Raw genomic sequence first — 72,089 nt, forward strand, 5'->3', positions numbered from 1 at the left:
AAATCCATATGAGCTGGCCCTGCATAAGCACAGACGGCAGAGGCCCGGAGCTTTGTCCGGGGTTAGTCCTCCGACGCTCAAGTTAGGGATTGGCCGCACAGTTTTTGTTATAGGACTAATGGTGTGGGTGCTTACCTCTCCCTTTCTTCCGGGCCTTCTTATATAGCTCTTAGGGTTTAGGGTTTCCCCTTTCCTAGGAGGAGTCTTCCTCGAGTCTACCTCCCTTTTAGAGTCCTACTCCGAAACGTCCTACCACTTCGTGGGGGATATTCTCCTCACGCGGTTGACGTGGTAGAGTCCTGGCAGACTCTATGAGGTGGGTGACATGTGTCCAAGTGGGCGACGCGTGTCCTTACCCTACTGGACAGTCAATTTGGCCGTATTAATGAGTTTGATTTGGGAAGGGGAGAGGAAGAAACTCAGAATGGCATGGATAAGATCGTTTATGATGATACCAATAGGAGGAGAAAAATCCAATACTAAAACCATCAAGCCTAGAGGCCTTGCTAGATTTATGGGAGAGGACAGCCACGAGGATCTCATCATCAGAGGGAATGGTAGTGAGAGAGGGGAGGAGGTGGGGAGGAATGAATTTGTTAATGAGGTTGGGGGGAGGGGGAGGGGTGGAAGAGGTTTGAGAAGTAGGAAGCAGCTTCCAATTTGATGTCCTCCAGCTGGAGGATGGGAGTCTCATTGGAGGAAATAAGCTTGGAGATGGAGTTGAGATTGGTACGGGCTTTGAGGAATCTGTAAAAGAAGGAAGAATTGGAGTCCCCTAGCTCGAGCCACTTGATTCTGTGAAAAGACCAGCTTAATTTGATTCAGAAAGATTAAGTGCACAAGAACAAACCATTGTGTAAGTAACTCTTTCTACAAGCCCATAGAATTATAAGAGGGTAAAATATAATAAAAAAATATGCACAAGGCAATCTGAACACATATCAAAAGGAAAAAGACGTACTTCATAACTTCTATGGTTTTCTTTCAGTTGGCGTCATAAACTTACTGCAATACGCTAGTTTTACCTGGAAGAAGATTCTTTAGAAAAGGAGTCATCTTTTTAATTTACATTGTGAAGGGAAATAAAAATTAGAACTCAGGATCAAACATGTCAATATTGCATAATTGAGAAGCATNCTCATTATATCATATTTTATGAAATACTATTTTAAATTAAAAAAAAAAATGATGCTTAACTCTATAGTTTCCAAAATTTTTAATATAAATTACTAAAATGGTGGAAAGGAAAATTTTCCTTGTGAAATATGATTTTCTATTATTTATTTTAAAATAATCACAAAATAAAGATATTGAAACATTGAAATTTTTTCTGATGAAACAAATAAGGCCTAAAAAACAGTAGAAAATCCTATTTTATTGGAAAATTCTCTTTTCCAATTATTTTCCATTCAACTTTCCTAACTCAACCCAAAGAGAATGATGTCCATGGTCTCATTGAATTTGTTAATGCGTCCAAATATTAAGACACCTTAGTGACATCATTGAACAAGAAATGACACTTCTAGGTAAAACGAAGGCCAAATGCTCATTTTAATTTTTTCTGTGCCGCAGGATATGGTAACAGAGGTGCTGTCACTTAGTTGCGAAGGAGTAGAGCTTAGAAATAAAGGAAGCTGTGTAAGGAGTATCATGACTAACACTGAACTGCCAACCGAGACAAATCAGTTGCAGCCAGCCTACTACATTGAGGAGGTCATCAGTACATGGCCTTGGTAGCTTCGGAATACTATTTTCCACTTGGACTTTATTTTTTAGTTTAATATTCTTGTTATTAAGTATGTAACTTGTAAACTAATATATTAGGACTACAGAGTTTTTTGGAAAGAAAAAAAAAAATGCTTTTCTCTTCACTAAAATGAGAAATCGGTCATCACCATCTCATAACCATAACCATGGTTTTGAAGAAGAAAGCCTAACCTGGATATAATTCTGTTAGTTTTGTTAGTCCCACATTGATTCTGAGTGGAAAAATCATTTCCTCATATACATGTGAACACCTTCTCTTATCAGATCAGTATTTTGAGATGAAAATTTACAAATTTTTCAGAGGGACCCCGTGGGGATTTTCATCCCTAAACTCAGCGTCTATCTTAGACCATATTTCCATCAACGGTAGTGCTCTACCTCTGGCCATCTGTTTCCACTGTCACCTTCTTTTTCCTGCAACTCTACTTCATTGGTATTCAACAAGGAATTGCAACCTTACCTTAGGTCATATGTCAGATTTCAAACCCAAAATCATCCATATAACCCTATACATTGGCATACCTTCTAACATAAGTCCAAGAAGCCCCATCCCAATGATGTATACACTTATTTGGTAGTCTCATAATTTCCAATGCTTTATTTTGCTATTTGAAAAGCTAAATGGTGTGGGCAAACCTTATAACCTCTTAGGTTTCACCAAAAAGAATAGAGCTTCTAATTACATATTTAATCATAAATGCTTTCCATTATGGAAATAGATGATAGTGCAACTTATAATGCTCATCTTCAATATCTTTATGCTAAACAAACTTTGGCGATCCATTTAAATTTTCCTCAATGGCTTCCATATCGTCTACTAATTTCTTACAAATAAATTTGACAAAAAGCTATGAGATAGCATTAAGCCTTGGCTAATCTATTCTTTTTGTAGGGTGGGTTGGGCTTGGGATAAGTTTCTTTAACCTAGATCTGAATGGCCTATTTCATGTAACGAGTACTAGAACAGAAGGTATTATACCATGAATTTGATCTTATCCATGAAACTAAACTTGATCGAGTCCTGACATGCTTATCAAGTGGCAATAAACTACTTTTCTAATTGTCATTTTTAGAGAAGGACATCAAAACAAACAGATTAGGCTAAATATGAAGAGTTGGGGTTCACAAGATCAGAATAAGTTGCAGAATAACGTTTATTTCCTGTAACCTCTAAGATTTGAAAAAAGATCTCTTATGTCACTCACTTTCGTAAATAAATTACACATAAAAGTCTATTATGTTAGTTGAAAATCGTTAAGTGATGATGTCACGAGGTTAATATTTACTAAATGACCAAACTACCCTTGAAGAAGCGTAAACTTACCGTTTTACCCTTGTTTGTTGCCCTAAATAGATTGATAAAAACCAGATTTGGGCTTAGTGCTTATCTTTTCTCCTTGCTTCTCAATGATGGCGCTCCATGGCTGCTCGACGATGACGATGCCAGCGTAACAGAAGCTACTCCAACTATCTTAGTGCCGGAGAGATCAAAATGAGTAATCAAAGAGATCGATGGATTGATTAGGGATGGAGGTAAGGAGACAGCTATTATCGAGAAGAGAACAGGGGGTTCGAGTTGAGGTTCGATGGGACTGAAGGAGAGATATAGAAGATCAATCTGTTGTTGCTTGTAGATGAAGAGACATTGAAAGATACGAGTAATTGCTGCTGTCACACCCCGCCTCCACTCACTTGAAGGTTGGTGACATGGACATGCACACGTGTCCACAATCCATCCAAGATCCACGATCTAGTACTTTAAGTGCATAAAATTATGAAATGATTCTACGATCACGAGATAATAATAATGGTAAAATATACATAACTGGTAAAGTCTAATAATATATACCATATTTACCAAAATGTTTTCGCAGCAGAATATAAATTACAGTTATGCCCCTAGGGATAAATCTGATATGTAAACAAAATAATCAAAAGGGAAGATGATACTTTCATCTTCAGCGTGCTCTGAAAGCACAATCATCACATACACAACCATCCTCATGCATGACCAGCTCCTCATCCCAAATGTCACCCCGTAGAAGGCGGGCTCCTCAGCCACAGTCCCTATATGGTTCCTGAATCCACATCTAAAAACGGGGCAACAACAGGAGTGAGCTTCCATGAAGCCCAGTGAGGGGTGCACTTAAACATCCACAACAAATCATGAAATAAAACAACGTAAATACCCAACCAAACCAATATGAATGCAATTAAAATATTCATGATTGTCCAGAGTTTGTGTCTTTGCTAGAGTGCATAAAATATCTCACGTCACTTCAAAGCATAGAGATTCAAATGTGTCAAAATCTCACTTTCTTACCAGATGGTCTTCGACAATTAACAACCCTCCAAACTCTTACAGTGGCAGGATGCCCCATCTTAGAGACACAATGTCAAGAAGGAGGAGAAGACTGGCACAAGATGTCCCACATTCCAGATGTCACCGTGGAGTTGAAGAGGAGCTGATGCACTCAAATAGGTACTTAGGTACCTACCTTGATAAGCCCAATTAAGAATATTTTTTCCCATAATTTGTCAAAGTACTTTTGTGTTTCTATTAATTGTTGATCTCATTTTAAATATGATAGTACTATCTATTATCACTGGATTTAAATTTAGGCTTATTTCGTTCAAAGTACAAATCACTTGCAAGAAATTTTTGTAAGAGATGTGTTGCTGCCGAAAATCCGTATAAGCTAATCCTGCACAAGCAAAGAAGGCAGAAGCCTGGAGCTTTGCCCGGGGTTAGTCCTCCGACCCTCAAGTTATGGATCGGCTGCACAGTTTTTGATATAGGAGTAATGGTGAGGGTGTGGATGCTTACCTCTCCCTTTCTTCCGAGCCTTCTTATATAGCTCTTAGGGTTTAGGTTTCCCCTTTCCTAGGAGGAGTCTTCCTTTTAGAGTCCTACTCCGATACGTCCTACCCCTTCTTGGGGGATAATCTCCTCAAGCGGTTGACATGGTAAAGTCCTGGCAGCCTCTATCAGGTGGGTGACACGTGTCCAAGTGGGCGACGCGTGTCCTTACCCTACTGGATGTTCAATTTGGCCGTATCAGGAGCCCCCTTACTCCCGTCAGGAGACTCTTCCTGTGGGAGTAATCAAATTTTTCATCTTTTCTCTTCTCCCCTTTTTTTTTGAGTCCCTTCGGCCTTATTCCTTCTGCTTCGGCTTTAGTTCCGCTTGCAACCGAGAGATTCAGTCAGCCAATGTGAAGACCTTTGATCAGTTTGGCTCGGCCGTGCCAGAGCCCCTGTCCGAGGTGGGGACCTTCGGTTAGGTTCGCTCGGCTTTGGCCTGAGCCCCCAGCCGAGGTGAGGACCTTGGGTCAGGTCCGTTCGGCCTTAACCTGAACTACCAACTGAGGTAGGGACCTTAGGTTAGTTCGGATCGACCTTAGCCAATACCCCAACCGAGGTGAGTGCTTTCGGTCAGGTCCGTTCGGCTTTGGCCGAACTCCCAACCGAGGTGAGGACTTTCGATCAGGTCCATTCGGCGTTGGCCGAACTCCCAACCGAGGCAGGGACCTTCGGTTAGGTCTGTTCGGCCTTGGCCGAGACCCCGACTGAGGTGAGGACCTTCAGTCAGGTCGGTTTGGCTTTGGCCGAACTCCCAACCGAGGTGAGGACCTTTGGTCAGGTCCGTTCGGCTTTGGCTGAACTCCCAACCGAGGTAAGGACCTTCGGTCAGGTCTGTTCGGCTTTGGCCGAACTCCCAACCGAGGTGAGGACTTTCGATCAGGTCCATTCGGCGTTGGCCGAACTCCCAACCGAGGCAGGGACCTTCGGTCAGGTCTGTTCGGCCTTGGCCGAGACCCCGACTGAGGTGAGGACCTTTAGTCAGGTCGGTTTGGCTTTGGCCGAACTCCCAACCGAGGTGAGGACCTTTGGTCAGGTCCGTTCGGCTTTGGCTGAACTCCCAACCTAGGTAAGGACCTTCGGTCAGGTCTGTTCGGCTTTGGTCGAACTCCCAACCGAGGTAAGGACCTTCGGTCAGGTCCGTTCGGCCTTGGCCGAGACCCCGACCGAGGTGAGGACCTTCGGTCAGGTCGGTTCAGCTTTGGCCGAGACCCCGACTAAGGTGAGGACCTTCGGTCAGGTCAGTTCGGCTTTGGTCAAGCTCCCAACCGAGGTGAAGACCTTCGGCCAGCTCGGCTCGGCCTTTGCCTGGGCCCCGACCGAGGTGAGGACCTTCTGCTAGCTCGGCCTTCTCCTGAGCCCCGACCGAGGTGAGGACCTTCGGCCAGTTGGGCTTGGCCTTTGCCTGAGCCCCCGACTGAGGTGAAGACCTTCGGCTGTATCCGTTTAGTAGAGTTAAGGTCACCAAACAGGAGAATTCCTCTCAATTGTCGTAAACCAGCTTTCGTATTTTCCATGAATAAGATCCTCCAGAGTTTAGGATGAGGAATTACAACTTAAAAGTGCACAAGAGAAAAAATTGCAAAAATTACAAAAAACAAGTGTGCTTGCTACTTCACTACCTATAGAATTCTACTTCACTACTGATAGAATTTTCTTAAGTTCTGAGAGTTCCACGATCGGGGTACCCTTTCTCCCCCCGTAGTCTCCAGGTGATAGGACCCTGGTCGTATTACCCTTGAGACTCTGTAGGGACCTTCCCAATTTGGATCTAGCTTCCCTTGATGTCTCGGGTCTGATACTTCAACCCTTCTGAGGACGAGGTCACCCATTCTGAACTCGTTCTTTTCGAACTTTGGTGTTGTAGTGCCTCGTAGCCCTCTGTCGGTAAGCGGCCATCCTTTCTTGCGAAGTGTCTCTGATTTCGGCCAAGAGGTCTAAATTCGCTCGGAGCCCTCCATCGTTTTCCTTTTCATTGTAGTACTGAATCCGACGGGTAATGGCCCCTATCTCTACTGGAAGTATAGCTTCAGTGCCGTATGTTAAAATGAAGGGTGTTTCTCCGGTAGTCGATCTCTCAGTAGTGCGGTAAGCCCAGAGGATGTGATGCAACTCGTCTGCCCATAATCCTTTGGCGTCATCCAGTCCCTTCTTTATTCCTTGAAGAAGTGTATGGTTGGTCACCTCTGTCTGCCCGTTGGTCGGTGGATAACCTACAGAGGTTTTCCTGTGGTCAATGCCGAGGGTATCACAGAACAAGCCGAAGGTCGGATTGGCAAACTGAGTTCCATTGTCCGTTACCACAACCCGAGGGATTCCAAATCTATAGACTACCACCCTTTGGAAGAAGTCCCTTATGTTCTTTTCGGTTATCGTCGCCAGTGCTTCGGCTTCTGCCCATTTCGTGAAGTAGTCTACCGCCACCACGACAAACTTCCTTTGTCTCATGGCCAAGGGGAATGGGCCTAGGATGTCAATTCCCCACATGGCGAATGGTACTTGGCTCGATAGAGATGAGAGCTCGGTAGAGTATAGGTTAGGAACGGGGGCGAACATCTGGCACTTGATGCACTTCTTGACTAATGATTCCGCGTCCTTCCTCATTGTCGGCCAGTACGGACCCTGCCTTAGCACCTTATGTGCCAAGGCCCGGGCTCCTAGGTGTTGGCCGCATATCCCTTCATGCACTTCCCGGAGTGCGTACTCGCCGTCGACGGGGTCCAGACACTTGAGGTACGGCATGGTGAACCCTATTTTGTACAGTGTCTCGTCATTCAGAAGGAAGCGTGTCGACCTCATTCTTACTTTCCTTGCCTCGTCCCTATTCTCTGGGAGCTTTCCTTCCTTGAGGTATTCGGTTATGGCATCCATCTAGATTTGGCCGTGTTCGCCTACAGGTAATACCTCTCGGGGTTTTTCGGTACTTGGCTGTGATTGCACTTCAAAATACACCGATAGACCAAGATCTATGAAGTCGGAGGTGGCCAGTTGTGACAGTGCATCTGCACTAGCATTCTCTTCTCGTGACACCTGCCTTACCTCGAATTCCTTGAAGGCCGTTATTCTTTCCTGCACCGTCTTCAAGTACTCAGCCATCCTTTGTTCTTTGGCTTCGTAGTCTCCATTCACCTGTCGTACCACGAGCTGTGAGTCACTATGCACCACCAGCTCTTTTACCATCAAAGCCCGAGCCAGATTAATTCTGGCTATTAACGCTTCGTATTCTGCTTCATTGTTGGAGGCGTCGAAGTCGAACCGTAGGGCGTATTCTATCTTGAAAGCCTCGGGGCTGACCAATATGATTCCTGCGCCGCTTCCTGCGCTGTTGGAAGCACCATCCACGTACAATGTCCAAGCCTTTTCTCCTCGGTTCTCGGCAAACTCCTGGGGTCGTCGGGGAGCGTCGTCTATGCAATGAAGTCTGCAAGGGCCTGTGCTTTAATTGTGGTTCTCAATTTGTACTGGATGTCAAATTCTCCCAACTCTATGGCCCAGTTTACTAGGTGACAGGACATATCCGGTAGCTGCAGTATCTTCTTCAGGGGCTGGTTCTGTGAGTACGCATACCATATGTGATTGAAAATATGGCCTCAGCTTTCTTGCCGCTGTCACTAGGGTATACGCCACTTTCTCTGCCTTTCTGTATCTTGTTTCGGCATCTAGAAGGGTTCGGCTGACATAGTATATTGGCCGTTGTTGCCTTCCTTCTTCCTTCGTCAGGACTGCGCTTACCGCCACTGCTGATACAACAAGTTATAGCTGCAAGGTATCCTCGGTGTTCGGCTTCGTCAGCAGCGGGGGTGCGGCAGGTACTCCTTTAATTGTTCAAAGGATTTTTTGCACTCCTCTGTCCATTCGAACTTTTTGGTCCCCTTCAGTGCTTTGAAGAAGGGGAGGCATCTTTCTGCTGACCGAGATATGAATAGCCCGAGGGCGGCGACCCGACCCGTTAGCTCCTGGACTTGCTTCACATTCTGGGGTGACCTCATATCCCGAATGGCTTGTATTTTCATCAAGTTGGCTTCAATTTCCCTCTCCGAGACAATGAAGCCGAGGAACTTTCCCAAGGCTACACTGAATACACACTTTGCCGGGTTCAGATTCATGTCGTACCGCCTCACCACCTGGAACGCCTCTTCTAAGTCTTGGATGTGTCGTTCTGCCTTCAGGCTTTTTACGAGCATATCGTCCACGTACACCTCCATGGTTTTTCCGATCATCCCCTTGAAGATTTTATTCACCAACCTTTGATAGGTGGCCCCTGCGTTTTTTAGCCCAAAAGGCATGACCTCATAGCAGTACAATCCTCCCTTGGTTATAAAGGATGTTTTTGGGACGTCGACCTCCGACATCTTGATCTGATTGTACCCCGAGTATGCATCCATAAAACTCAGTGCCTCGTATCCTGCCGTGGCATCAATGAGGAGGTCTATTTTCTGCAGGGGGTATGCGTCCTTCGGGTAGGCCTTGTTCAGGTCGGTGAAGTCGATGCAGATCCTCCACTTTCCATTTGCCTTCGAGACCATCACCACATTGTATATCCACTCCGGGAATTGGATCTCGCAGATGAACTGGGCCTTCAACATCTTCTTTACTTCCTCGTCTATTTTCTGCTGCCTTTCGGGGGCAAAAGTCCTCTTCTTCTGTTGCAACGGTTTCTTCGTCGGGTTAACATTTAGATGATGTTCTATTACTTCTCGATCTATTCCAGGCATATCTGAAGCCGACCAAGCAAAGACGTCAGCGTTGTTTCGGAGGAATGAGACGAGTTTTTCTCGCTGTTGCCTTGGCATGGTAGGCCCGATCTGAAATTGTCGAGCGTTATCCCCCTTCTCGGCCTCAACTTGCACCAAATCCTTAGCCGGCTCCCCCCGTTGATAACTGGCATCATCGCGCAGATCCTCTATTGGGAGCGCCTCGCCCGCCTTTTCTCTTCCCCACAAGGTAGTGGCGTAACACCTCCGGGATGCCTCCTGATCGCCTCGACATTCCCCGACACCGTTCTTGGTTGGGAATTTCATCTTGAGATGGGGTGTGGAGACAACAGCCTTTAGTAGGTTCAAACCAACCCTTCCTAGTATGGCATTGTATGCCGAGGTAATGCCTACTATCAGAAAGTTGATCATGACTGTTACTTGACAATCTCCAGTGCTGGCTCTTACCGGCAACTCAATCGATCCTTCGACCTTCACCGGGACACCAGAGAATCCCTGCAACGGGTGTTCGACTTTCGTTAACTTTCCCTCATCCAGGCCCATCTTTCGGAAAGCTTCAAGGAACAGGATATCAGCTGAACTGCCGTTATCCACTAAGATCCTTTTCACTTTACAATCCGCTATGGTCATGGTGACAACCAGGGCATCGTCGTGCAGAGTGTGTACCCCTTCCAGATCATCATCTGAGAAGGAAATAACCGTTCCCGTCCTTGCCTTCTTATTCGGTCATTCTGCCATATGTACGCTTCTCGCATAGGCTTTCGCTTTCCTGGTAGAGAATGAACTTTCTCCAGCGGCTAGGCCTTCATAGATGGTCGCTATAACTCTAGCTGGGCTCTTATTCTCATCTCGGAGGCGACGGTCAGCTTCCTCAGGTGTCTGGTCCCTTCGCCGTTCCTGATTGCCTCTACGGGCAGGCCCCCTCCTTTCATAGCGGGCTCTGCCATCACTCCGACGGTTATCCCTACGGTCATTACCGTCTTGGGCATCCTCCTTTTCACGGTCCACGAATATGCCTAGATATCCTCTTCGAATCATTCCTTCTATCTCCCCCTTGAGATGCCAACAGTCTTCGATGTCGTGGTCGTGGTCTCTGTGGAAGTGGCAATATCTATCCATATTGCATCTCTCGGGGTGTCGTCCCATCTTCCCTGGCCACTTCATGGCCCTGGCATCCGGGGAGTCTTTTATCTGCATCAGTACCTCCGTTCGTCTCCGATTCAGGGGTGCATAATTTTTGAACTTCCTTGGTGGACTGGGTGCCCGTCGGCGCTCAGACTTTCGTCTTTTACCTTCTTCGAAGGGTTTGTCGTCGGCCCTTGAGGTCCTCTTCCTTCCCGTCTTCCTTTCAGCTTCTTCATCATCTTGGAGGGTTTCTTCCATCTGAATGTACTTATCACACCGGGCTCTCAGCTCGGCCAGGTTCCTCGGTGTATGCTTCGCCAATGACCTTTTCAGCTCCTTATCTTTGACGCCTCCCAACAGGGCTGTGAACTCTTCTTTTAGGTTCAGACCTCTGATCGTGATCTTCTCTTGTTGGAAGTGCTTCATGTAGTTCTGCAGTGATTCTCCTTCATGTTGCTTGACGTTGGTCAAGTTTAACGTAGTCTTCTGAAGGGGTTGGCTACTGGAGAATCCCTTCATGAAGAAGTAGCTTAGATCGTTGAAGCTGTGGATCGACTTCGTTGGCAGACGGTTGTACCATAGCCTTGCCGCTCCTCTGAATGTTAATGGTAGGGCGTGACACATAATATTTTTTGAGACTCCATGGAATTGCATGGTGACTTGAAGCCTTCCAGATGATCGACGGGGTCCCCAGACCTGTTATAAGTGTTATACTTGGGCAGGCGAAAGCCGATCGGGAGCGGGATCCTCATGACCTCATCAGCTAGGGCTGTGTCATTAGTGAGGTCTGGCTCGTGAGCTCCCGTCTGATTTTTTGCCACCTTCTTGATCTCATCTTTCAAGTCCAGGATCATCTGCTTTAAACCCGAGTCCTCGTGCCTCTGTTCGTCTCCCTGGAGTGGTTCCCCATGTGGGTCTCTGGTGGCACGCCGCGTCCTTCCTTTAGGTGCGGGACTCTCCCTCATTGCTCGGTTTCGAAGGTTGTGACCAGACCTTATCGATCCTGTACTGCTCCGGTCCTCGTCTCGAGCCCTCTCAGGCTGGATGTGGGGGCCAGGCGATGCTCTGCCGGTCTTCTGAGAGACAGCTTTGGAGACCTCCTTCATTGCCTCGGCCATTCGGTCATATTTGTCCTGGAGGGCTTCGAATTGCTCTCTTGTCACATATTCCTACGCTTCAGGAGGGGGCGGAGGATCACTATCTCCTCGTACTGAATATCCGGCCGAACGCTAGTACCTTACGGATCCTTCCCGGTCATCGTTGCCCCTTTCTCGTCCCATCTCCATCGAGGGAGGGAGCCCCCCTGAAGGTTCTTCCCCCATGTTCATGTTTGACGCTGCTCTTGTCTTCTTACGGTTGTAGGTTCTCCCCACCATTACTGTCGTTCCCATAGACGGCGCCAATCTGTTGCTGTCGAAAATTCGTATGAGCTAATCCTACACAAGCACAGACGGCAGAGGCCCGAAGCTTTGCCCGGGGGTTAGTCCTCCGACGCTCAAGTTAGGGATCGGCCGCACAGTTTTTGATATAGGAGTAATGGTGAGGGTGTGGATGCTTACCTCTCCCTTTCTTCTGGGCCTTCTTATATAGCTCTTAGGGTTTAGGGTTTCCCCTTTCCTAGGAGGAGTCTTCCTCGAGTCTACCTCCTTTCCTTTTAGAGTCCTACTCCGATACGTCCTACCCCTTCTTGGGTGATAATCTCTTCACGCGGTTAATGTGGTAGAGTCCTGGCAGCCTCTATCAGGTGGGTGACACGTGTCCAAGTGGGTGACGCGTGTCATTACCCTACTGGATGTTCAATTTGGCCGTATCAAGATGTAAATCTTGTTTTACGGATTTTAACTATGAATTAGCTTTTACGTCAAATCAAATAGAGCATTAACATCAATTACATTTCTTTATTTTTATTTTTTTTAGGTTGCATCAAATATTGGGGATGACAATTGGATGAGTTGAGGGTCTACCCTACCTGCTTGCATATTTATGTCTGTGCCTTGGATTGGCTTCTCTTTCATCTTGTGTTTGGCATCTGATATGTGTCAATGTTGAAACTGCAGGTTTTACTAAATTTTGAGAATTTTATTGGCCTAATATAGGCTTCCATTTTATTGGGGATCAATTGCTGTCCTGAGGTTTAATCTAACATTTTTATTTATTTATTATTATTATTTATGTAAAGAAGGTCTTTTTGTTTGGGAACTTTTGATAAAAACATGAATAAATTCTTCTAAGAATGATTAAAGATGGTATACATGTTTGAATCCATATTGGCAAGGTTGTTTATTAAGCCTGGAGAATTAGGCTTTACCTCTCTTAAAGAATTTTTTTGATATGAAATCTTTGTGGGAGGATGAGACCCAATTTCAGGGGTTGAGCTCTATAAAGGCATTGATGATTCAACATTGTGACAGACTAGCATCTCTATCAGAGATGAGATATTTAACAGCTTTCTGAGTATTTGATGGTTGTCCAGAGTTTGAACTCTCCCAATTGGAGGATTTTCGGAACCTCACTTCCCTTCAAGAACTACATATTGTATCACCACCTAAGTTGATGATTTCTTTGCCAGAGAACTTAAAACATGTTACACTGCCGCAACATCTACAAATCTTTGGTTGGGGTCGTCTCTTGGAGTTGAAGAGGAGGTGATGCATTCAATAGGAAACAAGCATTTTTAAGGAAAAACCTATTGGTGTTTGGAAAACAGAGTATAATGATTCTACATCCTAATCCTCACTATATGTTGGATCCAGTTTTATAAGTTATGCTATATATGTCTTTACATGCACTTGAGCAAGACGGTGTTAATAGGGTTAAGTGTTTTGAATTGAATGTAAGGTTTATTTCATGTTTTGGGGAAGACCTTGGGTTTTATGTTCTTGGGGCTCAGTGCTCTGCTTCTTCAAGGTCTCCATGTTGGGCTGTTTAAGTTCTTGCCTTGGATGTGACATTGCCCAAAAAGCTATGCAAACCTTATGTACTTAATGTAGTATCTATGTAATGTTAAGCTAATGGGAACAATGCCTCATCACATCTTTGGCAAGATAAGCTTTATCTTAATGGTCCACAAAATTTTTCATTGTGACAGAAGGATGTAAAAATTAGAACTATTAGATAATGTAAACATTGATTTTTTATTTTTTTTTACTAACATTTTCTCTCCCCCAAGTCTTTCCCCCTATTGAAAATACCACTTTCTAGCCTAGAATCTGAGTTACAATCATCAGTCTACCCTTACATTTGAGGCAATGTTTTGGTTATTGATTCATATTTACTGAGGATTATAGAATTCAGAAGAAACTGTTAGTTCATCTCTGGATGGTTAATGTTTTTATTCCATCTAAAGGCAATATGGAACTGGAAGATGTTCGAGATGAAATTTTTAAAGAGTTGCTATGGAGGTCTTTCTACCAAGATAGAGAAAAATATGATGAAGGCAATGGGATAAAAGATTCCCATTGCTAGAATGCCTACACTTGCACAACATGCTAAATCTGGAAGAATTAGTGTTGTTGAATGTTCCATAAGGAAGAGAAGTACTCCCTTGCCTTGTGTGATGAAAATTTTGAGGGTTCTTAAAGATTTGGTGGAATACATAAGCACCGATATAAAGAAAATTTTAAAATTTTTCATCAACCTAAATATAATTAGGGACGTAAATAGATTGAATGCGAATTGGATTTGATCAGATTTGGATAGCCCTATACAGATATGGCTGTAATTCAAATTCAGATTTTTCACTATCCGTTTATATCTCTGACTGGTGTAACTCGACCTTGCTCCCCTAACATATATGATTCATTCTCAATCCATGTCTCTCTGTTGTCTCGACTATTTTCCCATTCTCTAAAATCTATTGAATCTTTAAGAACCCTCAAAATTATTTAATATTTGTTGACGCAATACCGTGGATGTTGGGGTCGACTCTTGGAGTTGAAGAGAAGGTGATGTATTCGAAAAAAAAACAAGTAGTTTCTAAGGTATGACTTCTCTGCAATTTGCCACAATTCAATTTATAATTATAATAATAATTTATTTACTTTGTAGCTTATGTCCTCTTCGGTTGGAATTTATTTTTATTTTTTTGTTCTTTCTAATGAAATATTATTTTCAATTAAAAATAAAACAAATTAATGATGAAACTTCATAGGAACCAAAAATTTTAATCTCAAATTGGCATACATGGTCCAATGGTATAGTACGAATGTTACGATATGGTGATCAAGCGGTCAAAACAACCGTTCGACTTTTTTAGGGTAAGGTTACGTAGTTCTCGCACCTCAGACCTCACATATGCAAGAGCCTCGTGCACCATGTAGATTGTAAAAATATATTTTCTTATTGTTTATTTTAACGTAAAATACACAAAAGAAAAAATGGCTCTACTTCAATGCAAAGTTGGAACTTATTATTTTTTATATAAATAAAAAATAAATAAAAAAATTGAGAACCGAACCTATCCGTTTTTGGAAAAAGGAAAAAGAATATTATGATTCTACATTCTAATTAACACACAAAAAAGGCAGCCAAATACTTGTCTGATCTAGTTTTAAGAACTATGCAAGAAACAGCTTTAGGAGAACTTGGGCAAAAATAGTGCTAATGGTGTTCCCTACTAAACTTTTGAAGCTCACCCAATCTAGACAACGTGAAGAGCATCCATGCTACAAGTTACATAAATAGCTGTCTAAGTGTGCCTAGCGATACATCTCTGTTTCTTATTAGACCAAGAAACTTTTGCGCCTCCAAACAAGAAGATATGTCTATAAGAGGATTTTCCGTCATCCCTATACACTTCGAAATCAGCATTGGAGTAACCATAAATTTCTAAATCACCTGTCTGGAAAGTCAACTTGAGGTGCACCGTTCCTTTAAGATATTTCAAGCTTCTTTTCACTATATACTAATGAGCAGGTTTATGATTATCTTTTTTTTTTTTTTTTTTCAGCTAATGAAGGGTATCCAGGCTGAGAATTGTCATTGACTAAAAGCGTAGGGTGAAGGAGAGGAGATGGTGAGTATGTTCGTTGAGACTAGAGAGGAGATCAGCCAGGGTCCGAAGGGCGGTTGGCCTCCAGATCGAGGCAGACAGGCATTGATCACTAACTTTCTGAAACCTCAGGTAAGGGAGAAGGAGGGTGAATCCCTGCCTGAGCTTCCTAGGAATGAACCATTCTCGGCTGAGCAGGATGTGGCTGAGGAGGGTCTCCCAAAGGTTCCTGCTGGAGACGAAGGGAGACGCTCTTATTCTTCTGTGGTGGGGAGAGCTTTGCCAGATGTGGATAGTCTGGCAGACCCCATTCATGCAGGCACTGATACCAAGATAATAGTTCCTCAAGATGCCTATGAGGAACGACTCCAGGGCTTCCGATTTGCCTTGATTGGCAGAGCAAATTTCAAATTCATATCTATGGATGACATCCGCAAGGAAGCGAGAGAAACCTGGAACCTCAAAGGCGGTGTGAAGATGGCTCCGATGGGGAAGGGTTACATCCTCTTCAAGTTTGAAAAGGAAGGTGACATGGCAGCACTGTGGCGAAGGAGCCTTACAAGAGTTGCTGGACACGTTCTCTGATTCCAGCGATGGAAGCCTTACTTTGATGTGCATGCGAAGAATATCACTACTAAGCTCGTGTGGATCAGATTCCCCGATTTGCCTCTTGAATATTGGCATGAGAAGATCCTACTCACTATGGCTAAGGCTGCTAGGAGACCTGTCGCGCTAGATAGATGTACTCGAGCGGCCTCCAAGGGATCTTTTGCTCGGGTCCAAGTGGAGATCGAAATGGGAGCAAGCAGGCAAGAGGAGATTCAAGTGGAGAGACGACAACCAGGAACGGGGGAAATTTTCTGGTTCAAACAGATTATTACCTATGAAGACGGCATGCTTAGGTGCGGACATTGTAAGAGGATGGGTTATAATGCGCAATCTTGCCGCCATCGGCAAGCACCAAATAGAGAGATGCAGCACCGTGAGGGACCCATAGATGGAGCGATGTTTGGTGAAGAAGAAGGTGGAAGACGGGATGAAGGCCGCTGGCAGGGAGGCGACGCAGTGGAGATGGTGAGTAATGCTGGAAGATTCTCCGCCCATCTAATGAACGGATCTCTTTCCTTATCAAGAGCGGCTATTCTAAGGAAGTCTACGCCTAATAGCATATATGGAAATCTTGAAATCGTCCTTCCCTTGGAAGACAATTCTGAGAAGGAAGGGAATTTGCCAAGTGGCAATGGGATCATTCCAAATCAACTTTTTGAAGGAAGTTCTAAGGAGCACTCGGTGGAAGATAACGGCTTTGAGGCTAGCTCACCACATGGGCAGTGCATTCCTCCACCTAGCGAGGTTGACCAGCAACTTGTTGACTGACTTATGGTGGACAATCCATTGGGCAGAACTAAATATGGATCCGACCCAGTGGACTCTGAATGCTCCTTGTCCGAACATGACTCTCTTTCTTTCAGGGAAGAGAGCAACCAGGAAGGCGCTGAGATTGAGGCTCCTAACACAGTGCAGTGAACATTGGCAGACGGGGAGGCCGCTGGAAGACTAGCACTGGCAGAAGAGGGCGCGACCATGAATGGGAGGGCCCTGATCATGTTGTTTCAGACTTGTCCTCATCACATATTGTGGGAGGAAGGGTGATAGTCCAACACCAAGAAGTGATAGCAATTGACAGTTTTCTTCGAGGTGTGGAAGATAACTCTAAGAGACCTGCACATGAAGGTGGAATGCTGGGGCAGACTTCAATGTATGGTCATCTGGATGCCACAAAGAAGTGATTTGATGAAGGTCCTCTTCTGGAATATTAGGGGCATCAAGAAGACGGTCGGAAGACGGGCCTTGAGAGAGTTGATTATTCAGAAGGATCCAGACCTTCTGTGTATCGCAGAACCGATTATAGGTACCTGTAACTTTCCCAATTTGTTTTTTTTAATAAACTGGGCTTTTACGGTGATTTTATTCATAACAATAGGCTCAGTAGAATTCCAAATCTATGGATCCTGTGGAGAAGAAATTTGAAGGTCCCTGTTTCTGTATCTGAGTCTGAGCAACATGTTACAATTGCTTTGGAATGGGGTCTGAGCCATATCCAGATTTCCTTTGTTCATGCAAGCAGCTTTAGGGCGGGGCGAAGACCTTTATGGCTGGATTTGGTGGCCGATACTCCTCAAACTCCGACTCCATGGACCGTTATTGGTGACTTCAATGCCTACCTTCAATCTCACGAGAAACGTGGCCCAGGAAATTTCAGTTTGGGGTCGGAAGCGGAATTTGGAGCCATGGTTGACGCATGTCTTTTGTCTCAGGTGCCCTCGATGGGCAGGAAATTCACCTGGACAAATAATCGCCGCCGAGGTAATGTCTGTGCTGTTCTGGATAGAGGAGTTTGTAACGAAGAGTGGATATCCTTTTTTCAGGACTATTCTCAACAGGTCCTTTCTCGGTTTGCCTTTGACCACTCCCCTCTGCTTATGGTCTCAAGTAGCAGCCAGCGCCCTCCAAATTGCCCCTTTCGATTTAATAATTTTTTGACAGATCATGAGGACTTCGACAGGGTTGTAGTTGAATCCTGGGCTGAGTGGGTTCCAGGTTCCCCTATTTTATCCCTAATGTCTAAGCTTAAGCGGCTCAAAGGGGCGTTAAAAGGCTGGGCAAATCTGACCTTTCCCCATTTTGAAAGGGATCTCGACGAGGCAAAGAAAAATCTCACCCACGTGCAGGAGGAGATTGACAGTAATGGGATGTTGGATCAACTGTTCCGAATGGAGGCTGATGCTAAAATGGCTCTACTCAAGGCGCAAGATAACCATGAAAAGCTTTGGGCAGAAAAGGCGAGAATCAGGTGGATGACTTATGGGGACAAAAATTCTAAGTTTTTCCATCTATCTGCTAAAATGCGAAGAAATAGAAATACTATCCGATCCCTCAAAAAACAGGATGGGTCGATTGTGGAAGGGCAAACTAATTTGGGTGATTATATTGTGGAATTCTATGAGGGATTTCACAAAAATGCTCCTACTGTCGATCATCTCGAGCTTTTGGACAACATTCCGAGGGTCCTCCAACAAGTAGACATATTTCACCTAGACTCACTTCCTGGTAATGCAAAGATCATGAAGGCGGTCTGGGCGCTTGATCCTGAAAGCTCGCCTGGCCCAGACGGCTTCTCTGGAAAATTTTTCAGGAAGTGTTGGAGCATTGTGGAAAGTGATGTTTGTAATGCGGTGAAAGCCTTCTTCAGGACTAGTCGTATGCCTAAAGGTGTTAACAACAATTTCCTGATCCTGACACCTAATGTGAACGGAGCCGAGGCCCTAGACAAGTATCGGCCATTGTGTATGAGCAACTTTTTCTGCAAAATAATTTCTAAGGTGTTGGCTATGCGCTTAGAGAGATTTCTCCCCAGACTCATTTCAGAAGAACAGGGAGCTTTTCAGAAAGGGAAGCTGATCCATGACAACATTAGTGTGGCATCCGAGTTGGCGAACTTGATGTACTCTGCCACAAGAGGGGGTGGCCTTGGTCTAAAATTAGACATCAGAAAGGCATAAGACACGATTCTTGGTCTTTCCTCTTTAAGGTGATGGAAAAGTTTGGATTCTCAGAAAATTGGATCACATGGCTACATCAATTATTGGCTTAAACTAAGATATCTGTTCTTGTCAATGGAGGACCGCAGGGCTTCTTTGGCGTGGAGCGAGGATTGAGACAGGGAGACCCTATATCCCCCTTGCTTTTTATCATGGCGGAAGAGGTTCTATCTCGAGGCCTGACGAGATTGATCCACCAGAAAGATATTATGCCCATTTGTGGCCCTAAAGGCGTTGTAACCCCTGGGCACATTTTATTTGCCGATGATATTTTTATCTTCTCAAATGCTTCATCCAGGTATGTGGCTAACCTTAAAAATTTTCTTATGAAATATCAGGAGTTCTCTGGTCAACACATCAGCTTCGAGAAAAGCAAGCTCTTCCTAGGAAAAATTGCTCCAGCTAGTAAGCAAGCCATCGTTGAGACTTTGGGCATCCCCATCTGCAGCTTTCCAACTTGATACCTCGGTGTTGAGATCTTCAAGGGAAGAATCACAAAGGAGGCATTGCTGCCTGTGTTGGATAAAGTAAAGGGGCGCCTTGCAGGATGGAAAGGTAAACTTCTGTCGATGGCGGGTAGGGTGGAGTTGGTTAGATCAGTCATCTCCGGCATTCCTAATCATAATTTTGCGATCTATTGGTGGCCCTCTGCTCTCCTTGTAACCATGGAAAGATGGATGAAGAACTTCATCTGGGTAGGGGAAGTGGATACCTCGAAACCAATTACAGTGAAGTGGGAGTCTGTTTGCAAACAGAAGAAAGAATGGGGTTTAGGTATTAGAAGACTCAGAGACACGAACATGGCAATGCTGTGTAAATTGGTATGGAGAATAAAGCATGAGAAATCTGCTGCCAATTCCTTTCTTAGAGCCAAATTTATGAAAAAATATGGGTCATTTAATAAAGGTTGTCGGTCGTCGTCTATTGCTCTGGGCATCAGCAAGGTGTGGAAGACTGTGGAGGCAAACGAACGTTGGATTATTGGGAGAGGCGATCTAGCAAACTTCTGGAAAGACAAATGGTGGGGCCCTAGGTCTATTCTTGAGGAGATTCAGACTCCTGACCTCCCTCCCCTCCCCTGCAACGCTAAGGTTAGCAATTTCATCAGGAATGGAGAATGGTCACTACCAGAGGTCCGCTCTAACTATCTCAGACAAATTTTCCTTGCAATTAAAGAGGTGAAGATTCCCAGTGTCCAATTTGAGGACTTATGTATATGGCAGCTAGCTCCTCTTTATTCTTTTACTACCTCATCAACGTGGGAGGATATTAGAAGAGTTTCATCGGCAGTGCATTGGAACTCTTTGGTTTGGCATAAAAACCTCCCTCCAAGAATTGCTACCTTTGGATGGCGACTAGCTCATGAGAGACTCTCAACGGACGAGCTTATAAGAAAAAAAGGAATTTTCCTAGCCTCTAGATGTAGCCTCTGTGAGCAGAACGAAGAAAGTATGGAGCATATTTTCCTTTATTGTTCTTTCTCCAGAGATATTTGGGAGAAGTTCACCTCTTGTTTCGCAATTCGATGGTCTGAACATGAGTCAGTTGATAGCTTATTTCACTGGTGGAAGAGGAAATCAAGATCTATCAATTTAAAAAACTCTTGGATGATAGGGTTTACCATCATTGCTAATCAAATCTGGAGGGAAAGAAATATTAGACGGTATGAAGGAAAAAAGAGGAATGGGATCTACTCATTTCAATACATCTGCCAGGATCTTGCTCTATATGCAGGGACTTCTAAGGGTGAAGTGAAATCGATTCCTGATATTATGTGTTGCAGAAAACTGGGGCAGAAGATTGATAACCCAAAGATTGTGCCGCCACTGGAAGTTCATTGGTGTAAGCCACCGGATCAGTGGATCAAAATTAATGTTGATGACAGTTCATTGGGAAACACGGGTCGTGTAGGAGCAGGGGGCATTGTCCGTGACAGTAATGGTCAGGTTTGTAAGGCTTTCAGTATTTTTTTGGGTGTTAAAAAAATATATGAAGCTGAATTTAGTGCTGTCAAGGAAGCAATATTGGTTGCTATGAATATGAATGCAAGGGGCTTGTGGATCGAGTCTGACTCCGCAGCTGCAGTGGCTGCCACTCAGAAGATGCATATCCCTTGGTTTGTTTTACAAAAATGGCGGTTTGCTCTCCCATTCCTTCAGCCCATTACATGGAAGATTACCCACTGCTTCCGTGAGGTGAACATTGTGGCAGATTTTTTGGCAAAGAAGGTAGCAAAATCGGGAGCCTCTGACTACTCCACCACTTTTCCCAGTCATGTATTAGATGATTTAGTAAATGACGCCTCGGGTAGGCATAGTTTTCGTTTCTGCTAGGCTCTCGCTTGTACACTCTGTTGATGGCCATGCCGAAGGTGGAGTTTGCAAGTGGCTGTAGTGGTTGCGAGCCTGCTTGAATTTCTTTTCTTCTTTGGATGTATTTTTCCCCTTAAATAAAATCATCCTTTAGCAAAAAAAAAAAAAAAAAAAAAAAGAGCAGGTTTATGGTTGTTTTGTTATCTACTAACAAGACCTACCAGGAATGCCAAATCCGATCTTGTACACAATATGGCATATATTAAGCTTCCTATTACCAAGCTTATGCGTTACAATCCTACATGCCAAACCTTTTGAGTATTGATGCAGGTACTTTTTTGGACTCGGTGATAACCTTTTATTTTTCTTGTCTCTAGCAATTTGAATATCAGGGATGTAGGCTACTTAGCCCATATTCTTCATCTCAAAGTTGGCACTTAAATCGGATTTAGTCTGAGTCATCATTTTCATGTCATTTCCCACGATAAGTATATCATCCACATATAGGGATAATATTGTAAACCCTACCCCTAATCTTTATGAAAAACACAATTATCTAATTTATTAGATATATACCCGAGTTTGAGACCAATGCTATGGAATTTCAAATACCATTGCTTAGAAGATTGTTTCAATCCGTTTAACATTTCTTCAATTTATATATTTCGTTCTACTATCCCAGTACCTCAAAACTTCTTAGGCTGTCGCATGTAGATCGTTTCCTTCAACTCACCATTTAAGATTGTTGTCTTTACATCTAACTATAATAACTCCATATCGCACGTGTTGTACCTGTGTTGAAGAGAAGTTGAATGTTGATATCTGATTGAATGACAACTTTTCCTTGATCTTCCTTAACATTTCCTTGTTCGTCTTGTATTCTTCAAAAACCTTGATCAACATTAGGTCCATGTGAAAGAGTAAAATAGAATGAGCTACCTTGTCATCATGCTCCCGCTTTTCTTTGGCTTTCTTTTCAACCTTAGCGGGTGTGGATTAATTCAGGCTTGTCACCATTCATGACGTGATTAAGTCGGTCACTAATGAGTGCAATCTCTATGTAGCAGTTCCACATATCATAGTTTGCGCCATGGAGCTTGTCAGTCTTAGTTATCTCTTGTGCAACAATTCTCCAGTCACGATGAACCTAATTTTGATAAAATTATTGTGGCTAAATTTCAAATTTATAACTTCCTTAGGTTCATACTCCTAAGAGAAACATGCTTTAGTTTTGAATATATCATCTAAATATATGAACAATTAAGTTATGAATCACATTCCATCATATGGTATTTAGAATTTCTCCGCCATGATTTGCTTTTGAATCATGATTAATAATAATAATAAAAAAAAATCCATAAGCATAGCAGTATTAATTAAGTTTGCACAAATGTTAAAAACTTAATAGAACAGTTGTTAATAAAACCCAAAGAATAAACATGGGACAACCTTAAGCAACTTGCATCCAAGTTATGGGATGAGGTCATTTCCAATTTGAATCTATTGAATTTAAAGAACAATAAAATAAAAATGTAAATTACGAAAAACTTATTATGGTGAATGAAAGTGCAAAGCGTAATGTATTATTATTATTCTACTTGATATACTGTTTATTCCACAATGAACCCAACTAATAGGATCTAACACACATAAGTTCATAAATTGGCTTATGCAAATTAAGTTGGATATTAGTTGATCCTTGGAATCCAAATGTGGGAAGCTCCCACGAGGCAATATTGATATTAGTCATTGCAGACACTGCATTTTGACACCCCTGAAAGGACTAAACAATGATAGTTGGAAAATCCCTGAGACATACAGTGATCATGTATTTATGGCTGAAATTAGGGGTGTCAATTGGATGGGCTGGGCCGGTCTTGGTCCGGCCTAGTCGGGCTTGACCACTGGGAAGCCTTGCACCGTGAATGCCTGTTTAAGTAAGCGGGCCTAGTTTTGGTGGCATGGCACGGTTTATAATTGGGGCAATTGGTATCGGGCTTTAATCGGGCTTGCTTAAATGGACTTAACTAGGTCTTAACCGAGCCACGGACCTATTTAAGTCTAAACAGGTTTTAAATGGACTTTAAATGTGCCTACCCTAAATTTATTTTCTTAAGTGGGTTGAAGGCCGAGAATATGTGGCATAAATCTTTATTAAGAAGAGAAGTGATATGAGATTATGGTTGTTCTTTTTTTTAAAAAAAAAGAAGAGATTATGACCATTACAACTTACGAAACAAAGGTTAATTAAATCAAATCCTATTACAAAGCAAAGGATAAGAAAGTTTAATTAATTTCTTACTAGTGATGACAAAATAGGAATTTTACGTAGTAGTAAAGGGGTCGGACTGGGTCGGGTTACAACGAGTCGGTTCAAACTAGGCGTATAAACTTGTCGGTTCGGTCAGGCACCCGACGGGCTAGCTACCTACACCGTGATCACCCGTTTAATTAACGTGTCAGGCTCAAGCACACGTTTATTAATCGAGCTAGTCTAGGTTGGGCCATAAACGTGTCGGGCCTACCGATGCGGGCTCAGAATTGACACCCCTAGCTGAAATACTCTCTCAAACTTGGGCAATATATTCATACTTCCATGCTGGCATAGGATAGTTAATTAATTGAGTAAAAAAATTTCAAAATTAGAAATTGGTTTTGAAATATTTAGAATTGATCAAGACCACCCAAAAAACCATAGATTGGTCTTAAATTGAGCCAAAAACCAATTGGACCACACCCACTGAGTCCACTTGAGTCAGAGTTGTACTGACTCAAGTCGATGTCAGATGCACTCTGGTATACGCTATTTGCATTCAGGTTGACGTTGATTAATTGATAATTATGTCGGTCAAAGAGTGTTTTGTGCCGAGTTTTGTGAAATTCTAGGGATTTGATGAATTTTTGGCCATATCTTCTTCTAATCTTGTACTTGCCAACTAGGACATACTCTTAGACACACACTAAAACCTCTAGGACACGTAGAAGACTCTGAGGAATATATACTTCCCAGATATAGACCCAAGATCTATCTTCAACGAGGAACGAGATCATACCTTATTTGGAAGTATTCATCATTTGCCTTAGTTGGCCAAGAGGTCTCCAAACTATAAATACATGACCCCTCCTATGTCTTGGGAATCCCACACAAATAATTACACACGACATTAAAATCCTGCCATAGTCCAAGCCCTGAGATTCGCACACTGGAATCATAAGGAGCTGTTGTGTAGTACTTTGTAGCAGTTTGAGCTTATATTAACAACACCTACGCCTGCACCCTTCTAACCACAAAAAACCATTCACAGAAGTTATAGGGGTTAAGTCTTCTTCTCTTTCCTTTTTATAGCTTCGCAGTTGAAGTTTTTTTGCTCCCTGTTATCGTATTTTTATTGAGCATAACTCACTATTGTCCTCAGTGGGCAACAATGAAGTGCAATCAGTTGCATGATTTTTCATAAGGATTTTTTTATAGATGTTCCTGCTTAAAAGTTATAGATTAAGTCATGATATATTTACTATGAAATTTTTATAATTTTTAGATTTATTTTACTATTTCTATATTATTTATTCCCTTGTTGTTCCGTGCAAAAGCTGAGATTCTTGTTCAATGGAATCTCATATTGCAGACCTGCTAAAGGAAATTTCCTTCAATTTTTTACAAAACTTATCTCCATGGTTTTAAGTATCGGTGCGTATCGTGCCGTATCGGCCAATACGTATCAGTATCGGTAGGCATCAGCACGATACATACCGATACGATACATAAAAAATTTAAAACCCTTATGTATCGATACGTATCCTACGATACGCACCGATACTCACTGATATGTACCAATACTCTATGAAAAATTCAAAATTGAAGTGAAATGTATGTTTCGGTATGTATCGGTACGTATCAGTGGGTATCGGTATGTATCGAACGATACACACCAATACGTACCGATACGGTCATAAAATGGAAAAAATGGGTAATTTTTTAGAAAAACACAATTTTTTGAGGTGTTTTTGTTCCAAAATTGCGGTCAACCATTTTTCTCTCTAACTAAAGTGGAAATCAAGGTTGGGAACAAGGATTTTACATTTATAGGACAATTACAAACCTTGGATTCTTAGTGCGATACTCTCAATTTAGTGTTTTTGCATAATACATGTTATTTATAACTTTTTTTAACAATTTTTTTATGCAAAAGTGTATAAAAAAGTGTTTCCTATCCATTTATGTGCATATCTTTAGCGTATCTTAGCGTATCTCCGATACGATACGATACCCTCCGATACGTATCTTTATTTTGGCCGACCGATATGACGATCGATACCGATACTTTAATCCTTGCCATGGTTTTAAGTATCTCCGATACCGATACGATACCCTCCGATACGTATCTTAAATTTAGCCGACCGATACAATACACACCGATACGATACATGAAATTTTTAAAATCCTTTTATATCGATATATAATACATACCGAGATGCATCAATACACCACCAATACACATCGATACGATATGATATGCCTCGATACGACTCTATGGAAAATATAAAATTGAGGTAAAATGTACGTTTCGGTATGTATTGGTATGTATCGGTGAGTATCGATATGTATCAATTGGTACGTATCGGTATATATCGGCACGTATCAGTGAGTGTCGATATATATCGGTACGTATCGGTCATAGTTTTTAAGGCGGTAAGGCGACGGAGGCGTTTGAGGGTCTTTCAGAGCGCCTTAGTGATAAAGCAGGCACAAAGCGTCACCTTATCGACTAAAGCGTTCTTGTGTAATTTTTTTATAAAACCAATCTATTTGGCTCATATCCTAGTTGAATCCTATTACTCATATGTTAAATAAATATTAAAGGTTTATATTCATACCAATGAAAACAAATCAATAAAATGAATAAACTAAGTTCATCTTCATCAATCATCAATCATCAATTATTAATCATCATAACATATTAACATATAATATAAATACATAATTATGAAACAAAATTATAAATATAAAGAAAAGAAGACATAAAAAATACAAGTATTTATTATACTTACCTCTATGATGCCAAAATGAGTGCCTAAGTCCTAAGGTCATCCACTATATTTCTACTCCCGTCAAAGAAGAATGATGCTCACCGTTGCCGGAGCAAAATGGTGGCCTGGATCAATGGTTCTTCCTTGTTCCTTGATTCCTTCTCAAAACCCTTTTTTGAAACCCTTGACAAAATCCAAACTCTGTTTGTGAATCGTGTTTTTATTTTGTTTGTTTTGGTTATTTTTTATGGAGTAAAGCTGATCCCATACATCTCAAGTGTTAACAAAACCACACACCTACCAATAAAAAATCTATATTTGGAATCTTCATCAAGTAATTTTAAAATGTGTTTAAAAGAAAAAATCCATAAGACGCCATTTCACATAAGGTGGAGCACTGCCTTACCATCTCTAGACCGCATCAGCACCAAGGCGCTGGTAAGGCAAGCGCCTTACCAACGCCTTAAAAACTATGATATCGGTATGTATCGATACAGTGCGCTACGGTCATATAATGGCCAAGATGGGTAATTTTTCAGAAAACACGATTTTTTGAAGGGTTTTTGTTCCAAAGTTGCTGTTAGCCATATTTCTCTCTAACTAAAGTGGAAATCAAGGTTGGGAACAAGGATTTTACATTAATGGGACAACTACAAACCTTGAATTCTTAGTACGGTACCCTCAATTTAGTGTTTATGCATAATACATGTTATCAATAGCTTTTTTTAACAAATTTTTTATGCAAAAGTGTTTAAAAAAATATTTCCTATCAATTTATGTGTGTATCTTTAGCGTATCTTAGTGTATCTCCGATACGATACGATACCCTCCGATACGTATCTTAATTTTGGCCGATCGATACGGCGACAGATACCGATACTTTAATCCTTGAGCATTACTGAACTGTTGGATTTGTTTTAACCAAAAGACTTTTAGAATGAGCCTTTCAGTCGTTATCACTTGTGATCTATTGCTGTTTTATTTGTGATCATCTTTTATATTATTTTAAATATTTATTTATGCTACATTCATCTGATATATAGAATGAAATGGTTTATTTTTTTTAATGATAGAACATAGTTTCTAATGACATTTGGTTTGATTTGGTATAGACCTTGAATGACATGATTCACATAACCAACATAAATTGTGAGGAGTTGGGTGGGTTCTGGATTGAAAAGTATTCCTCCCCCCCCCCCAAAAAAATCTCTTTTGAGGGAGTTGGGTTGGATTATTTGTTTTTTTTTTTTATTTTACATCTAGTTTACATCAATTTTACATCCAACCAAACAACTATGGTAAATTAATTTCAATTCACTTCTGTTGCAACCAAACGACTTAAAAGGGAAAAAAAATTGCTTCACTTCCCTTCCCTTTTCATCCAATTTCCCCTACAGCCAAACGCAGCCTAAATATAAGTCTTTGATCTAGTGCCAATTGATGTTTATTTAATGAAGGTAAGCCCTCCTAAGTGGATCCATCTGCTTTTTGCAATCCCTGTTTATGAAGCTATCATTGTAGGGCTGTTTTGATACCTTCAAGTTTGAAAGCAATTCCCAGCACCGTTGTCTACTATAGGAATAGAGACTTTGTTGTTTATCTGTGGGCGCCCAACAAGCAAGCATTTAAGAGGGAAATGTTAGGGTAGCCCATTCTATATTTTTCAAACTCACGTTTCAGTTGGGCTCGGGCCCATGAAGCAAGCACAAGAACTAAGAAGGGTTCCAAACTTATCCATAACAACATTAGATTCGAATGTGGTCCGAAATTGAACGAGACGTTAAACCATTTTGGAGTCTAGTAACATCTTTATATAATAAAACTCAAAAATAGAAACCTACTGGTAACATCTTTATATAATAAAATTCAAAAATAGAAATTTACTTGTGAAATGTATGGAACTTTTATAAATCTTTAATCGGGATTTGACTAGTATTTTTTATTTTTCTAAGTACTTATGGATTTTGTCTTTTACTTATAGATAAAGTTTCCTTTGATAGATCTTTAATGAGAACTCGAATGGTATTTTTCATTTTTCCAGGTACTTGCATGGATTTTGTCTTCTACTTACCGAAAGAGTTGCCTCTGATGATGATGCAAAGTATGATGGATTCGAACCATCATACCCTAGATAACTCCTAGGTGCTCTTCCATTTTGAGTTAAAGATTCAATCGTTCAATCCGATTAGGCCACGTGTCGTCACCAGGAACTTCGCCACACCTCACTGCGTGAGATCCTCCCTGCAGAGGATGTTAATCCACCTTGATGTCTGAACCTTTTGTAAGATCAAACACCAAGAAACACGAATAATAAAGAGACAATAGATCCGTACGACACAGAGATTTAACGAGGTTCACACACTAGGGTGGTGTGCTACGTCCTCGGGCAAAGAAGAAGATGATTCACTATATAGAAGAGAAATTACACCCTAGCAGCGGCGAGGAAAAACTCGCCCTGAAACCCTAGTTGCGTGAAAACCCTGGAATACAATGACTTTCTCAACAAGCAACAGTACATTATATATACTCCAAATCACGGGACGACCCATCGGGTCACGGTCGATCTGGCCCAACCCCTCTGCTTCCATCACAGATCTCAGAAAATTTTCCATTCGGGTTGCCACCAAAATATGTCGGATTGGGTCAATCTTTAAAACGGGTCAAGAATTCAAGACAAACTTAACAAATCTCCACCTTGGCTTAAATTCTCCTCCAACAGATAAACAAATAGCTAATATCTTCATCTTCTCTAATAGCCCTCCAAAGGGCTGAACTCAAACACGACAAACACCAAGTAAGTTCAAGCAATGCTCGAACTTACCAACACATAAAGGCTTAGTCAACATATCAGTTGGATTGTCTTCAGTATCAATCTTCAACACTTGAATATTACCTTGAGCAATTATCTCTTTTATGAAATGATACCGAACATCAATATGCTTTGTCCTCTCATGATACATTAGATCTTTAGTCAAGTGAATAGCACTCTGGCTATCACAATGGACAACAGTCACCCCATAATCCATGTTGAGTTCTCCCAACAAACCTCTAAGCTAAATAGCTTCTTTAATTGGCTCAATCACTGCCATATACTCTGCTTCAGTAGTAGATAATGCAACTGTAGCCTGTAAAGTAGCTTTCCAACTAACCATACTTCCTCCAAGAGTAAATACATAGCCTGTGAGTGACCTCCCAAACTCCAAACAAACACCAGCATGGTTTTAAGTATCTCCGATACTGATACGATACCCTCCGATACGTATCTTAAATTTAGCCGACCGATACAATACACACCGATACGATACATGGAATTTTTAAAATCCTTTTATATCGATATATATCCTATAATACATACCGAGATGCATCAATACACCACCAATACACATCAATACGATACGATATGCCTCGATACGACTCTATGAAAAATATAAAATTGAGGTAAAATGTACGTTTCGGTATGTATTGGTACGTATCGGTGAGTATCGATATGTATCGATCGGTACGTATCGGTATATATCGACACGTATCAGTGAGTGTCGATATATATCGGTACGTATCGATCATAGTTTTTAAGGCGGTAAGGCGACGGAGGCATTTGAGGGTCTTTCAGAGCGCCTTAGTGATAAAGCAGGCACAAAACGTCACCTTATCGACTAAAGCGTTCTTGTGTAATTTTTTTATAAAACCAATCTATTTGGCTCATATCCTAGTTGAATCCTATTACTCATATGTTAAATAAATATTAAAGGTTTATATTCATACCAATGAAAACAAATCAATAAAATGAATAAACTAAGTTCATCTTCATCAATCATCAATCATCAATCATCAATTATTAATCATCATAACATATTAACATATAATATAAATACATAATTATGAAACAAAATTATAAATATAAAGAAAAGAAGACATAAAAAATACAAGTATTTATTATACTTACCTCTATGATGCCAAAATGAGTGCCTAAGTCCTAAGGTCATCCACTATATTTCTACTCCCGTCAAAGAAGAATGATGCTCACCACTACCGGAGCAAAATGGTGGCCTGGATCAATGGTTCTTCCTTGTTCCTTGATTCCTTTTCAAAACCCTTTTTTGAAACCCTTGACAAAATCCAAACTCTGTTTGTGAATCGTGTTTTTGTTTTGTTTGTTTTGGTTATTTTTTATGGAATAAAGCTGATCCCATACATCTCAAGTGTTAACAAAACCACACACCTACCAATAAAAAATCTATATTTGGAATCTTCATCAAGTAATTTTAAAATGTGTTTAAAAAAAAAAAATTCATAAGGCGCCATTTCACATAAGGTGGAGCACTGCTTTACCATCTCTAGACCGCATCAGCACTAAGGCGCTGGTAAGGCGGCAAGCGCCTTACCAGCGCCTAAAAAACTATGGTATCGGTATGTACCGATACAATGCGCTACGGTCATATAATGGCCAAGATGGGTAATTTTTCAAAAGACACGATTTTTTGAAGGGTTTTTATTCCAAAGTTGCTGTTAGCCATATTTCTCTCTAACTAAAGTGGAAATCAAGGTTGGGAACAAGGATTTCACATTAATGGGACAACTACAAACCTTGAATTCTTAGTACGATACCCTAAATTTAGTGTTTATGCATAATACATGTTATCAATAGCTTTTTTTAACAAATTTTTTATGCAAAAGTGTTTAAAAAAATATTTTCTATCCATTTATGTGTGTATCTTTAGCGTATCTTAGTGTATCTCTGATACGATACGATACCCTCTGATACGTATCTTAATTTTGGCCGATCGATACGGCGACAGATACCGATACTTTAATCTTTGAACACCAGAGATCCCTTTCAAGTACCTAAGTATCCACTTCACTGCTTCCCAGTGAGCTTTTCCTAGACATGACAAATATTTGCTCACCACACTGACAACTTGTGAAATATCAGAACGAGTGCAAACCATAGCATACATAATGGAGCCAACTGCACTAGAGTATGGAATACGTGACATGTACTCCACCTCTTCATTTGTCTTAGGTGATAGAGCAGTTGAAAGTCTAAAATGAGATGCAAGAGGAGTAGTTATAGGTTTGACATCTTTCATGCCAAAACGATTCAATACCTTCTCAGTGTAATTTTGTTGAGATAGCCACAGCTTCCCTGCTTTTCTATCCCTCTTGATCTCCATATCAAGGATCTTCCTTGCTGCCCCCAAATCTTTCATCTCAAATTCAAAACTTAATTGTTCCTTCAACCTATTGACCTTATTCCTATCTTTTGCTGTAATCAATATATCATCAACATAAAGTAACAAATATATGAATGACCCATCAGAGAGCTTTCTGAAATAAACACAACAGTCATATTGACACCTGGAGTATCCAAAACTAGCCATGACTGAATCAAACCTTTTATACCACTATCTAGGAGACTGTTTCAAACCATATAGGGACTTCTTCAATAAGCATACATGGTCCTCCTTACCTTCAATAACAAACCCTTCAGGTTGATGCATATAAATCTGTTCTTCTAGTTCACTATGCAAGAATGTTGTTTTCACATCAAGTTGCTCCAACTCCAAATCATGCATAGCAATTAAAGCAAGTAAGACACGAATAGAACTATGCTTAACAACAGATGAGAAAATATCATTAAAATCAATTCCTTGTACCTGATTGCAGCCCTTTGCAACCAAACGTGCCTTGTACCTAGCATCTTCAATACCTGAGGGAAATTCCTTCTTCTTGAAGACCCATTTACAACTAATAATTTTCTTCCCTGTTCTCGGCTCCACAAGCCCCCAAGTCTGATTTTTATGAAGAGATTCCATCTCCTCATTCATGGCAATCAACCATTTTGTAGAACCAATTGAAACAACAACTTCAGAATATATTGCAGACTCATTATTTTCAATTGTATCTACAACAGACAATGTATAAGCAACAAATTCAGCATGCCCATACTTTTGTGGTTGTATAATATTCCTCCTTGGTCTATCCTTGGCAATGCTGTACCGCTCTTCTTCTTGATTCTCTTGAGCATCATCTCCTTCAGTAAAAGTAGATAGCTGGACTAAAGTAGATTGTGCTTTGTTTGAAGATGAACCACTAATTTCAAACTCCGCATTCTCTCTCGATTTTTCTTGACCTTCATCACAATGAATAGGAGCTTCTTTCCTAGGATGCAACATAGAAGATTCATCAAAAGTAACATCTCTGCTAATAAGAAATTTTGGAGACTTTGGATCAAGACACCACAATCTGTATCCTTTCACTCCAGATCCATACCCAAGAAAAATACATTTCTTAGCCCTAGGTTCCAACTTCCCTTCATTTACATGTGCATAAGTAGTACATCCAAATACTTTTAAATTTGAGTAGTCTGTAGGTTTACCTGACCAAACTTCTTCTAGAGTCTTGCACTCAATAGCTGTGCAAGGTGATCGATTCACCAACAAGGTTGCTCTGTTAACTGCTTCTGCCCAGAACTCCTTGCCCAATCCTGCTTTTGATAACATACACCTTGCCTTTTCTAACAAGGTTCTATTCATACGCTCTGCCACTCCATTCTACTGGGGTGTTTTAACAACTGTATGGTGTCGTGCAATACCTTCATTTTTGCAGAACTCATTAAAGTCACCTTCACAAAACTCTAAGCCATTATCGGTTCTCAACCTTTTAATTTGTTTCCCGGTCTGCTTCTCAAGCAAATTCTTCCACTGTTTGAAAGTGACAAATACTTCATTTTTGTGCTTCAAGAAATAGACCCAAACCTTCCCAGAGAAATCATCAATGAAAGTAAGCAAGTATCTTGCACCCCCTTTGAAGCAATTCTGGAGGTCCCCCATGGTCTGAATGAATGTAGTCCAAAGTTCCCTTGGTCCTATGAATAGTAATATTGAAACTAACTCTTTTCTGCTTCCCAAACACACAATGCTCATAGAACTCCATTGCTCCTGTACTCTGACCACACAACAAACCCCTTTTACTTAATGATGCCATCCCTCTTTCACTCATATGGCCTAATCTCATATGCCATAAATTTATGACATCTGATTCAGACATAAATGATGAAGTTGCTGCAATAGACCCAGTGACTGTAGTACCCTGCAACACATACAAACTGCAAACCTTGATTCCTTTCATCAATAGGAGAACACCCTTGCTGATCTTCATAACTCCACCTTCAGCTGTATACTTGCACCCATTTGAATCAAGAGTGCCTAAACTGATGGGATTCTTTTCCAAATCAGGGACATGCCTGACATTAGACAAGCTTTTGACAATGCCATCTTACATCTTGATATTGATCGTTCCCATTCTAATAGTCTTACAAGAAGCATTATTTCCTATCAACACAACTCCACCTCGAACTGATTCGTATGTGGAGAACCATTCACGATTGGAACACATATGGTAGGAACAACCAGTGTCAAGAATCTATTCATCCTGTGATCTAACTTTATCATCAGTCACCAAAAGCATATCAGAATCACTCTCATCTTCAGCAATACTAGCTTCTGCAGAATCATCTTTTTTCTGTTGATTTTGAGCACTACCACCTGCCTTCTGCTTATTTAAAAGCTTATAACATTTAGATTTAATATGCCTTTTTTTCTTATAGTAATTGCAGGTTAAATTCTTGTGCTTAGATTTTGATCTAGCCTTCTTTTTGTCACCATATGAACCCCTTTCATTCGTTCTCCCTCTAGCTACCAAACCAACACCATCAGATTTATTGGTAGATCTCAACTCATCATCAATCTTCTGCTTGCTTTGCAGATTCGTTTTGACATCCTCAATAGAGATTGTCTCTCTACTATAAATCATGGTATCCCTAAAATGCTTATAAGATGGAGGCAGAGAACATAACAATAATAGGGCCAAATCCTCATCGTCTATTTTAACATCTATCCTTTTCAAATCAGTAACAATAGAATTGAACTCAGATATATGTGATTTAATAGAAGTACCTTCACCCATATGAAGGGTACACAGTTATTGCTTCAATCTCAACCTATTGGTGAGGGATTTGGTCATGTAGAGGTTTTCTAACTTCACCCATAACTCTGCAGCCGTTTTTTCTGAAAGAACTTCCTGTAGAACATCATTCGAAAGACACAACTGAATAGGTGAAAGGGCTTTATCATCCAAATCGTTCCAATCATCATCGGACATAGTTGCAGATTTCTTCGCCTTCCCAAATAGGGTTTTCTACAAATCCTGCTGCGTGAGAACAGCTATCATTCGAACCTGCCATAAACTAAAATTAATGTTGCCGTCGAACCTATCAATATCATATTTCGTTGAAGCCATGGATCGAAGTAACCCACAGCTCTGATACCAGTTTGTAAGATCAAACACCAAGAAACACGAATAATAAAAAGACAATAGATCCATATGACAGAGATTTAACGAGGTTCAAACACCAGGGTGGTGTGCTACGTCCTCGGGCGAAGAAGAAGATGATTCACTATGTAGAAGAGAAATTACACCCTAGTAGCGGCGAGGAAAAACTTGCCCTGAAACCCTAGCTGCGTGAAAATCCTGGAATACGATGACTTTCTCAACAAGCAACAGTATATTATATATACTCCAAATCGTAGGTCGACCCATTGGGTCACGGTCAATCCGGCCCAACCCCTCTGCTTCCATCACAGATCTCAGAAAATTTCTCATTCGGGTCGCCACCAAAATATGTCGGATCGGGTCAATCTTCAAAACGGGTCAAGAATTCGAGACAAACTTAACACCTTTATTTTGAAAAGCTTATAATGTTACTTATGTTACTACGAGCCTGTGAGCTATAGATTTCTTGTTACATAGAGTATTAACATATGGATATGGATTTTTTTTTTTTTTTTTTGTCACCATCATAACAATATGGTTTGTTACATGTTTTGTTCCAACTAAACTTTTCTACATAATGGATAGCCATTTATTAGATTCTTGTGTATGGTCTTCTGAAAATCTATTAATTATTTATTCATATCCAAAATGAGAATATAAAAAAAAAAAAAAAAAAAAAACATTTAGTGGCTTTTCCTGACTATAGGTCTTTTGTTTTAAAATAAAAAACATTTCTTGTAGTGGTGTTTACTTACACACGTCACTATATGTTCATTTATTAAAAAAAAAAAAAAAAGACACTATATTTAGCGGCATTTAGCAATAAACACTCCCATATGCACTCGCATTCATAAGTAAACAACGCTGGAATTCCTTCCTATATAGGCGGATGTAACATGATAGCGGTGTTACGATAAACGCCGTTGTATATAATCTTTTAGTGGCGCGTTTATTCATATACGTTGTCGAAGAGATTTTACGTGTGTGGTTGCAAAAAACACCGTAGTTCTTTTGCTGCGATAAATATGATAACCTTTGGGTGGTGTTTTCTATAAACACCGTCATAGTACATATATATATATATATCTTTATATAGCCTATCATGAAAAGTAAAAATTTCGTTCATATTGATGCTTCTACATGCACTTGCATTTACCCTCTTGCTGGTGCAGGACCCACTCTGTCTTTTAGGAAACCCTCTTCCAAAAAATTATTACATTTTACCGTGGTAAAATATCAATCCATAATAGTACTAATTTTTTTAATAAAAATAACCATCAGAAATGGTAAACAAACAACCGCCTCCAATTTGAGCTTTTAATACAAATATTTTAGCAGTAAATGGTTTGGCTTCAGTAATTACCCGCATAAATTAAAATAATATTTTTAATTTCAACTATTATAATCATTGTATTCTTCAAAATACTATTTTTATTCTTACAAAATTATTTGTAAAACAGCCAGAAAGTTTTCCTTGGACTGGACTTAGTTATGTGTTTTTATTTTTTTTGGGGTCCCAAGATTGGGCGCGGCCCTATATATGGGGCCCACTTTACCGATGGGTGGTGGTGGGGAAGGTTTCAATAGTCCCAGAGGAAAGAGGCAAGAGGTTTCTGATTGGTAGGTAGGAAGGGATGATGGATGAGCTCGGATTTCTCTACATATTTTTAAATATTGGTTTTGTATCGGTCGTACGATATCAGCATCGGTTGCTACTAATATTGATATCTGATCAAAATCTAGATTGGATACTTGTATTCTTTCAGACGTAATATAGTTAAAAAATGGAAAAATGTTGGGTATGCCGCCGATATCAAGTATGCTAGCACCCATTGTGTCTATCTCTCTTCCTTTTTTTTTAAATGATCTTCATATCTTTCCTGAATGATACTCTATCATGTGTTCCTATTGGTACTAATCGCTAGCATACTTGATATTGGCACGTAACTATCCCTCTCCCTAAATATATATATATATATATATATATATTTTTAAGCAAAGGGCAAAAGTGATGGATACGCATCCAGATCGGATCGGATCGGATCGGATCGGTATCAGCATATCCGTATTCCTAAATCTGTTGTTCTTTCTCTATAATTGAAGATATTTTCTATCCTATCTTTTACGGAATTTTGCAAACAATTGTAGCCATTATGAATTTATGACTCTAATTGTGAACAAAAAGAAAGGGGAAATACAAAGGAAGGCTCTTTTACTCTTTTGAAGATCATTCCTTTGCACCTTTAGAGAGATTCAGAATTTCTTTTCAATTCAAAGATCTAAGAAACTTTGATAAAGTAGACAATTAAGCTGCAAACAAGATGGTTGATGCAGTTATTCTTCGAGCTGTTCTTCAGAACATTAACTGTTGACATGTGGAATTCAAGGATGTTCAATTCCTGTAACCACTCGTCTTGAAAAAGTAGCATCAATCATGGGCACATTTCCTGCTCACCACTTGAAAGGACTCTCGGAGGATGATTGTTGGGCTTTGTTCAAGCAACGCTCATTGAAACACACTACAATGCTGCAACGTCTACATATCAGTTGCTGCACGGGACTGACTGCTTTGCCAGAGTGGATCCACAATCTCCTGTCTCTTCGAATTATTGACATTTTTAGTTGTCAAAATCTTAGTTTCTTGCCAGACAGTTTTCAACATATGACAGCCCTCCAAACTCTTATAATTGATAATTGCCCCGTATTAGAGACACGATATAGAGAAGGGGGAGAAGACTGGCACAAGATATCCCACATTCCAAATGTCATCTTCAGATCACGGCCATCACCAGTATTCATGAGACAAAACCGTCGATGTTGGGATATTCTCTTGAAGTCGAGGAGGAGGAGGAGGAGGAGGAGGAGGAGGAGGTGATGCATTATCTAAGGTATGACCTCTCTCTCAGTTTATTTGAAAAAAGATTTCTTACGTCACTCACTTTTGTAAATAAATTACACAAGTCTATTTTGTTAGTTGAAAATCGTTAAGTGATGATGTCACGAGGTTAATATTTACTAAATGACCAAACTACCCTTGAAGAAGCATAAACTTACCATTTTACCCTTGATTGTAAAGCCCTAAATAGATTGATAAAAACCAGATTTGGGCTTAGGGCTTATCTTTTCTCCTTGCTTATCAATGATGGCGCTCCATGGCTGCTCGACGACGACGACGATGCCAGCGTAACAGAGGCTACTCCAACTATCTTAGTGCCGGAGGGATCAAAATGAGAGAGAGATCGATGGATCGATTAGGGATGGAGGTAAGGAGATTGTTATTATCAAGAAGAGAACAGGGGTTTCGAGTTGAGGTTCGATGGGACTAAAGGAGAGATAAAGAAGATAAATCTGTTGTTGCTTGTTGGTGTATGATGTCTTGTATTCCGTCGCAGTTTAATCCAGGGAGTACTGGTGCAGCACCTAGACAGCCAAGACGGCGGTCCCGCTAACCGGTTAGTGGGCCGTGGGGGTTGCAAGGGGGGCAGAAGGCCCCCCTGCATGCAGGGGGTGTAGGGGGGCGTAGCCCCCCGCTCGAATTTTTTATTTGAGGGCAATTGTATTTTAATCCGGATTATGGTGGCAGTTGTAGTTTAATTCGGATTAGGGTTTTTTCTCGCTATATATTTGTAGCGAGGGTTTCTTTCTCTGTAATGCAAGCAATACTGAGAGGTGTGAGGACGAGCGCTGTAACCCTATTCTCCATTGATAGTGAAGCAAGATCTCATCTCATCGGGGATGTAGGCAACATTGCCGAACCTCGTAAAATCCATGTGCATTGTTTGTTATGTTTTTCCATTATCTTCTGCATCGTTTTAGGGTTGCGTTTCTACAGTTGCTTACAGATGAAGAAATACTGAAAGATACGAGTAATTGCTGCTGTCACACCCCGCATCGACTCACCTGAGGGTTGGTAACATGGACACGCACACGTGTCCACAATCTATCTAGGATCCATAATGCAGTACTTTAAGTGCACAAATTATGAAATGATTCTACGAACACGAGATAATAATACTAGTCAAATAAACATAACTGGTGAAGTCTAATAACATTTATCATATTTATCAAAATGTTTTCGCAGCGGAATTTAAATTACAATTATACCTCTAGGGCTACATATGATATGTAAACAAAATAATCAAAAGGGAAGATGATATTCTCATCCTCAGCGTGCTCCGAAAGCACAATCATCGCATGCACAACCATCTTCGTGCATGACCAACTCCTCGTCCCAAATGTCACCTTCGTAGAAGGCGGGCTCCTTAGCCACAGTCCCTGTATGGTTCCTGAATCCACATCTAAAAAGGGAGCAACAACAGGGGTGAGCTTCCATGAAGCCCAGTGAGGGGTGCACACAAACATCCACAATAAATCATGAAATAAAACAATGTAAATGCCCAACCAAACCAATATGAATGCAATGCCATGATCTGGATTATTAGCAAACAAACATAATCAATATATTCTAAGTCCATAATGTGTATTAGTACTATTATAACATAGGTGGTATTCCCAGTCATGAATGTACGTTATCAGTCCTCGAGGATATAAGCTAATTGCAAGTCAGGAGCATACTGGTCCTTACATGGTTTCTTTGGTACCCAACAAGTCCTTATTAATAATCCCTCACAATACCATTACATCGAATCCAACATCGCATATAGGGTATACCCACTGCCAAATCCAACATCACTTGAGGGTTTGTCACGATGTTGGCATCTATGCACCTTAGTCACTGAAAATCGTCCCCAACCACGAACCGTCAAACAGTAGAATTAGCCAATACGTAAACCTCTATTGGCAAGGGTTGTAGCACCAGGGTGGCTATCCTAGCCTAATGCATTCTAATATACCACATCACATTATAATCCCACACACACCCTGTGGGTATACAGTGCCAAAACCAACCTTCAACCACCTTGTACCCCACACTCACACACTATGGACGTACAGTGTCGGAACCAGCCTTTGGCTACCTTGCATCCCAGTCACACACACACACACACACACACACACACACTTTATTCACATCTCATGTCATTATGCAACATACACATCCAACACAAATAACAAGTTTATAATATGAAATTAATATGCTCATCCATATATTATGCATCATAACATAAACATTTCATAAAATAAAATCACACAAATCCCCTCACCTCGAGTCCTAGGTGATGATGAACAACTGATGGCCTCGCACCATATTGTCTCGTCACCTCTTAGTTCTACTCCTATGATACATAAGATTTTTAAGAAAATAAATCATCCATAAGGAAATAAGACCCTAGGCACATGTTATAGTTTCATTTCTTATTCCCTTTTTCTTTGAAATCATTCTCAAATTGGGGGGTTTTATGAGTATAGGGCCGATTTAGATGTGGGGGATGTTCTCCCCCATCAATTAACTTAGATTAAGTGTAGTCAATGGATTGGTTAAGATCGGTTTGCACAATTCACCCAAAATTTTTCAAAATTCCAGTTGCGACCAAGCTAAATTAGGGAATTTCGATTGAGGGTTTATGTGGTGACCACCAATGGCCTATGTGGTCACCTCAATCCACTATACATATATTTAATTTCATTTTTTCCAACCCAGTTTTGGGTTTGAATGGTGGGATGTAGAAGATTTGGGGGAAAATCCATAATTTCTAGGGTTTAGTTATCCAAATTGGGGATTTTAAATGAAAAAAATCATGAAGGAGAGTTCATAGACTCAAATTGATCTATCAATCTTGTTAGGATAAGCCTCTTACACTAAATCCCTCTCCCAATTTGTAGCATTGAAAAGAGGAAAAGTGGGTTTTAGGAAATTTTTCCATTTCTAGGTTTTGTGTTGCCCAAAATGGGGTTTGAAGTGGGGATTTCCTAGAGGAAGGCTCATAGGTTCAAATGAAACCATTGATCTTGCTAAAGCAAGTCCCCAGCATTAAATCCCCCTCCCAATTAGTAGTTTTAGTGAGTGGGGAGGTGAGCATCGATTGTGGTGTGACACTCAAGAATACGGCAAGTACCGGATCTACTTGGGAGATCGGTGAGGTGTCCTTACCAAAAATATGACAAGTATTAAGGGGTTTGGGAGATCAGTGAGGGTGTGCAAACTTTATTGCGACATTGCCTAGGGAGAGATTCCTGGACTAGTTAATAAATCTCCAGCTTCTTTAACATGACACGACGCGTTTTAAAGCCTTGAGGCCCATGGGTAAAAAAGGACAATATTGTGCAACATTAATAGGGTCGGGGCATTACAAATGATATCAGAGTAGATCCCGACAATGTGTGGGGCCACAACGAGGACGTTGTGCTAAAAGGGGGGAGGTTGTGACACCCAAGAATACGGTAAGTACTAGACCCACTTGGGAGATCGGTGAAGTGTCCCCCCAAGAATATGGTAAGTACCAAGGGATTTGGGAGATCGGTGAGAGTGTGCAAAATTTAGTCCCACATCGCCTAGGGAGAGATTTCTGGACTAGTTAATAACCTCTAGCTTTCCTTAACATGACACAACACGTTTTAAACCTTTGAGGCCCATGGGTCAAAGAAGATAATATTGTGCAAGGTTAATGGGGTCGGGGCGTTACATGTGGGGTTTCTCTTGCCTAGCTTAAGAAAGAGTAGAAATGGAATAGAGAGAGAGACGACTTCCTAGACGGTAGAGAGAGAGAGAGAGAGACAGAGAGGTGGTTTACCTTAAATGGGTAGATGTTTCTCCCCTCTTCTTCCTCCTCCCTTGCTCTTCTCCTCCTCCTCCTCCTTCTTCTTCTCCTTTCTCCCTTCTCTTGTTTTTAGTTTGGTAGGAATGAAAAGAATGGGTAAGGACTTCTATTTATATAATCACTTAAGTTAACTAAGGGTTGTTTGGAAAAATAATGGGTTTCTACCCTTTACCAGTTTAAATTATAATTTGGGATAATGGGCCCACCTTGGGATGTCTCAATATATTAATCTATTTCTAATTATGTTGTTCCATCCTTGGGATTGAGTTTGAGTTACCTGGATGCGAGGGATTGAGTCCCACAGCCAAGTAACCCGGTTTTGGCCGGTACACCTCACTGGAGGTTTTCACCGTTGAAAGCCGAATTGGTCCCTTTGTGTGGAAATGGATCTTTAATTTGAGTGGGGCCTTCCCAAAGTGTTTTCAAGTGTATGGGCTCCATTTTTTATATATTTTACTATTAAAGCTCGAGAATTTTCCCGTGAAGTGTGAGGGCTTGACTAACCTTTTTTTTCTGCGCTCGAAACCTCTTCCAATTTTTAATGTATGAGTAGCAGCTGCAAGTGGGGTCATCCTTCCCTTCCCAAAAAAATACGATTTCTACCCAGAATTCATTGGTATTGGTGTCCTCTGGTGTCTCATCTGTACATTTAAATTAGGAATTTTAGGGCACGGGTATAACAGCTGCAATAGTAACTCATTAGACGATTAATGATAGAGAGAGAGAGAGTCTTGAAGTTTTGCTTTCAATATCCTTATTTCTCCAATTTTTGTGGTGGGGTTTCCAATTGAGATTTGGGGTCCAAGAATATTGAATACTCTATGTGCAAGAGAGGATATTTTTTTCCGTGAGAGAGAGCAAAGATATCTTTGTGTTTCGTCTCAATGTGGAAACGAATTGGTCAAGCTAATGTAGTCACAAGAAGTAGAGTGATTGAAGAGTGAATAGAAGGGGTCCCTAACTCCAGGCAGTGAGCCGATCCCAGATTGTTGAATATCCTTGTTAAAATCTCAACTTCTATTCTTTTCTAGGATTTTCCTTTTAAAGCTCTATTACTTATTTTCCTTTGAGCTTGGACGCTACTGTTTATGCAAATTCTGGACAAATTCAATTTGGGAGATGTAGATCTGAAGGTTCATATGGGAAAGTTGCAGGGAGGGTGAAATGGGGAAGAAATTAGGAGCGAGAGGGCTTTAGTGTTTGGGTTATATTGGCGTCAGCTGTGGGTTGCAGCTATGAGAGAGAGAGAGAGAGAGAGAGAGAGAGAGGTTAGAGCAAGCTCACTGTTGAACGGATAAGAAAGAAACATGAGAACCCAATGGTTAGAAAGGCGCTCAGAGAATCCTTTCCCTGTTGTTATATAGTGGTTAGTAACAGCCTAACAGGGTAAAAAAAAGTCAAAAAAAGTCTTATCACGTTTTAAGTTTACGTTGTTAATTATTAGGAGTGCCCTGGATATTATTTTCAAATAGTGGAATTATAGGAAATAAATGATATTTTTAGAGGTGATACAAGAAAATTTTCCTTCTTTTAATATTGATTTAGTATGTATAATCAGTTCAATAGCATACCAATTCTATTTAGTTCAAAATCAATGAAAGAATGCGTTTGAGATTCAATCATAAACCACTTTGCCCTAGATGTATGTAAATTGCCCCCTTCACCCGCTCCCCCCTCCCATGTGAAAACCGTTTGCAGCCGCTGGACTGGTGCAATGAGTATTAGGTGGCTGGAAACCCCTTGGGGCATATGCCCAGATGCTCTCAGCTATCCAATGCTTGCCGCATCTCACCACTCACTGTAGAGGATGTGGGCTCACCCCTCCACCTCAAGTGCTAACACACCATTTTTTGCTAAAAGTCAGCAAGTATATGTATTAAAAAAAAAAAAAAATAGAGTATAGGATTAACGTCTAGGCATTCCTAGACGGATACAAAATTAAAATGAATAGTGTTACGTTCCAAGCTCCACCCACCTTCGGCAAAGCCATCAGCAAGGGAGAAAAGAACAAACGCCACCTCAATTGAGGATCACCTTCACCATTGCCACCTTAGTGCTTACATACTAAGGCATTAGAAATATTAATACAAAGATAAATTATTAGTTGAAACGACTCGAGATGGCTAATGCCAACGCCCACCTAAGCCAAGGAATAAGGGCGGGGCAGATTGATTGTTTAGACTGTTTTATTGTTTAAATTTGAAACCAAACTGATAATAAATAGATTTTAGTTTAAAGGGTTTGATTTAGTTTCGATGAATGGATTTGATTAACAATTTACACTTTACTTGAAGTAAATGAGATGAACTTGATGAGGAATTGGGAGCTTATAAACTATGTAGCTTCTTTCAAAAAAAAAAAAATGTTGTTGAAAATTTGAAGGTTAGGGATTCAAGATTTTACTTTTAAAAGAGTAACCTTACCCCAATTGATAAGTCAAAGTTGACAAATTCTAGCAGAAGTGGAGAAAATACAAGTTTCCATGGAAATTGTTCTAAATTCACTGTCTAATATATTGTACCTCTTTTTTATTTTTCCTTTTATTTATTTATTTATTTATTTTATCTCAAGTGAATAAATATTTGAGTTGCGTTTGAAATGGTACATTGTCTACTAATAATTTTGAGTGAACATAAAGACAAGAAATTTCTTAGAAAGAGCATTAATTTAAGAAGTACTAAAAATCTAGGAGAGGGTTCTCTCGTAGATGCCGCATGGCTCATGTGCCAGCATGGGGTCCAACGAGATTTCAGCCTTTCATGAGAGATAGGGTGGTCATTTGACCCTCTCTATATCTGGCATAGGGGTTACACTGCCTTTTAGGCTTCTTTTTCATTAAAAGTATAAGTTAAATATATCATTTATTTAAGACGGGTCTCATAAGAATGCAACGAATACTACTCATATTCATTCTTCAATATGCTTTGTTTGACAAACTTTAAGTTATATTTGGTTGCAATGGGAATGGAAGGGGAGGAGAGTGAAAAATTTTGAACTTTAAAAGTAAAATTTTGTAATCGCTACCCTATATTATTTTATAAACTACTTAAATTTCTTACCAAACTTAATAATGATACATATTACATGTTTTTTTTTTTTAATACCAAATAGATTTGGATGCAAAAGAGAGTGAAATTTAATAATCAAATATAAAATAACTTTAAATTAATGATATAATCACATGGGGTAATGATTACAAAAGTTTCTTTTATAAGTTTGAAAACTTCACTTTCCTTTCTTATAATGCCCTTCGCAATGAAACAAAATCTCAGAGATTCCATTGAAATTTCCACAATGGTTTTCATATCATTTCGTGACTTTTTAACTATAAATTTCAATAAAAAGTATGGGTCAAGCCTAAGCCCGGCCTAATCGGTTCTTTTGTAGTGTGGGGTGTGGACCGACTTTGAAGACATAAGTGGAGTGAACCATTGGTTTAAAAATTTGAACAAGTGAAACCTATTTATTATTTTGAAAACTAAATTTAAGTCACCAATCTACGATGCCATAGCAAAAACATCATTCTTAATCATTTAATGATGAAAGTGGATTCCAAAATCAATTTACATGGCACAAGACCAAAACAAGTGCATTTTCAGAATCAAGCTATTGACAAAAATGGGTTTCACGACCAACTCATACAATGCACAATTATTAAAAATGCATTTTTTTTTTAGCCACTGGAATGAGAATGTGGATTAATCTAAATTCAATCCACCTTAAAAAAAAGGGATGGAGGATAGGAAGAATAAGGGCCTTAATAATGGGGGAACATCGGATCATACAATGTTATTCTAAATGTGAAAATATGTCATAAATTCTCATGAAATGAACATTCTAAAATCTAAGATGTCATGAGACTATTGAATTAGACAAGATTTCCCCAATAAATGAATTCAAGAAATAATCTTTAAGAAATTGAGAAAATCAAGTCATGCCATCGTTGAATTCAAACTTATTCTTTAGCTCAAGAAAAATTCAGGCAATTCTTTTGGCTATGAATGAGTTCAAAAAAGATCTTCAAGAAATTAAAGAGTGTAAACACTAAACAATGCCATTATTAAAATCTAAAACCATTCTTAGCTCAATAGAATTAAAGGGGATAGGGAGAATCTCAATGAGTGGATTTGAAAAAATAGTGCTAAGAAATTTGGAAGAATTATTCCATGATATGCTTAGCCTTAAAGCTTATGGAAATTAAGAAATTTCATTAAAAATGCATCCATAATGACAAGCTAGCATTTCATCTTTAATTCCATTAAAGAGACATCTAAATCCATGAAAGAATATAAGAATTTAAACATGGTTCTACAAATGGATTGCAGGAATTTCATCAAAAATGCATCCATAAAGACAAGCTATCATCCATGCGTAATCCCATTAAAGAATCATCTAAATCCATAAAGGCATACAATAATTCAAGCATAATTTTTTATATGAACTATAGGAATTTAATAAAAAATGTATTCATAAAGAGCTATCATCCCATCCGCAATTCCATTGAAGATCATCTAAACCTATGGAGGTATACAAGAATTCAAGCATGATACCTTGTATGGACTGTAGAAAATTCATCTAAATAGCAAATTCTTGTTATGTAAGATAAAAAGGCAAGAACAATACTTATAGAATGATCAAAATATGAGATTATCTTATCCATAGCAAACAAATATGTCCTAATATTCCAAAATAATATTCAATTAACTATTTAAATTGATTAATCACTTGTTTGATGTTAAGTGTTACAAAAAGTTAAAGACTTTTGATACCTTTCCTACTCAGCTCCATGTAAAAAAAGGAGCCAAAAAATAAAAAAATAAATTTTGATTATATACATATATATATATATATAGGTGAAAAGGATGGGTAATTTGGGTATTGTAAGACAGTAAAAGAGGAGAGGTAGAGGTAAAAGTCTATATGTAGGAGAGTATTATAAACCATGTTTAAGATAGGATAATATTAATAAATATGGGCTAAGTGCAGCGAGTGATCGTACTTGCCCCTTTATAATATACAAATGGTCTACAAGCAAATAATATAGGAGAGTATATTAATGAGATGTGATTGAATGGTTTCATTTTTAAAGGGTCTTTAAGTCAATGGCATGGGAGAACTCACTAATGAACTGCACTTGAAATATTTCATATAACACCACCTAAAAAAGAAAAGTTTGATATGATAAAGAGGGCAACAAGATCATTGCACATTAGGAAGAGACACAGGGGTACTCACATATGCTCTTCGTGATTTTTTAAATTGTTTACCAAGAAGAATTAAAACATTCCTCATATTTTCCATTACCAATATAAAAAAAGGATCGAGTGCACTAGGTTCCAGCATGTGTGAGGTTCGAGGGGATGAAAACTATGCAATCTTATCCGGAGAATGTCGAGAAACTGTTTCGATAGTTTAACCACTAGATATTAAATTTTCCTAAAAAAAAAAAAAGTTTATTAATATTAAATCTCCTTAGCAAAAGCAGGAGAATAAGTCTTTCCCAGTTGGAACCTAAATTCACCACTACGAATAATCATGAGTCGGTGATTATTTATTTCATTATGTGGCTTAAGGCCACATCAATTAGTTGAACCACTCCCTATTTAATATTTGTAAATAGGGGAATTGTTCTTGGACTGTGAGACTTAAAATAATCCAAGAGGGAAGGGCATATCATATACGACCGGACTCCGGAGAGGTTAAGTCAAGCACCTAACGCGTTTTATTCCATTACTGACTCTTTTGAGTACCATAATTCCACAATTCCATCATACTCGCAAGACAGATTCAGAGTTTCCTTCCAATTGACAGACCTAAACAACTTTGATCAACAAAGATGGTTGATGCCCTTATTCTTCGAGTTGTTCTTCAGAACATCAACTCCTTACTTCAGGAGGAGTTTGCTTTGGTATGGGGAGTCGATCGAGAGATGAGAAAGCTTTCTAACACCTTAGCTACAATTCAAGATGTATTGGAGGATCCTGAGGAGAAACAGTTGAAGGATAAGACGATCAAAAATTGGTTAAAGAAACTCAAGGAAGCGGCTTATGATGCAGACGACATCTTAGATGAGTGTGCGGCCAAAGCACTTGAGGTGAAAGCCCAGTTGGGAAACTGCAACAACTCTACTAACAAGGTAAGTCAATCTTTCTTATCTTGGTTCAATTTTAAACAACTTTTGTTTCGTCGCAACATTGGACACAGAATAAAAGATATTAGAGAGAGATTTGATGATATTGCTGATGAGAGGTCCAAATTTCATCTGAACCCGCGGGGAATTGTGGAATGGGCTGTTAATGAGAGCAGTACTGAACGAGAGACTAGCTCCATTCTGCCTACTGAACACCAAGTTTATGGAAGAGAAGGGGATAGAGAAAAGATAGTTAAAGTATTGCTAGACAATAATAGCAACCCAAATTTATTGATTTATCCAATAATCGGAATGGGTGGTCTTGGGAAGACCACACTTGCTCAACTAGTCTACAACGATGAAAGAGTGAAAAATCATTTTGAGACCAGAAGTTGGGTTTGTGTATCTGATGATTTTGATATAAAAAGCCTTACCAAAGCAATCATAGAATCCATGGGTGGAACTGCAAATGATCTCACTGAGTTGGATCCAATGCAAAGCCGCCTTCGTGAGATGTTGAGTAGGAGGCGGAGATTTTTGCTTGTACTTGATGATGTTTGGAATGAAGATCAGGACAAATGGGACAGGGTGAAATCTTCATTAACATGTGGAAATGAAGGATGTGCATTTCTCGTAACCACTCGTGTGGAGAAAGTAGCATCAATCATGGGCACATTTCCTGCTCACCACTTGAAAGGACTCTCAGAGGACGATTGTTGGGATTTGTTCAAGCAACGTGCATTTGGAGATGCGAGAGAAGAGATTGCAAACTTGGTAGTGATTGGGAAGGAGATTGTGAAGAAGTGTGGAGGTGTACCTCTGGCTGCAAAGGCTTTAGGAGGCTTAATGCGCTTCAAACACACAGAGACTGAATGGTTGTTTATGAGAGACAGTGAAATTTGGGATCTACCAGAAGACGAAGAAAATACGATATTGCCAGCATTGAGACTCAGAGGCCGTTTGGTAGTGTTCATAAAAAACGTTTCTAGCATTTTTGAGTGTTAATAGAACCAAAAAACGCAAAAAACCGTTTGGTTCTATAAAGCTCCGTTCCTGTTTTTTTGAAACTCAAAGTACATAAAAAACGAAAAATCAGTGATTTGACGAAACACCCCGCTACCTGTTCTGTCGGTGGGTTTCGTTTCAAAATAATATATGTTGAAACAATCGTTCCCGACCCAATACCACGACAGAGAGAGGAGAGCAGAGGAGAGAAGCCAAAACCGTCTCAGGTCTCGTTCTTCTTCTTCCTCCAACCTTCGTTCCCGACGGTCGGCGACAGAGAGAGGAGATCAGCGAGGAGAGAAGCCAGAACCCATATCTGAACTTCTGAAAAACCCATCTCAGGCAAGAAGTGATCTCGTTCTTCTTCTTCCTCCAACCTTCGTTCCCGACGGTCGGCGACAGAGAGAGGAGATCAGCGAGGAGAGAAGCCAGAACCCATATTTGAACTTCCGAAAAACCCATCTCCGGCAAGAAGTGATCTCGTTCTTCTTCTTCCTCCAACCTTTGTTCCCGACGGTCGGCGACAGAGAGAGGAGATCAGCGAAAGAGTTGAACCAGAACCCACTTCCCTCCTTCCGAAAAACCCATCTCAGGTCTCCATTCTTCTCGTTCGTCTTCTTCCTCCAACCTTCGTTCCCGACAGTCGGCGAATCCAGCTTGTTCCAAGAGACCTTCCGAAAAGCCCATCTCAGGTAACTTTATATTAGATCTCCTTTTGGGGAATTTTTCAAGAACACTACAATCTCATGGGTTGATCGCTGAAATTTTGGAGACATTCTCTCCATATTGGACTGTCTCTGGTCAAAATTTCAGACCTAACAGAACCCTAAACCCTATGATTTTGGCTACTGTTTTGGCGTTCCTTGGTTCCGGTTTGATGTTCTTTGCTACTAGTTAGCAATATTGATTGTATATTGTCGCCTGGGTACTATCCCTTGATTATCATGTATTGCTCTTTGTGGCTGGTTGCTTCTAAGTTATCTCTGTGACGTGATAGTGCTGGATATGGTATTATAGCAGATTCTGAACCTCCTACAGATAACATCAATGTTCAAATCACATCTATCAAACTTAATGGTGCTTCACATCACCTTCTCTAGGCCCAGGCAGTTAAGGTGTATATCACTGCCAAAAGAAAGATGGATTATCTGGCAGCTGAGATGGTTTGGACTTTGGATATGTTTGATGATGATAATGACACCCCCCATATGTTACCTTTACGAATTTTCTATATTTTACTTTTAACCGTCTGTTTAGATCTTGTCTTAGGTGAAGCGAAACTAGATTTTGTGCATGATATGATCCTCTGAAAGAATAGAAGTACACGACTCATATTAATATACTCCAGCACTAATAGGGGTTTATACTGATAATGCTCTAGCACCAATTGCAAGGAGAAGAGCCCCACAGGGTGCCAAAGGTTAACCATAGAAAGGTGGAGGCCCCATCATCAATATGGCAAGAAATCGCCCCATGAGCAATAGGCCTAACCTTCAAAATCTCCAAACAACACTTTTTTTTTTTTGGATGAAGTAAAAATTCATTACCAAGAGAAAAGAAAGAATAAAGATCTCCATGATGCTGCATCCAAACCCCCATGAATTTCCTCCACTGATCTCCCACACCGGGGTTGAGTTCCAGTCAACATCTCCACGATGCTGCATCCAAACCCCCATGAATCAGTCTCAAAGCCATATCTGAACTTGCCAATGGAATCCCAAGCAGTAGATCAGTGGTTCCAAAATCACCCAGCATTGCTTGTTTGTTCTCATTAAGAAGGAAGTTGAAGGGCTTAAGATTTAAAATAAGTGTCCCTTTCGAATGCAATTCTAGAACTCCCTGAGCCAAGTCAATCCCATACCTGTGAACATCAGCATAAATAGAAAGCCAGTTAAGCAGCTCCATATTTACAACTATATGCATCATAAAGGATAGACCATTAGCATATTATTGTTTTGCAAACGCCCCGACTCACTGCAAAACATCAGGCAATGGAAGCTTGCTTCTTTATTATTTTCCTATGCTTGATATCTTTGTTATTTTCCTATGCTTGATATCTTTGTTATTTTCCTATGCTTGATATCTTTGTTATTTTGCCTATGCTTGATTTCTTTGTTACCTTACTTGGTTTTATTGGTCTTTCCATTATCTCTCTCCAAAATAATCTTTGTTATTTCTTTTTTTAGTGTTCAGTCTTTTTTTTGTCACAGTATGCTAACTTTTACACTAACTTATAATGCCTAGCTATTATGTCTGGAAGTAGTATCCCTACCATTAAGTGGTCAGAATTTGAGACCACTGTTCTCATTGAAGCAATGAAAGAAGCTGTAAAAAATAGTCACAAATCCGGTAATTCATTTAACAAAACTGGATGGGAGAACATTACAAAGCAATTTCAACAGGCTTTAAATCGTCCAGTCGGGAAAGAACAGTTACGCAATAAGATGAACAAGTTGAAACAAGAGTATCAACAATTCAAGAGACTGCTTGACACAACTGGATTTGGGTGGAACTCAATGACAAAAGCAGTCACAGTTAATGATGAGTCCGTATGGGATAGGGCAATACAGGTACCCTAGATTTCACTAGCTAGTTGAATTATTTAAAAATTAGATTACAATGAGTAGTACATATACGTGATACAATTACTGTTTATGCAGGCAAATCCAGGTTGGTTGAAATACAAGAAGTATGGACTAAACAATTGGCCAGATTTGAGCATGGTATTTGGGGATGCATATGCTACAGGTAACTTAGGGGTTGATAGTGCTCAAGATTTGGATGGCATCGAAGCTGTTAATATAGTTGATATTGAGCAAGTCTCTCACTCCCCCAGTACCCCGGTGCATATAAGCATGAATGACCCCTTTCATGAGGATACTCATACTCCAACTCAGACCACCACAAAACGAAGTCTTGATAGGACACCTACGGGACGAAGAAAAAATAGCGCCAATAAGGGAGATAGACACGTGAAGGACTTGTATGGGAAGTATTTATCCATGAAAATTGAGAAAGCATCCAGTACTTCTGTAACATCTCCTGTTCGTGGTGGGGTAGGTGCATCTTGTCCTCGAGATTTCAGTGTGAGTGCATGTGAGGCGGTGATATCCTCCATACCGGATATATCAAAGGAGATATATTTGAAGGCCACCAGTCGTATGTGTACTGATCCTAGTTGGAGGGAGTTGTTTGTCTGTGCAGAGCCTGCGAAGAGGATTTGGCTTTTAGATGCCTTGGAGTAGTTGAGGTTGTGTTTGAATTCTACTTTTGATAATTTTGGATTCGAGAATCTACTTTTGATTTGTGTAATTTTACTTTTGGAGATACATTGCATGACTTGGCTTTTATTTATGCATTTTTTTTTTTTTTTATATTATTGATGTGTGTAATGTTGAACATGTGTTTTGGGTTGAGACGATGTGTCATTGATGAGCACATTTATGTGTGAAATCTAGGGTAGTAAAACATGCATTTTATATATTTAGAATGGAGCTACCTTGGGTTTTACTCTCTTTTTGCAGGCTTTATATTTTCAAAGCCTTAAGGACTATCGGGCGCTATATCTTCAATTTTACACGTAAAGAGGTCCTATTTCTTTCCATGGTTGCGAAGAGGACGAAATTCTGAGCAAGATGGACGTGTTCAATTAAAAGTACACATTCGTTCGGTCACCCGTACAAATGATTATTCTTTTTCGGGTCAGAAAAAAGAATAATGGATCAGAACTGAACCGAGATGCAGAACCAGCCCGTTTGCAATTGTCCCAGAGGTACAAGGAATACTCCAAATGCCAACAAGGATCGATGGACCACATCTTTAAGTGATTAAAGATTTGTTTTTTGGTAACAACAACTACCTAGCTTAGTTGGTGAGCTATGGTGTACAAAATTCTCTTGCTCACCAAGAGGTCTCAAGTTCGAATCTTATGGTTGTTTTTTTTAGAAGATTTCCTGCTTTTCACTCACTTAAAGCACTAAGGGCATGGAGGGGATTTCCACATCAAGTTAGAAGCAAGCAAAATCGTGGAAGCAAGAAGAGAAGAAAAAGAAAAAAAAAAAGGAAAGCAAAATCGTGGAAGCAAGAAGAGAAGAAAAAAAAAGGAAAGAGAAAAAAAGGGGAGAACCAAAAATTGTCCAAATCTTCTCTCTCCTCCACATCATCACCAAAGATTGTCCAAATCACACAAAGGAAGAAAAAAAAATCGTCCCTAGGAGAGAGAAAAAAGAAGAAAAATAAATTAGAAAAAAAAAAGGAAAGAAAATAAGCAAAAAATTATAGGAAATTTCTCAAAATTTATTTCTCTCTTCTCTCTCCTCCATCTTAGCACTTTTGGACTCAAAAGATCTCACAATCAATTGTGGGTTTTTCTCTTTTAGGAAAGAAAAAAATTGTTACCCTACCTCCCCATTCCCTATAAATACAACTCATGTAAGAGGAGGAGACACAATTCATTCTTCTTCTAGTTTTCTTTAGTTGCTCTCTCTCTTCCTCTTTCTCTCTTTAGTTTTAGTTCTTCTCTATTTTTGCTTTAATCACTTTTGTAATAGTTTTTTTATTTCAATTAATGCAAGTACTCTTTTATTTTTATTCAGTTCTTTTTATGTTTATGATTTATGCAATTGAGTTGTAATTTTTTAAGCTATAGTTCTAGGCTTAGATCTAGGTGACAAGATCACGAGTTGTGGAGCAATTTTTTTTCAAGTTCAAGCATTGATTCAAGTAAGTAGGCTCCTTCAGTAGTCTTCTCTCCCCCCTCTCATTCCCTCTTCTGACTACCCTTTCTTTCTTAATTTAGGATTTTTATTTTCAGTTGTTACATTATTGCTATCCCTTTCCCCCAAGGTTCATGGCTAGTGTATGTGTTGGCTTTGCCCCTCCTAGCCATAGAACCATCAATTTATTGTTTTTATTTTAATTGTCCCCCTTTTCCTAAAGTCAAGTAGAGTAACCCTTGTAAGAGTGACTCTCTGGTCAAGTAGGGAAGCTCATATTATGATGCATCCCTTGGGCTAAGTAGAGAAACCTACTTGTGAGTCTCTCTCTAGCTTTATCCCCTTTTTTTTACTTTATTTTTATTTCAGTATTTTTTTTCCTTTATTTATTTATTTATTTTTTTAATTGCGTGGGATGTTTATTTTCAGTTATTTATTTATTTAATTTTAATTGCGTGGCTTGCGTCTTTAAATTCTTAGATGACGAATGGTTAGGACGTTATTTTTAGGACGGTAATTAGAATTAGATCACAACCATTAATCAGTTCACTTTTGCATTATTAAAAGAAATAAAAAATAAAGTGGCTGCTCTCCCTGTGTTCGACCCGTAGCTACACTGATCCGTACGCTTGCGGTTACATTTTAAATCTCAAACAGTCATCGTGTTATGTTTTACAGTTATTTGTTTCCAATTGTGTAGTAATTGTTTATTTATTGCAGTTATGTCAAATGCATTATGTCAAACTTCTAGTGATGAAGAAGATACGATCATTCACATGGGAATGGAATTATTGAGTGATGCTGTATATATTCGGGAACCATGTAGGGATAGTGTATTTTCAGGTGTTGTCATGATGCATGAGGTATTGAATGGGCATGCCAACAGATGCTATGAAGAGTTTAGGATGGAACGCCATGCCTTCCTGAACCTATGTGACTATGTTAGACATAGGGGGTGGTTGAAAGATACGACCAACATCCGAGTGGATGAACAGCTTGGAATGTTCCTATGGATTGTTGGGAAGGGTTCAAGTAATAGGGACACCCAAAATCATTTCAACCACTCAGGAGAAACAGTTAGTCGAACATTCAATGTTGTCTTGATTGCAATACAACGCCTGGCTAAGGAGAAAATCAGACTGTCAGACGTCAATATGATACCGATAGAGATTGCACAGAACCCAAAATGCTATCCTTTTTTCAAGGTAAATATGTTAATATGATATATGTTTGTAACTCAAGATATGAATGTTTATATTCTTATATGTACTGGCCATTTAATTGTCAATATATGTCATAGCATTGCATTGGCGCCATAGATGGTACTCATATCCATGCGGTTGTTCTAAGAGAGGATCAAATTCGATACAGGAATCGGAAGGGGATCACAACTCAAAATGTGATGTGTGCATGTTCATTTGACATGCGATTCACATATGTATATGCGGGATGGGAAGGTAGTGCAAATGACTGTCGTGTACTTGAACAGGCAAGAAGTGATCCTCGATTGAGTTTTCTACATCCACCTCCAGGTATTAACTTTATATTATTATATTAGATTTTTGTTTGAGTGTATATGTAATAATATACATTATTTTTTGTCTGTAGGAAAGTATTATGTTGTCGACTCTGGGTATGCTAGCCAATCTGGATTTTTGACACCATTTAGGGGTGAGAGATACCATCTACCGGACTATAAAGGGCGTAGAAGATCCCCAAGAACAGCGAAAGAGTTGTTCAATTATAAGCATTCATCACTTCGAAATTTCATTGAACGCACATTTGGGGTATTGAAGAACAAATTTAAAATTTTAAGGCTAATGCATCAGTTCCCAGTGGAAACTCAGGCATCAATCGTACTGGCATGTTGTGGGCTACACAACTATATTCGAGAAGAGCATATTGCTGACGCAGAATTCGTGGAGATGAGCGATGATTTAAAAGTTGCAGAAGATGACTTGAATCCGCCACATGAAGATTTCGTTGATCATTCTACAATACAATCAAGTCAATGAAATCGGACAAAAGAGATGAATGCCACTAGGCTAAGAATTACAAATGCAATGGCTAGACAGCAAAGGATGCCAGAACTAGTTGAAAACTAAAACCGATAACTATTTTGGCAAAACTGAAAACCTAAATTGATGTTTCAACCCACGTAGTACTTGTTTTATGGTACATTTATATATGTGGTACAAGTTGATATATTATTATGAATGTCATATATTTGGATGCTATATTAACTTTTTTGATAAATAAATTTCTGTTACAGATGACTTCTTCTATGCCCCCACTCATGATAGCAACTTGTGAAATTTGTGGGAAGAGTTGTGGTAAATATACAACCAAGTCGGGTAAAAATATTGGAAGAGAATTTTTCAAGTGTGAAGATTCATGTAATTTTTTCATGTGGGTGGACCAACTACATTTATGTAGATATGGTAAAGGTCAATGCAAAGTACGAACTGCGACGAAAGGTCCAAACAAGGGATAGTATTTTCTATGTTGCCCAAGTTCAACTGGGGTAATTTATTTCTACGATTGACCTATACCTATAGATAATTTATGATTTTTATTTAATTCGATGTTAAATTTCAACGACCCTAATCACATCTATTATTTGATATAGGTTGATAACCGTGGATGTGGTATGTTTGTATGGTTGAAAGATGAAACACATATCTCTACCATACAACATACATTATGTTCAGAAAACTCAAGCTCAACATCAACATCATCTAGACCACTTTCCGTTTCGAACGAGTACATGAAAGGATATCTGGAAGGGACACTTAAAGGATTAGAGGACCAAACAAATAAGATGAAAGACATCCTCCATGCATTCAAGTCTTTAGACTTGGAAAAAAAGTGAAAATTTGGAGAATTATGTAATAGTTAACTTGCACAAGGCATTGTTAATACTGTATTTTATTCATCTTTTGGAAACCATGTTTTTTTTCGTTGGTGTGTAATATTTTATTGTCCAAAAAAAATTTATATGCTTATAGTATTTTAATGTTATTTTTGTAATTATTGACTTAAAAGAAAAGAAAAAAAAAACCGTTTCTGAAACAAGTATTACCAAACGGCAGAAATGTCGTTTCTTGGTTCTGAAACTGTTCTAGAAACAGATTCACCAAACAACCTTAAATCGTTTAAAAACGGCGTTTTGACACAGAAACTGAAATTTCCGTTTCTTACACGAAACAGAGTTTCTGGAACAAAAACGATACCAAATGGAGCCTCAGCTACAATCATCTTCCCTCACATTTGAAGCAATGTTTTGCTTATTGCTCCATATTTCCAAAGGATCATAGGATTGAGAAGGAAGAGTTAGTCTATCTCTGGATGGCTAATGGTTTTATTCCATCCAAAGGTAAATTGGAGTTGAAAGACATGGGGGATGAAATTTTCAATGACTTACTGTGGAGGTCTTTCTTCCAAGATGTAGAAAAAGACGGTGATGGTGATGTAGTGCATTGTAAAATGCATGATCTAGTCCATGATCTCGCATGTTCTGTTATGGATAATAAATGTTTTACCTTGGAGATTAACGAGGAAAAAAAATCTATTCCAAAAGGAATTCAACACATGTCATTGGTGCTTGATTGGACTTATCCTGACGCAGATATATTCATACCATCCATTAATGAGTATCTGAGTAAATCTCAAACCATGCGTACATTGCTGATACATCACTTGCAGTCAACAAGTCATTATTTCAACTTTTTAAATCTTAGATGCCTACGAGCATTAGATGTGCATAATGGACACGCAACTTATCTGCCATCTTCAGTAACCAATTTGATACACTTGAGGTACCTGAAGCTCTCCTTCATGGGTATTAGGACATTACCTGAATCCTTGACCAACCTAAAACATTTGCAGACATTAAAACTACACTATTGTTAGGATCTTCGAAAGTTGCCTTCAAGCATGAGTACCATGACCAAGTTGGCTAGGGCAGTTGAGTCACCTCCAGACATTAAGCATTTTTATTGTGGGGAAAAAGAGTGGATGTCGTATCAGTGAGTTACAAGGACTGAACCTGAGAGGACCACTACACATAAAAGGACTTGAAAACGTGAAGAGTTCAATGGATGCCAAAGAAGCCAATTTGATAAGAAAAAGATATTTAGACTCCTTAACCCTATCTTGGTCTCCAGATATTGAGACTCGCATCCAAGAAAAAGATGAAGAGGTGCTAGAAGGCCTCCAGCCTCCACCAAGCATAAAAACATTGGAAATACAAAGATACCTGGGCATGAAATTTCCAAGTTGGCTACAGGATTTGTCGCTACAAAATTTGGTTAGTGTTAAACTCATCAACTGTAAGAGATGTGAACAGCTCCCTCCTCTTGGGCATCTGCCACTCCTTAAGTTTCTTAATGTAACAGGAATGGATTCTGTACGATACTTATTAGGTGTTGAGTCCGATAGTGGTGATGGATTGGCTACTAAAGGATTCCCATTGCTGGAAAAGCTAGTCTTAGAAAACATGCTAAATCTGGAAGAATTGTTGTTGAATGTTCCGGAAGGAAGAGAAGTACTCCCTTGCCTTGTGAGAATGAGAATTAAAAATTGTGACAAGTTGACAAACCTTCCATTGCTCCCGTCTCTTCAACGTTTAAAAATAGGAACGAAAAATGAAAACGTTCCAGAAGGGTTTCTACAAAAACGGAGACTCCCTGTTCTTCAAGAAATTGTTTTTGAACAGTGCCCCAAGTTCGTCACATTGCCAATATTGTCTATTAGGTGGGATGATGAGACCCAAAGCCAAGGGTTGAGCTCTTTGAAGGCATTGAAGATTCAAGTTTGTGATAAACTAGCATCTCTATCAGGGATGAAAACCACGCTGATTTAGAGACCACAGAACCAAGTGTTTTCGTTTCCTAATTTATTTACGTTGCAACTTATGTCCTCTTCTATTGGATTCTTTACTTTTAATTTATTTTTTCTAATCAAATAGCATTTTCAATTTTTTATTCTAAATGGTGCCCAAACCACGTGTAGTTAGGTATCGTCCTGATCTGCCCCCACTTAAGAATTATTGGATCGTATAATTTGTCAAGGACTTCTGTGTTCTGTATTAATTGTTAATCGTATTTTCAATTTGATGGCACAAACTCTTGTCCCTGGATTTAAATTTAGGCTTATTTCATTCCAAGTAAAAATTCAAGTAAAAAGAAATTTTTGGAAATTAAATGCAAATCAATTTAATTGATTTTAACTATAAATATTCTTTACACGTAGTTTTTATCTCGAACCAAACATAGCATTAACATCAATCACCTTTTTCTTTTTTTCCCTATAGGTTGTATCAAATACTAGAGGTGAGAGTTGGATGGGTTTGATGGGGGCTAACCCTGCCCTACCCATCCCATTTATGACTACCTGGCCATTGGATTGGATCATCTTCCATCTTGTGTTTGGCATCTGATATGGTGCAGCGTCGAAGGACAAGTTATACTATGGTTTTGGGCATTTTAATAGCTTTATATCTGCTTCCATCATGGAATTTTAGGATGTAGAATTGGAGATTGTTAGAACCTATGTTCGGAGTTCCAATTTGCTAAACCTGAAGTTAATGAGTTGATGAAAAATTGGGTGCTTATAAGCTCTGTAGCTTTTCAGAAAGAAGGATGGCTGAAAATTTGTAGATAAGGTGCTTAAGATACAGGTTCTCTTCTTAGGCTCTTTGATCAGGTTTTGTTAGAGTAGGTTTCTCCCTGCCGATGGGAATACCGAAGGTGGGGTAGACCTCTTTATGCGATGTGCTTTGTATTATACCCAGACATTAATATTTGTATTTTTCTCTTTTCCTTTTCTTTAAATACAAGTTTCTGATCTCTGGCATGTGTATGAAGACATCTGTGCTTCTTGCAACCTGCTTTATAGTGCTATCATTATAAGGCAATTCCCAGCAGCTTTGCTAACTATAGGAATAAAGACTTTGTTGTTTATCTATGCGTGCCCAACAAGCAAACATTAAGTAGGGAAACGTTAGGGCAGCCCAGTCTATACTTTTTTAAACTCAAGTTTCAGTTGCGCTTTGGCCGCAAGAAGTTAGCACTAAGAACTAAGAAGGGGTTCCAAACTTATCCATAACAACATTAATTCCGAATGTGGTCCGAAACTGACCCAGACGTTAAACCATTTCGCAAAGAAGGCGATCTAACCAAGATACCAGAACTGGGAACCACTTACAATTTAACCAGGTCGATGTTTCAGCTAGTCTGATATTTGAAACTATGGTTGAAATACAAATGTCAAGCAGGACCTAAAATTGACCCTGGTCAATTATTGTCCAGTGAAAGTGGATTTTTGTGTGTCAATGCTCCGGATTCTATATTTAAGTTTTGGCAAGATCTTGCTGGCTGGTCACATGGCTCCTTCATCAATGCAAGGGCTAATAAAAGTGGACAACATAGAAGAACTGATATGTTAATTACTTGTTAGAAAGCCTTCAACCCCCAAGAAGCATAAAATCTTGCAAAATAGAAGAACTGAGGTTATATAAAATGCTAAATCTAGAAGAATTGTTGTTGAATGTTCCAGAAGGAAGAGAAGTACTCCCTTGCCTTGTGTCAATGACCATTAACTTGTGAGAAGTTGACAACCCTCCCATTGCTCCCGTCTCTTCAAATTTTATTTCTAGGAAGAATGGAAATTGAAAACGTTTCAGAAGGGCTGCTACAAAACGGGAACATCCCTGCTCTTCAGGAATTGAAGTTTAACAATTGGCCCAAGCTTGTCACATTGCCAAGATTATCTACTAGGCATAGGGAATTAAGCTTTACCTCTATTAAAGTCTTGTATATCCGAAGGTGCAATTCTATGAAATCTTTGTTAGAGGATGAGACCCAATTCCAAGGGTTGAGCTCTTTAAAAGAATTGAGGATTGAACGGTGTGACAGACTAGCATCTCTATCAGGGATGAGATATTTACCAGCTCTCAATCATTTGTATATTCATGATTGTCCAGAGTTTGTGCCTTTGCCAGAGTGCATAAAATTATCTCACGTCACTTTGAAGCATAGAGATTCAAATTTGTCAAAATCTCACTTTCTTACCAGATGGTTTTCGACAATTAACAACCCTCCTAACTCTTACAATAGCAGGATGCCCCATCTTAGAGACACGATGTCAAGAAGGAGGAGAAGACTGGCACAAGATATCCCACATTCCAGATGTCATCGTGGAGTTGAAGAGGAGCTGATGCACTCAAATAGGTACTTAGGTACCTACCTTGATAAGCCCAGTTAAGAATATTTTTTCCCATAATTTGTCAAGGTACTTTTGTGTTTTCTATTAATTGTTGATCTCATTTTAAATATGATAGTACTATCTATTATCACTGGATTTAAATTTAGGCTTATTTCGTTCAAAGTACAAATCACTTGCAAGAAATTTTTGTAAGAGATGTAAATCTTGTTTTACTGATTTTAACTTTGAATTAGCTTTTACGTCGAATCAAACAGAGCATTAACATCAATTACATTTCTTTATTTTTATTTTTCTTAGGTTGCATCAAATATTGGGGATGACAATTGGATGAGTTGAGGGTCTACCCTACCTGCTTGCACATTTATGTCTGTGCCTTGGATTGGCTTCTCTTTCATCTTGTGTTTGGCATCTGATATGTGTCAATGTTGAAACTGTAGGTTTACTAAATTTTGGGAATTTTATTGGCCTAATATAGGCTTCCATTTTATTGGGGATCAATTGCTGTCCTGAGGTTTAATCTAACATTTTTATTTTATTTTATTTATTTATTTATTTATTTATTATTATTATTATTATTATTATTATTATTATTATTATTTATGTAAAGAAGGTCTTTTTGTTTGGGAACTTTTGATAAAAACATGAATAAATTCTTCTAAGAATGATTAAAGATGGTATACATGTTTGAATCCATATTGCCAAGGTTGATTATTAAGCCTGGGGAATTAGGCTTTTCCTCTCTTAAAGAATTTTTTTGATATGAAATCTTTGTGGGAGGATGAGACCCAATTTCAGGGGTTGAGCTCTATAAAGGCATTGATGATTCAACATTGTGACAGACTAGCATCTCTATCAGGGATGAGATATTTAACAGCTTTCTGAGTATTTGATGGTTGTCCAGAGTTTGAATTCTCCCAATTGGAGGATTTTCGGAACCTCACTTCCCTTCAAGAACTACATATTGTATCACCACCCAAGTTGATGATTTCTTTGCCGGAGAACTTAAAACACGTTACACTGCCGCAACATCTACAAATCTTTGGTTGGGGTCGTCTCTTGGAGTTGAAGAGGAGGTGATGCATTCAATAGGAAACAAGCATTTTCTAAGGAAAAACCTATTGGTGTTTGGAAAACAGAGTATAATGATTCTACATCCTAATCCTCACTATATGTCGGATCCAGTTTTATAAGTTATGCTATATACGTCTTTACATGCACTTGAGCAAGGCGGTGTTAATAGGGTTAAGTGTTTTGAATTGAATGTAAGGTTTATTTCATGTTTTGGGGTAGACCTTGGGTTTTATGTTCTTGGGGCTCAGTGCTCTGCTTCTTCAAGGTCTTCATGTTGGGCTGTTTAAGTTCTTGCCTTGGATGTGACATTGCCCAAAAAGCTATGCAAACCTTATGTACTTAATGTAGTATATATGTAATGTTAAGCTAATGGGAACAATGCCTCATCACATCTTTCGCAAGATAAGCTTTATCTTAATGGTCCATAAATTTTTCATTGTGACAGAAGGATGTAAAAATTAGAACTATTAGATAATGGAAACATTGATTTTTTTTTTTTTTTACTAACATTTTCTCTCCCCCAAGTCTTTCCCCCCTATTGAAAATACCATTTTCTAGCCTAGAATCTGAGTTACAATCATCAGTCTACCCTTACATTTGAGGCAATGTTTTGGTTATTGATTCATATTTACTAAGGATTATAGAATTCAGAAGAAACTGTTAGTTCATCTCTGGATGGTTAATGTTTTTATTCCATCTAAAGGCAATATGGAACTGGAAGATGTTCGAGATGAAATTTTTAAAGAGTTGCTATGGAGGTCTTTCTACCAAGATAGAGAAAAATATGATGAAGGCAATGGGATAAAAGATTCCCATTGCTAGAATGCCTACACTTGCACAACATGCTAAATCTGGAAGAATTAGTGTTGTTGAATGTTCCATAAGGAAGAGAAGTACTCCCTTGCCTTGTGTAATGAAAATTTTGAGGGTTCTTAAAGATTTGGTGGAATACATAAGCACCGTTATAAAGAAAATTTTAAAATTTTTCATCAACCTAAATATAATTAGGGACGTAAATAGATTGAATGCGAATTGGATTTGATCAGATTTGGATAGCCCTATACAGATATGGCTGTAATTCAAATTCAGATTTTTCACTATCCGTTTATATCTCTGACTGGTGTAACTCGACCTTGCTCCCCTAACATATATGATTCATTCTCAATCCATGTCTCTCTGTTGTCTCGACTATTTTCCCATTCTCTAAAATCTATTGAATCTTTAAGAACCCTCAAAATTATTTAATATTTGTTGACGCAATACCGTGGATGTTGGGGTCGACTCTTGGAGTTGAAGAGAAGGTGATGTATTCGAAAAAAAAACAAGTAGTTTCTAAGGTATGACTTCTCTGCAATTTGCCACAATTCAATTTATAATTATAATAATAATTTATTTACTTTGTAGCTTATGTCCTCTTCGGTTGGAATTTATTTTTATTTTTTTGTTCTTTCTAATGAAATATTATTTTCAATTAAAAATAAAACAAATTAATGATGAAAAACTTCATAGGAACCAAAAATTTTAATCTCAAATTGGCATACATGGTCCAATGGTATAGTACGAATGTTACGATATGGTGATCAAGCGGTCAAAACAACCGTTCGACTTTTTTAGGGTAAGGTTACGTAGTTCTCGCACCTCAGACCTCACATATGCAAGAGCCTCGTGCACCATGTAGATTGTAAAAATTTCATGTAAAAATATATTTTCTTATTGTATATTTTAACGTAAAATACACAAAAGAAAAAATGGCTCTACTTCAATGCAAAGTTGGAACTTATTATTTTTTATATAAATAAAAAATAAATAAATAAATTGAGAACCGAACCTATCCGTTTTTGGAAAAAGGAAAAAGAATATTATGATTCTACATTCTAATTAACACACAAAAAAAGGCAGCCAAATACTTGTCTGATCTAGTTTTAAGAACTATGCAAGAAACGGCTTTAGGAGAACTTGGGCAAAAATAGTGCTAATGGTGTCCCCTACTAAACTTTTGAAGCTCATCCAATCTAGACAACGTAAAGAGCATCCATGCTACAAGTTACATAAATAGCTGTCTAAGTGTGCCTAGCGATACATCTCTGTTTCTTATTAGACCAAGAAACTTTTGCGCCTCCAAACAAGAAGATATGTCTAGAATAGGATTTTCCGTCATCCCTATACACTTCGAAATCAGCATTGGAGTGACCATAAATTTCTAAATCACCTGTTTGGAAAGTCAACTAGAGGTGCACCGTTCCTTTAAGATATTTCAAGCTCCTTTTCACTATATACTAATGAGCAGGTTTATGATTATCTCTTTTTTTTCAGCTGACGAGGGGTATCCAGGCGGAGAATTGTCATTGACTAAAAGCATAGGGTGAAGGAGAGGAGATGGTGAGTATGTTCGTTGAGACTGGAGAGGAGATCAGCCAGGGTCCGAAGGGCAGTTGGCCTCCAGATCGAGGCAGACATGCATTGATCACTGACTTTCTGAAACCTCAGGTAAGGGAGGAGGGTGAATCCCTGCCTGAGTTTCCTAGGAATGAACCATTCTTGGCTGAGCACGATGTGGCTGAGGAGGGTCTCCCAAAGGTTCCTGCTGGAGACGCTCTTATTCTTCCGTGGTGGGGAGAGCTTTGCCGGATGTGGATAGTTTGCCAGACCCCATTCATGCGGGCATTGATACCAAGATAACAGTTCCTCAAGATGCCTATGAGGAACGACTCCAGGGCTTCCGATTTGCCTTGATTGGCAGAGCAAATTTCAGATTGATTGGGTTAGATTAGTGTCAGTTTTGATCAATCCAATACCAAATTCTCAAACACTGCCATTGTTCTCTGAAAACCTATTTATGAACATTAATTGATAAATGTTTGGTTTTTTTTTTTAGACTTATGTGAACAAGTTTATATGTATGTCACATTTAATGGATTGTGTTCTCCAATAAATTGATTGATTTATGACTGGTTGAACCAAGTGGGAAGATAGAAGTATGGATCTCAAGCTGTTTTATGTGGCTCGACCAGTGGGAGGATAAATTCGGTATACTAGGTTGCTAGTGGGAGAAACTATATTGTTTTTAATGCAAAAGAACTATTTATAATGACTTTGGAGTAATTTTGAATTAATTTTATCTTAAATTCTGTTCTCTGAATTACTTATGTACATTTATGCTTCATTTGTTTGTGTTGTCCTTGGTTGTGTAAGAAACACATTGAAACATACACTTCTGTATATATATTCATCTCTAATATGAAAAACATGATAGGAATGAGTGAAACCCACCAAAGTGGTACATTCAGTTCAATTGTGTGTTTTTCAAGGTAAATGTGACATTTGCCTAAAGGTGATGTCATCCAAGTTTATCGACAAGGTGCTCAAGAGCCATGTTTTCTGACATTGGTGTTATTGAGGTTTTTAATATGTTTGGTTAGTGGGAGTTTTATGATTTCATTTAACCAAAGATATCATGATGGCAAAAGCCAAAGTTTAAAAGTTGTGTCTGTTAAGGTTTATTAGCAATGCTTAGCCAAAGTAATTGACGATAAGTCAAGGTAATTAATAATATTTTGTCAGAATTTATGATTTATGGTGGTATTTAACATAAATTCATGGTAGTGGTGATTAACCACAGGTGGTTTGCCAAAATTTGTGATTTATGGTAGTATTTAACCTAAATCCATAGAAGTGGCAATTAGCCATAGACGGTATGCCAAAGTAAGATATTAATTCAAGAAAAGGGCGGTTTGCCAAGTGTTGATTAATATCAAAGTTTTTTACCTGTGAGGATTTCAAGGTAGGCTGATCTTTAGATCAGGAAAGGACCTATAAGGAAATATATATTTCATGTGATCACAGGTATGATATCAATTCCTTATATATATACATATGTTTTCAGGCGATTTGGATTGATAGTTTTCTATTGTTTGTAACATTAGATAGTTATATGCCGTATATTGAGACTTGTTTTCTACTATTGTTCAACAGTACAGATTATTGATTGAATCAAAGTTTGTTTGAGTGGTATTCAGTCTTGGGATTATTTGGCTAAGTGTCAATGGAAAGACATCAGTATCAGTATAGCCCAAGTGGGAGATTGTTAGAATTTTTATGTGGGCTTAACTGATACCGATTGATCTATTGGGCCCAAGCAATTATACCCACTCTGATTAAGAAACTCCTAGCCCAATCCATTGTGGGAATGAATTAGGGTTTTAAAGATTCTATTATAAATAGAAGCTAAAGGTCCCTGTAGCCGTCACTTTAACACCTTCATGGTTTTGGAAGCACAGACTCCCCCACAGGAATAGTGCATGTGAGAGTATTCGAAGGGTGAAAGGCTGCAGAAGATCTTAGCGACTGGGATCCCATTGTGTAGTTCTTTGTTACAATTTTCATGGGACTGATCTTCAAGCACATGGGAGAGAGTTATGTAATCAATAGTTATGGCACTTCTAAACTTACACACAGGTATTCTTCTACTCCCATTGATTATCATGTATGGGGTAAATCTATATGTTTGTGTGTTCTTGGTTTAGGGACTACACCCATGGTTAATCTTTTATGATTGATTTATGATTCTTGCATTCTAACATCAATGGTGTTATTCATATGATTCTATGGTAAAGAATCCCCAACAATATGGTGCAAAGTCCAAGCACAATTTAAACTAAAGTTTGGGGCATTTTAATTGTTTTATTTATGCTTTCATTATGTTACTGCCTTATTGAATATCTCTCTCTCTCTCTCCTCTACCCCAGACTCTTTCTTTCTTGTTTACTATTATTCATTTATTTTGTTTGAGATGCACTTCTTGAAGTACGAGAGGCATTAAAAAAATCAATCTCTTGTAGGGCTTGAAGCAAAAGGAAAAAGCATACGTCATGTACTTTTAGGACGTAGAATTGGAGATTGTTAGAACCTAAAGTAAATGAGTTGAACTTGATGAAAATTTGGGTGCTTATAAGCTCTGTAGCTTTTAAGAAAGAAGGATGGCTGAAAATTTTGAGGACAAGGTGCTTAAGATACATGTCTTCAAATTTGAAGATAAGGAGCTTAAGATACATGTCCTCTTCTTAGGCTCTTTGATCAGGTTTAGCTACAGTGGGTCTCTCCATGTTGATGGTAATGCCAAAAGTGGAGTAGATCTTTCTATGCTGACGTGCTTTGTATTATACATAGACATTAATATTTGTATTTTTCTTTTTTTTTTTCTTTTCTTTAAGGCTTTGTTTGGTTGTAAGGGGAATGCAAATTTTTTATGTAAAGTGGAATTTTTTTTCCCAGAAAAAATGAATTTAAATGTTTGATTGCAAGGGAAATATATTTTACATGTGAAAAAAATTTCACTTAATCATTAAAATTTCCCTTTTTATTTCCCCACCAAAATAGGAAATTAAAAAAAAAAAAAAAAAACCCTATTCTCACGATCTCTCCCACTCTCACGACTCTCACCCCGCTCATGACTCTCATCTCTCTCTCTCTCTCTCTCTCTCTCTCTCTCTCTCTCTCTCTCTCATGTGACTCATTTGAGTTTGTTTTGACCAAAAGACTTTTAGAAATGAGCCTTTCAGTCGTTATCACTTGTGATCCTATTTTCTTTGTGATCATCTTTTATATTATTTTAAATATTTATTTATGCTGCATTCATTTGATATATAGAATGAAATGGTTTATTTTGGCTAGTGATAAAACATAATATCTGATGACATTTGGTTTGATTTGGTACAGACCTTGAATGACCTGATTCACATAACCAACATAAATTTTGAGGAGCTGGGTGGCTTCTGGATTGAAAAGTACTCTGCCCCCTCCCCCCATCTCTTTTGAGGAATTTGGTTGGATTATTAGTTTTTTAAAATTTTACATTTGGTTTACATCAATTTTACATCCAACCAAACAACTATGGTAAATTAATTTCACTTCACTTTTGTTGCAACCAAACGACTCAAAAGGGAAAAAAAAAATCGCTTCACTTCCCTTCACTTTACTTCACTTCACTTCACTTCCCTTCCCTTCCCTTCCCATCCCATTTCACTTGCAACCAAACGCAGCCTAAATATAAGTTTTTGATCTAGTGCCAATTGATGTTTATTTGATTACCAAATATGGTTAAAAAAATCAAGTAGTTTATATAATCACATTGAATCACATGGGGTAATGATTATAAACATTTCTTTTTTTGAGTATAAAAATTTCACTTCCCTTCCCTGTAAATTCCCCTTGCAAGCAAACGGAGCCTATAGGAATAGAGACTTTGTTGTTTATCTGTGGGCGCCCAACAAGCAAGCATTTAAGAGGGAAATGTTAGGGTAGCCCATTCTATATTTTTCAAACTCACGTTTCAGTTGGGCTTGGGCCCATGAAGCAAGCATAAGAACTAAGAAGGGTTCCTAACTTATCCATAAAATTTCAAATGTGGTCCGAAATTGAATGAGACGTTAAACCATTTTGGAATCTGGTAACATCCTTATATAATAAAACTCAAAAATAGAAACCAACTAATAACATACTTATATAATAAAACTGAAAAATAGAAACTTACTAGTGAAATGTATGAAATTTTTATAGTTCTTTAACAGGAATTTGACTAGTATTTTTTATTTTTCCAGATACTTATGGATTTTGTCTTTTACATATAGATAAAGTTTCTTCGGATAGATCTTTAATGAGAAGTTAACTGGTATTTTTCATTTTGAGTTAAAGATTCACCTAACAATCTAAAACAGTTAGAACAAGATAATATCCAAATATCACATAATTGAAAATCCAATAAACATAGAGCAATAATATTCATATTAATGAAAAAAGATCATTCTCCACATAATGTAAATGAGGGTACAATGTTTAGAGCAAAGTAAAAAAGTGTCAATGCAATTATGAATCAACTCATAAGGATGCCCTCACCAATACAATTACAGAGGGAAATTCATCCCTAACAAATGGCAATTCATTGGTCACTAGTGATTTCTATAGTAATATCCCAGATTTTTTTTTAATCATTTCTTCCATTACCCAAAACTTCAAAGTCTCTCCACTTCTGAAACTTCAAAGAGAATACTGAAGACTATTCATTCATCTTAAAACCAGACGAAATATGAAGAATATGAAACTGAGAAGCTGCATAAAGCAAAGTTCTCAACAGAAAATAAACCGAAAAATATTAAAAAGTAATAATAATAATAATAATAATAATAATAATAATAATAATAAAAGCTTCACAGGAAGTAAAATCGATGAACAGGGGAAGATTGTGCATAATTCACAGGGAGTAAAATCAATGTATAGGGGAAGATTGCTCTATGCACCTCAAAATTAAAGGCAAACAAGAATGGAGATGGAAAATGGAGCTATTTTCTTTTTCTTTTTTTTGCTTCTTGATAAGCATTTTTTTTTTTAACTTACACAGAGGGCAGTAGGAAGATTTGGTTGAGGTTTCCCTACAGAGAATGGTGGCCGTTGGTCTCTATGAGGAAGCAAATCGAAACCAAGTCTCTAACAAATGGCACGAAGATGCTTCGTCACTCCGGAAGAGAGGGCAACTTTGTCGCTGGTCGATCATCACAAGGGAAGAGAGGGAAGAAAATGGAAATGGAAAAACCTTAGATGCTCGATGGAAGTGAAATGGAAGGGAGAGGATTAGGCAATTTTGCAAGAACTGGATCGGGGCAATGCGTGAAATGGGTCATCGATTCTCAGCCGTTTGATCCAATTAGGCCACGTGTCGTCACCAGGAGCTTCGCCACACCTCACTGCGTGAGAACCTCCCTGCAGAGGATGTTTATCCACCTTGATGTGTGAACCTTTATTTTGAAAAACTTATTATGATACTATGTTATTGCGAGCCTGTGAGCTATAGATTTCTTGTTAAATAGAGTTTTAACTATGTGGTTTTTTTTTTGTCTCCATGATAACAATCTGGTTTGTTACTTGCTTTGTTCCAACTAAACTTTTCTAGAGAATAGATAGCCATTTATCAGATTCTTGTGTATGGGCTTGTGAAAATCTATTAATTATTTATTCATATCCAAAATGAGAACAAAGAATGTAAGCATTTTCTTCAAGAAGTTACATAATAAGATAAATAAAAATAATATGTAAAAAAAAAAACATTTAGTGGCGTTCACTAACTATAGGTCTTTTGTTTTAAAATAAAAAAATTTCTTGTAGCGGTGTTTATTAACACACGCCACTATATGTTCATTTATTAAAAAAAAAAAAATTATTTAGCGGCGTTTAGCAATAAACGCTCCTATATGCATTTGCGTTCATAAGTAAACAACGCTAGAATTCCTTCCTATAAAGGCGGGTGTAATATGATAGCGGTGTTACGATAAATGCCGTTGTATATAATCTTTTAGTGGCACATTTATTCATATACGTTGTCGAAGAGATTTTACGTGTGTGGTTACAAAAAACGCCGTAGTTCTTTCACGACGATGAATATGATAGCTTTTGGATGGCGTTTTCTATAAACACCGTCATAGACATATATATATATATATATATTTTTTGGGATAGATTTTTTCTGATTCAGTGAAGCAACATTTCAAACACCTAAGGACCTTTTACCAGGTTATTAAAATTAATGACCTTGTCCTTTTAAAAAGAAAAATGGAAATTTTTCTAACAAAAATACGTTTCCTTGGCCACTTGATCGAGAAAGGTACCATTACTCCCATCGATTGTGCCATCTCTTTTGCTGACAAATTTCCTGACCAAATTCTAGACAAAACCCAACTACAACGATTTTTAGGAAGTTTAAATTACGTTTGTGATTTCCTTCCTTAAATTAGCAAAATTGCTGAACCTTTATACCTTAGGCTCAAAAAGAACCCGGCTCCCTGGTCCTCTGTCCAATCTAGTGCCATTCAAACAATAAAAAATTTGGTTAAGGAAATTCCATGCCTTTTTATTCCCTATCCTGAAGCATTCAAAATTGTCGAGACTGATGCTTCGGATCTCGGTTATGGCGGAATCCTAAAACAAAAGACTTGATAACAAAGAACAACTAGTCCAGTTTACCTTCGGTATCTGGAACTCTGCCCAAAAGAATTATAGTACAATTAAAAAGGAAATTTTAGCTATAGTTCTTTGCATCCAAAAATTTCAAAATGCATTATTAAACAAACCATTTTTAGTTCGAATTGACTGTAGTTCAGCCAAATTTGTTTTACAAAATGATATTTCAAATCTTGCTTCAAAACAAATTTTTGTCCGATGACAAGCTTTACTCTCTATTTTTGAGTTTCAAATAGAATATATTAAAGGAGAATCCAATTCTGTCCCTGACTTCCTTACTCGTGAATTCTTACAGGGCCAGACTCCACAAATTAACCTTCTCAAAATGGCTCCCCCTAAGGAGTCAACTGCTTCAAACTCCCTAATTCGCTCCAAATCCAGCTACGACACCTCTGCCCCCTCAAACCAAATCGTTACCCGCAGCCAATCTCACTTGTCCTCCTCAAATCGTCAATATTCCCATGCCGTTGCCCTATCTTTGGCACCAACCCCCCTCTAAACCACAAACAAAGCTAGCTCCAGTCTTCAGACTACAGCAAAGCCTCTTCAAACCTCCCAAACAAAGCTCAAAAGCTAATATTTTGAAAAACCTCTCAAAGAAGACCTCTTTACCGTCGAAGATGTCCTCCAAAATTATGTAGTGATCATCCTTATGAATCTGGATCTTCCAAAACCCAGATTTCATATCAAATTTTGAGAAGATTTTTTCTTGAAAAATCCTTTGTAAAAGATCCTTTTGGTTTGGAATGGGGTAATGAACCCATTGGAGGGCATCGTTAAGAGGTTTGTAATTAAAAACTAGTCTTGGGGTTCCTCGTTCTATTTTGGAGGCTTTGTTAACATAGATATCCGTGCAGCTCCAGGGGGAGGTGCTAGGCCTAATGATCTTTTTGGCCAAGATATCATTAATCTCTTGTTTTCAAGTTTCTAAGAGGGTCTGGTTCATTTGGGCAGGTCGGGCTTTGGTAGGGATTTGTGAGTCAGAGAAATGTTTGACGTATGGTAGGGTAACCATATGTTTTTTGCAGTGCCAAAAGGCATCAGGGATTTCGAAGCAAAGGTCTTTTTCAAATTTGTCACGAAGTTGATGAATTTGTTGGATAGTTTTAGGGTGATTTAGTTGGGTAGAAATTCTTTGGCGAGTGAGTTCTGTTTGGAGAAAGTTTAATTGTTTGGTTTTGTTTGTAATTTGGTTAACGGGTTTTTGAGCTTGTAAAAAAGGAAAGATAATCTTTCGGCCTTGGAATTTAGTGGTTATGCTATCCTGTGTTATTTTGAATGGTTTGATTATTTCGAGAAATGGTTGGTCTAAGATTATAGTTTGGTCAAGGTCTTTTGTCAGAAGAAAGGTTTGGGGAAGACAAAGATCATTGTTGCAAACGTGGGTATTTGAAAGTTTGTATTTGACATTCAACTCGGACCCATTAGCGGTAGCAAAATGTTGGGTCGTGCGTTCATAATTTCGTCCATATTGATGCTTCTACAAG

The 72,089-nt window shown here is 38.9% G+C and overlaps 2 protein-coding genes across 2 annotated transcripts; both read left to right on the forward strand.

The window, feature by feature from the left end:
• Positions 1-16,839: 16,839 nt before the first annotated feature.
• LOC122059046 lies at positions 16,840-19,022 on the forward strand. Its single transcript, XM_042621752.1, has 2 exons — positions 16,840-16,982; positions 17,444-19,022. The coding sequence occupies exons 1-2, from the start codon at positions 16,840-16,842 to the stop codon at positions 19,020-19,022; spliced, it is 1,722 nt and encodes a 573-aa protein (XP_042477686.1).
• Positions 19,023-47,187: 28,165 nt separating this feature from the next.
• LOC122060184 (putative disease resistance protein RGA3) lies at positions 47,188-48,615 on the forward strand. The gene has a single exon (XM_042623381.1). The coding sequence runs from the start codon at positions 47,285-47,287 to the stop codon at positions 48,581-48,583; it is 1,299 nt and encodes a 432-aa protein (XP_042479315.1). The 5' UTR covers positions 47,188-47,284; the 3' UTR covers positions 48,584-48,615.
• The last annotated feature ends 23,474 nt before the right edge of the window (positions 48,616-72,089 follow it).

This window comes from Macadamia integrifolia, chromosome 13 (genome assembly GCF_013358625.1).
Source record: "Macadamia integrifolia cultivar HAES 741 chromosome 13, SCU_Mint_v3, whole genome shotgun sequence".
NCBI classification, from domain to species: Eukaryota; Viridiplantae; Streptophyta; class Magnoliopsida; order Proteales; family Proteaceae; genus Macadamia; species Macadamia integrifolia.

Excerpts from the sequence above, each read along its gene's own strand:
- LOC122059046 (XM_042621752.1), top strand. The coding sequence starts at position 16,840 with ATGGTGGACAATCCATTGGGCAGAACTAAATATGGATCCGACCCAGTG. Across the intron at positions 16,983-17,443 it reads GAGGCTCCTAACACAGTGCA|GCTCAGTAGAATTCCAAATC; the intron begins GTGAACATTGGC and ends TCATAACAATAG.
- LOC122060184 (XM_042623381.1), top strand. The coding sequence starts at position 47,285 with ATGGTTGATGCCCTTATTCTTCGAGTTGTTCTTCAGAACATCAACTCC.